Source organism: Neophocaena asiaeorientalis, unplaced genomic scaffold (genome assembly GCF_003031525.2).
Source record: "Neophocaena asiaeorientalis asiaeorientalis breed wild unplaced genomic scaffold, Neophocaena_asiaeorientalis_V1.1 scaffold173, whole genome shotgun sequence".
NCBI classification, from domain to species: Eukaryota; Metazoa; Chordata; class Mammalia; order Artiodactyla; family Phocoenidae; genus Neophocaena; species Neophocaena asiaeorientalis.
In genome coordinates, this window is record NW_020174289.1 from 410026 (window position 1) to 482114 (window position 72089).

At 39.6% G+C, this 72089-nt stretch overlaps 1 protein-coding gene across 2 annotated transcripts; it reads left to right on the forward strand.

Annotated features, from left to right (window-relative positions):
- Positions 1 to 220: 220 nt before the first annotated feature.
- On the forward strand, positions 221 to 57017 carry GPAT3 (glycerol-3-phosphate acyltransferase 3). Of its 2 annotated transcripts, XM_024755899.1 has the most exons (13): positions 221 to 313; positions 528 to 814; positions 8391 to 8457; positions 37465 to 37735; positions 40843 to 40917; positions 41448 to 41537; positions 44088 to 44181; positions 48577 to 48692; positions 49528 to 49583; positions 50129 to 50214; positions 51080 to 51208; positions 51709 to 51788; positions 55809 to 57017. In XM_024755899.1, exons 2-13 carry the CDS (start codon positions 674 to 676, stop codon positions 55918 to 55920), a joined length of 1317 nt encoding a protein of 438 aa, XP_024611667.1. In that variant the 5' UTR covers positions 221 to 313; positions 528 to 673; the 3' UTR covers positions 55921 to 57017. The 2 variants fall into 2 exon arrangements, with proteins under 2 accessions (XP_024611667.1, XP_024611666.1); XM_024755898.1 differs by having other exon boundaries at positions 221 to 814.
- The last annotated feature ends 15072 nt before the right edge of the window (positions 57018 to 72089 follow it).

The following is a 72089-nucleotide window of genomic DNA, read 5'->3' on the forward strand; positions in this document are numbered from 1 at the left end:
GAGTGCTGGCGACGCGGGGCGCGGGGAAGACTGGAGGCCGCCCGGGAGGCTGCGGCGCTTTCCGTGCAGATCCCTACTAGAAGCTCCCTGTTGGGTGGCGGAGGAGGTGGGGCGAAGGCAGGGTGCAGAAATTGGGCGCTGGGCGTCCGAGCCAGCCCACCAGCCGCGCAGTCCTGGACCAGGCGTCAGTTCCGCCAGCGGCTGGTGTGAGGTGGTGCGGTGCACGGCGCCGCAGGGATCCTCGTTCCGGGAGGGCCTCCGTGACTCAACGCTGAGTTGACCCAGTCACCACCCAACTGAAATCAGGCACAGGGTGGGACACGTTCCCCGCTGCGCTCGCGTGTCTCCACGCTCACCCCCAGCCCTGGTCGCCTGGCGGGCGCTACCAGGTCTGCGCAAGCGGCAGCAGGGGGCCTGGGCCTCCAGCCCAGAAAGAGTCAGCCGGCCGCGGCGAGGTGGAGCCCTAAGAGGAAGGAAATTGCTGTCCTCCTGAAAGTTTTTCCCGTCCTCTCTTGTTTTCCCTGCAGAGGTGAGTGGCAGGCGGCGGCGGCGCTGACTCCGGGGAGCCGGGCCCCGCACCTCTGCTCCCGGAGCTGCCAACTGACTAGCTGGGGACAGGGAAAGCTGTCGCGCTCGGACCTCCTCCGTGGACCCCTTCTGGGTGCGCCGAGCCATGGATAGCGGGGAGCTGGCCGGGAAGATCGTTTACACCTGGCTGACTCTGGTGCTCGGCTTCATACTCCTGCCTTCGGCCTTTGGGTTGTCTTTGGGCATCTCCGAGCTCTACATGAAGATCCTGGTGAAAACTTTAGAGGTGAGTGCATGGGGGCATGCCGCGACCCCTCCTCCGAGGGCTTTAGGGAGATCCTGGGGCGATGCGAAACGAAGGTAGAGCTGAAAGACGAGTAGACGCGAGGGGAAAGTCAGTGGTCTGGAGGGGGTGTGCGTTTTAGTTTATCGCGGCTGCATCCCTCCTCTCCCGCAGAGCTGGAGGGATTCGGACTAAAACCACTGGACCACCCTGTTGTTGCTGTGGTTGGAGGCAGAATTACCTCCACCCCCTGCTGTTGTTATTATGATTTTTACTGATCAGAATATCAATGCAACCACCTTTTCTATCACCGAATTTCTTTATATCCTTTCTGCCGGGCAGCTGTCACCTCAGTGTCCTTAGTTTTTACAGCCCCAGGTTTCAGAGGTCCTTTCGTGGACTAAGGCATCCTGTCCAGAAAGGCATCATGTTCTAGTGTATGCTCAATATAAGAAACCAATTGCTGGATGGTAGAAAGAAGTCTAATTATATTTTAACAGAGTCATGGAAATTTAATCTAACCAATGGCACTTGAAATGTCATTGAAAATCTGTATTCCTTGACCTCAACTCTAAGTGGGCCTGATGGGGAACAACTACAGCTTACCCTTAATACAGGGCTTTATTAAATCACAGAGGGTTCCCTGTTGATCCTCTCATCAGATGCTCCCCAAAGCCTTGGAAGGTAGGGAGAGCAAGTGTTATTCCCCTTTACAGGTAAGGAAACTGAGACTCTGAGAAGTTCAGTGGTTTGCTTGAATTAAGTGGTGGAGACAGGAGTCTTAACTGAGGAGAGGGCCTGCAGCTATTGGTTAATAGTGCAGACTTTGGATGCAGATTTGCTTTGATTTGGTACCAAAATCCCAGCTCTGCTTCTCAGTATATGACCATAGGGAAGTCACCTACTTCTTGTGCTTCATTTGCCTCATCTATAAAATAGGAGTAACAATAACAACTATTTCCATAGGGTTGTTTAAGTGAGTTAAAATATGTCAAGCATCCTAGAATGGTATCTGTATGTGTTTGCTACTATTAAAAGAATAATATTATTCTTATTATTAAAGTAATAATAAAGTAATAATATTATTACTTAGATTCTAGCATCCTTGTTTCTGTAGCTACTAAAGTACCTTCTAATACGGTTCACAGTTTTCTGCCCTTATTCTATGTCTGCCCCCAGGCGTGGCTTTATTTGCTCTTCTCCCTCAGGCAGGAGGGTGGCTCCCAGATATACATCTCTAATCTTTTATCTCTTACCTGGAGATTACCAGCAGATCTCCCACCAGCTAATCTCCTGCAAATCTATTCTAGCTGCTTATCTCCTGTTTTACCCCACATTTTTGTTGTACTTCTCTTTGTGGCTATTTTTCTGTCTAGTCTTTGAAGTTATATTTGATTCTTCATCCTCAGCCCTCATGTTTTAAAAGTTCTGTTGTTTCTACTTGGGAGATATTTCACAGTCTTGAACTTATCTTGTTGATGTGACACTCTGAACTTGGTCACACTCTACTGTGAATTTCTTAGCTACCTCTTACTGTTAGATCTTCAGAATACTCTCCCCGTAGCAGTTGATCCTCTTCAGCTGGTGTTCACTCTTTCTCAGAACTGAAATGATTGAACTGTTCTCCCATGTAGCAATGTCTTTTGGAATGGATACCCCAAGTGAGGATAGACTAAAGTAAGTTGCACACCCTGTCTTCCAGGTGCTGATTCCTATATGCTTGCTTGAGTAAGTCAGGATACAGCTAAAGAGATGTCAAGGAGAGAGGCCTGCTAGTTGCTGTTAGCCTGGCAAATAACTATTATACTTTGAAGGGATGTCTCCAGTCCAGGGTCTGGCTTCAGTGTGGCAGGGCCTCAAGTTTTAATTTTTGTCCATCTAGACTTGAAGAGACTTAGAGGTGCACTCCTTGTTAATCAAACTCTCAAGAATGCTAGTTTTCTAATTATAGTGGGAGATACACCACCTAGCTTGGAAACCAGGTAGATGGCAGCATAAGGAACCATCCTCTTAGCTCAGACCAAAGTTTTTAGGTCAGAGAGATGCTTGGCATATATGGAATTAGAATGGGGATTCATTTTGTGAGCCAACTCTGACTTGGTGGTAGCTGCCTGGAGTGCCTGTGTTTGGAAGCAGCTGGGCCCCTCAGGAAAGAGCTATCATTCCACAGCGATATCTGCTTTAGGCACAGAAGAGGGAGATGGCAACCCAGGGTTTTCCATCCTCTAACCAGAACAGCGTTAGATGTTTCAGAGACATTTCTGTTAGGCAGAGGTTGGTACAGTGGACTGCTTTTTTTTGCCAACTATGGGGATAATTCTCTTAAAAAGTGTGCTGGTTGTTTAATATTAGAACATCTTTAGATCTGGAAACATACCCTGCCTTTTTGTAGAGTCCATTCAAGGCTCTGCCCTTCTGCTACTCATTATTCTTTAGTATGTTCTCAACTGATTTGCTTCTTTCTTTCTTTTGCATTCCAGTCCCAAGAATATTCTTTGGGCTCTTTGATTGGAATTAGCTATTTCACAGGTTTCCTTGGTCACAATTTACACACCATTTTAAAAGGTCATTTAGTTTGGTACATGATGTGTTTACTTTGATAAGTTTTCTTGACAATGGTTAGATTTTTTGTGATCATAAACTCAAATTCTGGAAGTTGCAATGTGTGTGGGGTACCTTCAGAATAGCTGACTGTGGTAACTGCTAATTGTCAAGTAACTCAGCCAGCTATATGCTCTTCTTGGGCCCTTTCTTAGCTCATCAGTTCAGGTAATAATTATTTATTGAGTACCTACTGAATGCTGCCTTCTGCATTGCTGAATATCTCTAGATGTGTTCATAGGTCCCTGATATGGCAAGCTGCTTGAGGGTAAGGCTTGAATTCTTAGCCTAGAGTAAGTGTAGTGATTCTCTAAACCAGTGATTTTCAAGGGGTATATAACAATTTCTTAGGAGTATATATGCCAATGTGGTAGCAGTATATTAGGGAAAATTGTTTTAGGAATACAAACCATGAAAAGTAAAACTTTTGGCTGAGAGGATTTGTAGAGGATAGTCCATCTGCATGGTGGGATGTATATATCTGAATCTCTGGGAGAGTGTGTGTGAATTTTTTATGTTTGTCAAACAGGAGTATGGATTAAAGGTTGAAATATGCTGTTCTCAACCCTGCAAGGTTAATGATGCTTCCTATTGATTGACCTAAGGATTGCTATTCATTGGCTTAAGGTTCATAGAGGGGAATAAAGATTGGGAAGAGAATATAGGATTGATGGAGAAGAAGAAGGCAGGGGAATGATATGTAAATTATCTAATCTAACCAGATAATACAAATAGTAGACAGAGAAGATAAATGTTAATGGACTGATTTTTCCCTCAACTTTTGAGGAATAAGATGGATGCATGAACAACTTACTCCAAATTTCTGGCATTGTAACCTTGGGCAAATCACTCAACATCTCCACCTTAGTTTCTACATGTGTATACAGGAATATGCCTCACAGAGTTATTGTGCAGATTAAATGAAGAGAGGTGAATAAAAGCACTTGATACATAGTAGGTGCTCAAATCTTAGTGGAGTTTGAATTGGAACACTCTTTGGTTGTGTTTTTTTGGGGTTTTTTTTGCTCCTGTGTGGCTAAGATTTAACCTACCTTCAGATCTTTGATGGGTCAGCACACTTACATACTCAGAACAACCTACTCCTGCCTTTTATTTTAGTTATTATTCTTTCCCTTACCATTTCCTCCATCCACCAATTAGTTTTCTGTCATTTTAAAAAGGCAGGTCAATAATTTTCAGATGATAAACACCTCTTATTATAACACTCAGGTATTATCCCTGGTGTTGGAAATATAATAAATCTGCTAGAAGGCCATGACTCTTTATGACAGAAAGTAATAATAAAGAAAAGCTACCAAAGCAATATGCTTTTCAGATAACTTAATTCTACAGCACCTCTCTGGGTTAGGGTCTGTTATTATTCCCATTGATAGACTGGAGAATGGAGGTTCAGAGAGGTGATTTGTCTGGACAGTGGCATACAGCTGTCAGTAGTAGAATCAGGATTTTAATGTGAATCTAGAGCCTGAGTTCTACTCTGCTAAAATGACAGACTCTGCTGAGAGACTTGTTTTGCTACAGATGATGGCCACCTATTATTTGAGTAAGCCTAATATTTTGAATTTTTATATAATTTTATACATTTTTCCTTTTTTTCTTTCCATTTAGTCAATTCTTAAATGTCTTTTTAGTGTGAAAACTGAAAGTGGAATTGTCTAGGTGACAGTGTCTCGTTTTTGCAAGCTTTTGGCCTAAGCTTTAAAAATTATACTTAACCCTTTATTTTGGTGAATTGTGGACAGCTACTTATTTTCTTCCAAGAGGATTTTGAAATTAAGTGGGGGTGAAAACTGGATTGAAAGTTGTCACCCTTCTTGGTAGGGGTAGTGAGATGGGGAGTGGTAGCCAGGATTGTTCGAAGCTGCTATCTTCAGGGCCCTTTGCAGACAGAGCTGCGTCTTTCCTGGTGCCTTGAGGTAGATGTGTCCTGAGATACCTCAAGAGATTTAGAACCTCTAAAGAGATATTCTTCCTCTGTATTTGGGCTTACCTGATCAGCTAGAGAAGCTGGCGTGGTGAAAGAGAAATAGCTATTTATTGGGAGATGCACTGATGGTCTGGAAAACAAACTGATCATTTTGGCACCTATATAGATGTAGGGAGGGAGGAGAAAGCCAATGTTTTTCTACCTTGTGGCTGATTGTGTGATGGTCATTGGATAGATTATCTCCTTTAATCTTTACAACAACCCTTGGTATTGTTCAGAGATGATGAAACTTAGACCCCAGGAGGTTAAAGTCTTGTCTGAGATGATTACAGCAAGGAAGTGGCAGAACTGCAGTTCACGTGTACTTCTGTCTGTCCAGCTGCAGAGCATAGGCACTTGGTCATTTTCACTGGAGAGTTAGCCCAAAGAAGAAAACCGTTTTCCAGCACAAATTCCTTTTGGCATTAAGTGACTTCTCCTCCAACCTTAAAACTTGCTAATCTTGAACATTGTGACTACATTTTGGAGGATAGACCTCAGAGTTAGCATTTCAGGAGAGGGTCTGTCTTCTGAAACTTCTGATGATGGCACAGGGAGCTCTTTGGAGCACATGATGTTATTGGAGGAATGCCCCCATATTAGTTTGCTGCCATGACAAAGTCCCATAGACTGGGTGGCTTAAACCATGGAAATTTATTTTCTCACAGTGTTGGAGGATAGAAGTCCAAAATTAAGGTGTCAGCAGCTTTGGTTTCTTCTGAGGGCTCTCTCCTTAGATTTAGATGGTGCTGTCTTGCTGTGACCTCACATGGTCTGCCTTCTCTGTATATGACCCTGGTTCTTTTCCTCTTGTTATAAGGACACCAGTCATACCGGATTAGGGCCTCACCCTAAGGGCCTCATTTTAACTGAGTCACCTCTTTAAAGGCCCAGTTTCCAAATATAGTCACATTTTGAGGCACTGGGCATTAGGGCTTCAACACATGAATTTTTGGGGCGCTTTGTGTGGGACACAATTCAGCCCATAATAGCCAAAGAATACTAATGTTTTCCATCTTATAAGCGTGGACTAATTGTTCTAGTCTAAGGTAATTACCATTTATATAAAATATAAAATCACATGCCCACAATGAAAAAAGTGAGCTCCAGGATAAGGATGATTGATTGTTGACAAAGTTTTATTTTAATCATGTCTTAGGTCTCCTTACAACTGATAATAGGTAACAAGGCTTTAACGTGAAAAACTGTGGAAATAAACCTTTACCTCTATTGAGAAGAGATGGGAGGTAAAGTCCGGAGTTTGAGAATTCCTGCCTAGATCAGCAAGGAAGAGAAAAGGACGCAACCAGATTAAGACTCTGAGCCTATTATCATTTGTGACTTGCCACTTGAAGCTGGGAAGATTAAGCCTCTATTCATAGGCTGTTTTCTAAGCACCCATGGCATGTTCCTACTTTGCTCTTTGGGATGTTGTGCAGGGGTCCTGACGTAGTCAGATCATGCTTTGCTCCTTGACCTTCGTGTACATGTTTTAGGTTATTTATTCCCTACTACTTATTTTCTTATTTATTTGAGAAAAAATATTTACCTCTCTGCTTGAGCCCTTCAAGCCCAGCAACAACTGAGGTTTTTGCCTTGACATATTTAATAAATTCTGTCTTTTTGCCCCTTCAAGAGTGCCTAAGTCGTAATTATAATTATAGTGCCTTTTACCTCTTGTTTTGCTCTTCTCCCACCTCCCCAAATAAGGTCAATTTAGACATTGTTAGCTTCTAGAATTGTAGTCATCTAGATAATATATATATAGATGTTAAAAATTAAGTTATTTATTTATTTATTTTTGGCTGCGTTGGGTCTTTATTGCTGTGTGCGGGTTTTTCTAGTTGAGGCGAGTGGGGGTTACTCTTCGTTGTGGTGTGCAGGCTTCTCATTGCGGTGGCTTCTCTTGTTGCGGAATACAGCCTCTAGGCGTGTGGGCTTCAGTAGTTGCAGGACGTGGGCTCAGTAGTTGTGGCTCGTGGACTCTAGAGCACAGGCTCAGTAGTTGTGGCGCTCGGGCTTAGTTGCTCCACGGCATGTGGGATCTTCCTGGACCAGGGCTTGAACCCGTGTCCCCTGCATTGGCAGGCGGATTCTCAACTGTGCCACCAGGGAAGCCCCCACATCTCTTTTTAACCTTTTGTTTGTTTTTAAAACTTTTATTGGAGTATCGTTGATTTACAATATTGTGTTAGTTTCTGCTGTACAGCCAAGTGAATCAGTAATATATATATATCCACTCTTGTTTAGATTCTTTTCCCACATAGGCCATTACAGAGTGTTGAGTAGAGTTCCCTGTCCTATACGTAGTTCCTTATTAGTTATCTATTTTATATATAGTAGTGTGTATATGTCAATCCCAGTCTCCTGGCAGAAGTCTTTTTAGTTAGTGATTTCATGGATTCCTTTCCAGCTTTCCAAGTCTCACACTGCTCCTTTTGAAAGCTTTGTCTGATACAGGCAATTAGGCATCTTTGAGTGTGTCTCATCCTTGAATGCCTAATTTCTTATGAAAATAATATTCTTTGTGCCCTGTGTTTATGTCTTTACATGTGTTAATCTCATTTAATCTTCATAGCAACCCTATGGAATAGGAACTATTATCCTCATTTTACAGATGAGGAAACTGAGGCTGAGAGGGATTAAGTAATTTTAAACCCAGATAGACTTGATGCCATAGTCTATGCTCTTGCCCTTCATGCTTTCTGACCTTTCCAAGGAGTAATTTATTGGGGTACCACGTGTGTGTGAGGGTTTTTTAATAGGGTAAACATGATCTTTTCCTCCTTTTATTTGGGCATTACCAGTAACTAATATAAGAGTATACCTGGGATTTGGAATACTATTATATCAGAGATTCAGTGGGGTATCTCTTCAATTCACATAACACCAGGGCTTAATGATTAATTTCATGTCTACATAAGCATGGTTTAAATATCTTGCATTGTGTCTGTGGCACAGTTTACATTAATACTTGTTGTTTTTGAACAGTGGGCCACGTTACGAATTGAAAAAGGAGTCTCAAAAGAATCAGTTCTTAAAAGCTCAGCTTCTGTTGGTAAGTCTTCCTTTTCATTTTAATGGTTAAAGTATCCAAATTGGGTAGATGTATCTACCCAATTTGAACTTCAAATATGCATAGAGTAGTACATTTTATGGGCCTTGGATTGTTCATAATTCTGACCTTTATGCAAAATAGCCGCCTTCTGACTTTTGGATGAGTTTTTACTGTAAAGATGTAATATGTGCTGGTTCATCTATGTGTTCTTATAGGGTATTTCTAAAGGTATGTATTTAAAGGTGGTTGCCCATGGTAGTTAATGGTCTTAAGAAAAAAAAGGCTAATCGGACTATCTGGTGTTAAGTTAAACCTATGTTTGAGGTTTCATTAGCACCTTATAACTTGTGGTTCTCAAATTATGTTCCTCAAAATATTCTTTCCTGCTAAAAACTAATTAGTAATGCATGAAATAAAAAAATAACTCCTGTGTGAAATAAGCTTGGGAATCACCACATGCTACACATTCCTTTTGGAGGCTAATAATGTATAGTAACAAAGGCTCAGAAAAGTCCTGTAGTAAAGAAACTCACTTAATTTTTGTTAGAAGTGAGTTAACAAGTCAACCGAGCTAAGCAGTCCCTGCTTCTATATGTGTGCTTTGCCTTTGTCCCAATAAACGCTTTCACTTGGGTTAAGAATTTTAAGAATTTTTAAGACACTGGGTTCAAAGGGGAGTAGAATTCTGTGGAAGTGCTGGCTGTGAAATTAAGGAGAAATAAACCCTTGATTTAATTAAAAGATTAAGGCTTTATGTGTTTTTCAAAAATAATATAGAAACCATTTTGTGCCCATCTGATATAGGGTTAAAGATGGTCAAAATGTCAAACACTTCACTAGAAGGAATTTATCTTCTGAAGGCTTGTCTAAGAGGAATTGTAGAAATTATATGCTATAGTGCATTTAGGAAATAAAGAATCTGAGTGAAAACATCTGTGCATTTTTGTGTAATTAGATTGTTATGTTCAAATGATTAAAGCAGCTAGTAGAGCTTCATGGTGTCCACTTAAACACCAAAGGGTTAGCACCAATAACATGTTAACCAAGATTGGATATTTCTGGCTCTACTTGGTCCTCTTCTTATTGACCTGAGAGATACCTTCTCTCAGGTGTAGCAGATCTACTAAAATTTTTTTCTGGATTCTTTTTAAATGTGTGCCCTTGTGATTTAAGGAGAGAACAAACTTTATTGCTGATTTTTTGTTGTACTTGGTGAGATTTTGGGCTGTCATTGTTCTTGGGTGAAATTCTATGGGACCCTACAGGTTGGGGTGGTGGTGGCGCATGTCTTGGGCCATGAATTTAAAAGGGCACAAAGTGTTTCAATTTGGTAGGTTAAGAGGATTAAAAAACCACTAGCTGAGGGTGTTTGTAGCGTTGTTTTAGGTTTTTCAGCCTAATGAGAGTGAATATTTCCACTTGTTGGATTTTTTTTTTTTAATCATGCATCTGTCTTTTCTATTTTTGGTCTTTGCCTTTTTCTTGGTACCTCCAGGAAAGAGTGGAAGTGAGTAGGAGGAGAAAATATATATAATAATGGTTTAGAGTGTGGCTAATGCCTACAGAATTTATCATATTTCATTCAGAGTGGCTGCTCTCCCTTTTAGCCTGTGCAGTTGGGAATTGACTATTGTAGTTACTGAGCATTTGCTACCTGTGAGGTTGACAGGGGATCCCAAGATGATTAAGACATGGCTCCTGTGGGGAGACAGGCATCTGATAGGCCACTGTGATAAATGTTAAAATAGTGGCATAAGCAAAGGATGAGGTGAGATCTCATTTAGGCTCTGCTATGTGCTGCTTTCATCTGTATTAATACCTCAACTGTACATGGTATGCACCTCTACTCCCATCCTGACTTACATCCTGCTTGAGTTGCCCTGTGGCAGGGTGTGTGCCCTGTTGAGAGTCAGTCTCAGCTGACTCTAAACACCTGTACATTCTGGTGTTTAGAGTCAGCCGAGAGGTAGTATCACAGTCCTAGACAGAGGCAGAGGGTGATGAAACACTGAGCACCTATGTGCCTGGCTGGTGCAGTCGCCTGCCCTCAGAGCATCGTGTCTCTGTACCTCAGCCAACTGAGCACAAGTCAATGTTGAGCCGGCCAAAGCACAAGTCAATGTTGAGCCTTAGGCAAGGGTCACTGGCAGGCCACGGGTCCCAGGGGTGTGGGTGCAATTTTGAGATGTCTGAATGATACAGTGCTGATGATAGGTTTAGGGAATTGAGAGGGAGAGATGAGGTAAAGAGGGACAAGAGTTACGTTTATTTTCTGCACCAGAAAATTCCTTTTGCTGCTCTTTTACTTGGTGAAGCACATTTCTGGAAACAGTTTTCAAATCTCCCTCTCTAGTTAAACCCTTCTTGTGTTGTACTTCTTCTGTGCTTTTATTGAATAAGCCAACTGAAAGCCGAACCTCGGGAATTATTATCTTTGTGCTTAAATACTTCTTTGCTGTCCTTGGCTGTACTCTACCATGTCTTCTGTCCAGCTCATTGAGCTTCAGATATGATCATGAATAAAAGCTCTTTAAGAAGCTCTATCATTGTACCTTCCTCTTCTGGGTTTAATGACTTTTTCTCATTGTTAATACAGTGGTGAATATAAATTTTCTCCTCCCTTCAAGTAACTGTGTTATAGGTAAGCATTCAACTTCAGTGGAGAATACAGAGTTACCCTCTACCCTAGTTTTTGTTCCCTGAGAACTGTGTGTTAAAACAAGAAGAGAGAAGGGTATTGGGTCTTTTGCTTTGCATCAGCTGTACTTTTACCACTCTAGCCATAGAACAAATGCATCTTCTCAGACCCTGGCTTGTGGTCTGATGGAGATTTTAGCAGCTTTCATTTTACTCTGCTGTAACTAGTTCAAGGGACCGTTTGACTCTAAGAAGCCACCAGTCTCGCTCTTTGGGTACCTGATTTCCAAAACTTATGCTGTCAGACTTGAATGAGTCAGTAATTTTAATTGTGATTGAAATGAATGTAATTAATTATGTCATTTTCATGACTCAGGATTAATGCCACTGTAATTGCATTACGATGCTAGGACATCACAGTGATTAGCGACTATATGTCGACAGGCAGGAGTTAAGGCCTTGAAGGTGCCCTTGCCTGGGGAGTGAGTCCTAAACAATACAGATAAGTAGAGGCCGTGGCTCAGTCCTTCCGGCATTTTTCCCTGGGGTGTGTTGCTGGCCCGACTCGGCATTGTTGCTTCCTCAGGTCCTCCATGTTGCCCTGTCCCAGCAAGGATTTGGGGTCACCTGCCCCACCGTTAATTAAGCCCCTGGGCTAAGTTTCTCTTCTGCCCAGTATCTCTTGCCCTCAGCCCCCTCCACCTCTTCCTCCCCTCAAACACACACAAAGGACAAAATGCTACGGTGAAGCCTTTGATGTTGTACCTGTCCAGAGAGAATTCAGGCTGCCTAACGTTTCTCTCTACTTTTACATTTGGGATTCTTTTTTTTTTTTTTTGCGGTACGTGGGCCTCTGACTGTTGTGGCCTCTCCAGTTGTGGAGCACAGGCTCCGGACGCGCAGGCTCAGTGGCCATGGCTCACGGGCCCAGCCGCTCTGCAGCATGTGGGATCCTCCTGGACCGGGGCATGAACCCGTGTCCCCTGCATCGGCAGGCGGACTCTCAACCACTGCGCCACCAGGGAAGCCCTACATTTGGGGTTCTTTTGTGAGAATTGACTAGCCATGTTGATGCCAATACAATATTAGTTGCATCAATATTAAGCAGATCTGTGAACTTCACAGAAAATGTGGGATAATAACGTTGTAACAGAAATTTGAGGAGTGTCATGTTCTATACTCATTTTGTCTTGGGCGGGCCGTTTTTGATAGTCTGTTTAAATCAGCTAAGTTGATTTCGTACTATTGTCTTGGTGTAAGTTCTCTGAATATAAATCAGTGTCTGCTGTCCTCAAGGATATGGACTATAATGCATTTAATAGGGTTATCTTGCTCATAAAATCTTAGAACGTGTCTGACTACTTGCAGAGAGAAAAATAATCCAGTTATGGCATATGGAAGGGTTATAGGTTGAGATTTTCTTTATCACAGCCAAATGTCTACCTGCTTTTATTAGTCTATCTGCCTGATGGTGACGATGATGATGATGACAATTTTCAAACGTAAGCAAAAGTAGAAAAATAGTGTAATGAGACCCATATAGCCAATTTGTTTTTGTTTTTTGTTTGTTTAATTGAAGTACAGTTGATTTACAGTATTGTGTTAATTTCAGGTGTATAGCAAAGTGATTTGGTTATACATGTATATATGTATATATCTCTATCTGTTTTTGCTTTGATTCTTTTCCACTGTAGGTTATTACAGAATACTGAATATAGTTCCCTGTGTTATACAATAGGTCCTTGTTGTTTATCTATTTTGTATATAGTAGTGTGTATCTGTTAATCCCATACTCCTAATTTATCCTCCCACCACTCGCTGGCTTCCCCTTTGGTAAACCATAAGTTTGTTTTCTATGTCTGTGAGTCTGTTTCTGTTTTGTAAATAAGTTCATTTGTGCTATTTTTTTAGATTCCACATATAAGTGATGTCATATAATTGTCTTTTTCTGACTTATTTCACTTAGTGTGATAACCCATATAGCCAACTTTTGTCAAGATTTTGCCACACTTGATTCATCTATCACTCCTCAGTTTTTGCTAAAGTATTCAGTGCAGATATAAGATTTCATCTTTTTATACATTTTTTAAAAAAGGACTTTAAAAAAGAACCACAATGCTTTTATCCCTTTTACAAGCTTAATATTTTCTTAATATCATCTAATACATAGTCCATATATAAATTTCTCTAACAGTTTCAAAATGGTTTGATAACTGATTGTTTGATTTGACATTCAGTCATGGTCCACAAATGCGTTTGCTTATTTATTTATTGACACTGCCTTTATTGGACATATGGAGTACAGTTTCTCTTCTTGGAACAAAAATTACTTGATAGAAGGTGTTTCTGAAAAAATTCACTAGCATGCCATGTATTTTAATCCTCATATGTTAATATAGTTCTGCAGAAGGCAAAGGTTTGATTCTTTTTTGTTTGCTTGTTTTAAAACTGTAAGATCAGTCATCTGCATTTCTAAGTGCAATATAATGAAAACTTAGTTCAGGGACACTTTGGAGAGCAATTTGGCGATTCGTAGCACTGTAACCCCACAAGTCCACTTCTCCTAAGATACCAGACCTACCCAAACTCTCAGCATGTGTGTGTTAGGAGACATGTTACAGGTGCATACAAATAGTGGCAATGTGGAGACGACCCAGTCACTCCTTAGGAGGAAAATTATGTAAGCTGCTTTATTTGTACTGTACAGTGATCAAAATGAACTAACTGGATTTACATGAAGAAAACAAAATGGACAAACATTGAGAGAGAAGAAATGTATAGTATAATAACATTCATTTAAAATTTAGTACCTTAAACAGATAACTATATATTTATGTAGATGTATGTAGATAAGTATAAAATACATGTGGAAATGATATATCTGCTAGGAGGGAGGAGAATAGATGGGGAGGTGGGCTTTAACTGTACCTATAATTTTTTTCTTCAAAAATATCTGAAGCAGATATGACAATGGAAGTTTTTCTTTGTTGAACTCATATTTTTTGGTTAAACTTGTATTTTAAACATAAACATTAAGAAAACCAACCAAATAAAATATCATTAAGCCTTCAGCTAGAGTCTGTAGTCTGATAAATGGAACTAGTTTCATATGAATAGAAAATAGGTACCTGTCTCAGGGGTGTGATTGATGCTTACATGCTACAAAATACATCTCTAGTCAGCATGCCTAGTGCCTGGAATAGAAACTTAAACCTGTGGAACAAAGGCGTTGTTAACTGAAATATATTACCTCTTAGAGCTGGGTTTCACAACCTCAGTACTACTGACATTTTGGGCAGAATAATTCTTTGTCACAGGGAGAGGTCCTATGTGTTGTAAGATGCTTAGCAGTGTCCTGGGTCTCTACTCACTAGATGACAGTAGCACACCCCTAATGTGACAACGAACAGTGTCTCCAGATATTGCCAACTGTCCCCTGTGGGCAAAACCCTCCTCTTTCCCACCCCCCCCTCCCTCCTTTGGGACCATTCCTTTGGGAACCACCTCTCTTAGTGAATAATGCATTAATCTGTTATGCCACTCTCACTGGCCTAATTATGCATAATTTATTCTAGCTTTCTAACTAATAGCCCCTTGAAGGAGCAGAACTTGATTTCTACAGTTTTTGGTGGCTGGTTTGGGGGAAGATAGAATGCAAGGTAAGGCATGGGAATCACAGTGTTAACAGGGTCTCTGGATGGTGGCAGAGGAGGCATGTTCCTTAAGGAAAGGTAGAGGTGAGACAGACTTCAAACTTCACCTCGTAATCCGAGGAAAATAGACTGCTTCTTTAGGAGAAACTTTACTTTAGAGTGGGTTAGAGACTTGCATATGAGTATGTGCTCTCACCTCTGAAAGTAGATGACTTAGCATGTAATTTTGGCCAACAATGAGTAAGCGATGGAGTGGTTCTGGCAGGAAAGAGGAAGGCAGAATGTCAGAGCAGACTAATACTTTTAACTGCATTGTGAGGGATGGGTGGAGAAAGAGCAATTTAAGTGGTAAGTCGCAGAAAGAAAGGCTCCCATGCTAATAAACCAGGTTTTCCGGTATATTTTAGCCCATAAAACATACTCTCTACTGTTTTTCAGATAATTTTTCTTTTCATACAGCTGTAACAAAGTGGATGACTTGCCCTGTGCCCTGTCCCTATTTTCTGTGAAATTAGTTTTTTAAAAAATGTACCTAATATAAACAGGTTTTAAATCTTTCTATCCTCAGCAGTAACTAGTTGGGGATCTTGTTGGTGATTTAGCTCTCTTAATCCCAAATACCTCAGTAGTTTAGAAGAAGGTACCTTCATCTCAGAACTGTGGAGGTTTGAAAAAGCTGGGTGAAGACTAAGACACAAGGATTCTTTGAGAGTGAAAAGATAATAGGATCAGATGATAGGACAGTCAACTTGAGAACACATCCCGTTTATTTAGAGTTGTCTTTACTGTTGGGAGGAGCAGACATCTCCTCAGGTGCCCATCAAATTCAAAATCCAGTTTGTCATTTTAGAAGTGTTCCCAGGGACTTCCCTGGTGGCGCAGTGGTTAAGAATCTGCCCGCCAACGCAGGGCACATGGGTCCGGGAAGATCCCACATGTCGTGGAGCAACTAAGCCCGTGCGCCACAGCTAGTGAGCCTGCGCTCTAGAGCGCATGAGCCACAGCTACTGAGCCCGCATGCCACAACTACTGAAGCCCGTGCTCCTAGAGCCCGTGCTCCGCAACAAGAGAAGCCACTGCAGTGAGAGGCCCGCGCACCACAATGAAGAGTAGCCCCTGCTCGCCGCAACTAGAGAAAGCCTGTGCGCAGCAAGACCCAACGCAGCCAAAAATAAATAAATAGATAGATAGATAGTTAAATAAATAAATAAAAAAGTGTTCCCAAAACTAACCTCCCATTCACCATACCGCTTCTGGCCACCCTACCCCACAGAGAAAACCCTGATCAAAACTCCAGAGCTTCTCCATTTTGTTTCTGCCTTATAGATAAGAACCTATCAATAATAATAATAATCACCACTATTTCTTATACACCAACTCCACTGTGCAAAATTAATTTACATTATTTACATGAGGATAACATCTTGTTAATCCTCATTTTACTGATGAGAAAACTACAGGTGAGGAAGGTCAAATAACTTGCTTCAGATCACATCGCTAGTCAAAGGTAGCCTGAAAAGGAATCCCAATTTGTCTTTCCTACTCAGAATCCCTCGCCACCACTTCCTACCCTAAACCATGCCTTCCTTACCAGCCTCTCTGGCCAGTGTCTTCTAATTCTCCCTTTGAAGGTTGAGGTGACTTTTCCACAAATGGAATCTCCTCTGCTGAGTGTTGGCTTTGTCACATCCTAGGAAACTCATAACATTTCAATCCTAAATCATCAACAGAAATTTTAAAGAAAACAAATCCATTAAGACTATCCAGCATTATGATCAAAGATACTGTACATAAATGCCAAACCATAAGGTTGACATTTTAATTGAATTGGTGGTTCATTTGATGATGAAGTTTATGGACTCTTCTGTGTTGTGGGATTTCTTGTTTAATCAGACTACTTATGTCCAAATAAACGAAGTTAATGTGGATGTCAGTCAAGATATGGGTCAACAGTGTATTGAATGAGATGTTAAAATGTTAATTGTTAAAATGAAACTCTGCCTGTTATTCTAAATGCCTGTTGGTTTCTCTGCAGTGTTGATTGGCAACTGATTGCAATGTCCATACTTCCACCCCACTTATGCTTTAAAATGGATAGACACACATATTTAATTCTGTGATTAGTATTTATATCTGGGGCTAAAATCCTCCCATTTTATAATCAGCATTGATTATTTTATAAGTTTCTGGAGAACTAACTGGGGTAAATAATGATGAAAAAGAAGGTAGATTTTCTCATCCACCTTTCTCAAGAGACTAAAAGTACATCTCCAGTACTTCTAGCTTAGTACTTTTAGTCTTGATAACTGAGAGACACTAATAGAAAATTACTCACAATACAAAAAAGGCAAATTATTCTATTATAGATATATAAACCATGTAGAAATCAGGAAAATAGAAACTTTATTTCAGTAAAGCTTTTGCTTTTATCTTAATCCCAAATAACACAGTCAACAAATCCATTCTACCTGTTACCCTTCCCATGGCCCTGACAGACATCACTAATTGATGATGTCTTTGTCACTGAACCAAGATGTGGCCTCAAAAGTCCTCTTTAGCACAAACCTGCAGACAGCTTCTCACTATCAACTGACCTGGGGTTGGCCTTCCTGATGAAACCTTGTCACACTCCTGATCTGGAGATTAGATGGGGCTTCTCACACTGCTCATCAGAGGACACTAACTGAAAGGAAGGGAACCTGTTGAGTAATTGGGTTTGGCTTAGATTTGGTTGTATGGTTTGAGGTTACGTTGATGACTTTGACATCACTGAAGTGCAGTAGGGTGGACTGAATGCTCTTAAATTAGTCAGGTTTTAAACAGCCTAGGAAACAGGAATAGAGTTTAAGGTAACCTTGATGGTTTTGATGAATGAGCCACCAGAGAGAAGGAAAACATTCAAGATCCTTTACCCAAGGCGGATGCTCCAAAATGGGATAAGAAACCAGGCTTGGTTACATACATGATAGGAACTGGCCCCTTCAGAAAGCCACAGGCAGAGTTTTAGATAAGCAGGCAGTGGAAAGCAGGGCACAGAACCTAGACTGATGCTGCAGTGCATAAAAGAGCCAGCATGTTTAACTACACAGTGATGCGCTGCTTTGAATCACTAGCCCTGGCCTTGGCCATGAACAGTGATTCCTGCGTGTCTTCCGTGTGCCTACGTTATATTCGGAACTATGCCCACAAGCGACCCTTAGCCTAGTTAAGGAGATATCACCAAGATCCGGATATCTATGTGGCAGTTGAGAATCAGGCAGCACTGGTGTTATTGAAGTCCACAAACATATAAATATAATTAATTTGAGGAAGAAACTTAATGAGCGTAGCATGAAAGGAGATCATTTTGGATGGGGGACATCAGAGAGGGTTTTTTGTGGATGTTTGGTGTTGAACTGGCCATGTGGAGGTGGATTGAGGTTAACTAAGGTGATGGCTTTCTAAACTGGGAAAATGAGGGAATCATTTAAATAGCAGTGGGAGTGAGCTTAGTTTATAGAAGAGACAAAAGATAGAAATAAGATTGGGTTATGAAGGGCCTCAAATGCAAAGCAGTTTAGATGTGATACAAAGGCACAGGTAAGTCGAGGTTTACTGTTTGTATTAAGGGTGGTAAAGAGGAAATTCTGAAGCCTGTATAAAGGGTTTAATGAGATCTGTGAGGGTTGATTATTGAATTTAGAAAAAGAAAAAACTGAGGGATTATACATTTTTCAGTTGGTTAATTATTAGAAGGAGGAAGCCATCCCACTTTTCCTCCATATCCATAAAAGATGGAATAAAAAGATTGGCTTAAATTGAAGTAAAAAATTTGATAGATGTAAGAAAGAACTTCTCATTAGCAAAAAAGGATATGAAAACTGGACCAGACTAGTAGGTAGATTACATAGAGATTTTTTGCAAATTGGATAGATAATTGAGAATTTTGGGAGAGGTATAAATTATATAACAAAACTCTTTTCATTTTTTAGCAGTGCCTTTTTGTCTTGGTTGTAACAAATTCCCTATAAATATTTTAAGTATTTCAGTTTTCAGTCTGTCTTTATGTGGTGTTTATCTCTGTAACATCGGTGTCTGCTTGTGGGCCACTGGCTCTATGGGTAGAGAAAGCCCTTCATCAGTTCTTTTATTCTGCCAGAAAGTAGCAACAGCTCCTGAAGCCCTCTTCACCTTTTCTCCTTTCTTCAAGAGATTTTGTAATAGCATTTCCCAATTTTCTGTTTTTTTTGCTGAAGCACTTGGGGCAGCATAAGTTTTCGAACCAACAAGAAAGTGAGAGGCGAGGGCACCAAAACATGCCTCGTACACGCAAGGTGGGGGAGATAGGGAGCAGATAGTGTGGGTTCTACATTTGTTGAGAATAGGCTCTTGGGCTAGAGGAAGGAGAGATCCCATTGGACTTGTGATTAGACAGTTTTTTTCATGGGTTGGGGTAGGAAGAAGCCAGTGATGTCTGGATGCCCTGGGGGTGAGCAAAACTCTTAGGCAGGGCCCTCCTCCTTGGTGTGCCAACCTCAGAACAGTGTGATGAAAAGCTCTACTCTGGACCCCTTCCCTCGCTTTTCTAGGTCAGGTGCCTGGTATCTCTGCTTCTCTTCCTCAAAAGCTCTGTTTCCCCCAAAGCTTGGGCTGGCTAGAGAAGAGCTTCTATACCCTGGAGCCCTAGCCCATCTTCTGAAGGTTTCTCAGGGAGCAGAACCAGTAGACCCCTTATGTCTCCTGTAACTTCTGGGATACCTGGTGAACGAGAGTAAAGAACGGGACGCTTTTCTGTTAGGGCTTTAGAGCCTTCTTCCTTTCCAGGTGTTTCTGGAAACAGGATTTGCCTCTGTGCTTCTCTGGTGTTGAGCACTGGGCAGCCTGCATCTGCTAATTTCACCTGGGAAATAGAAGTGGACCCTGATGCCTGAGGGTGCAGGGGATGCCATGGACAAATTTTGTCGGTGGATCATTTGGCCTTATTATCTTTGGATACCTGGAAAAATGCGTTGTATGCAGAGGACAGCAACTTGGAGGAACATGGCTTCAGGCCTTTACAAAATTTAAGGTATTCTGGAGACAGTGCATATACATAGCACATGACAACCTTCTTCAAGTTGCAAGAGAAAACAGCATTAAGGGCAGTGATTTCAGGTATCCCTTTGAAACCAGTGGCATTCTCTTGATTTAAGCAGGGGGGAGGGACTTCCTTGGTGGTCCAGTGGTTAAGACTCCATGCTCCCAATGCAGGGGGCCTGGGTTCGATCCCTGGGGAACTAGATCCCACACACCACAACTAAGAGCACGCACATCGCAACTAAAAGATCCCGCATGCCGCAACTAAAGATCCCGCACACAGCAATGAAGATCCTGCGTGCCACAACTAAGATCCGGTGCAGCCAAATAAACAAACAAACAAACAAACATACATACATACATACATACATAAATAACTAGCTAACTAGCAGAGGGGAAGTTGATAATGAATTCCAGAGACCATCCCTTAAAAAAAAGAAGAGAGAGAGAAAATGAGATTAAGATTGGATAGAGAGTACAGACGTTGGCTATGTGTGATTAATTCAAGCATTCACCTGCTTGGTAGACTATGTAAAGTACTCCAAGCCTTTGCAAAGGGTAGGTGTATGTTCTTTTTTTCAAAGTGTGGTAAGCTTTTTGTTTATTAAATTAAGTTGGTATCTGTTAGTGTATCATGCAGATGAATCCTTTCCTCTTCCTGCTTCTGCAACAGCATTAGCACAAATTTACTTGACTAAATGAATGTCCTCATTTTCAGTGACTCATGTTCTAAACAGTGAATTTCCTTGCCAGTCAGTGGTCAACCCACATGATCCTTGACAACAGACATTGTGTGTGATGCCAGCAGGCATTGCGAAATCCCAGCGTGTGACGGTGCTCAGCCTCTGATGCTTATCTCAATGAGCCTGTGCCCAAGATTGCTAATCAATAGAGAGGCATGTGTATCAGGGTATGTGTACAAGAGAAAAACAGGCATTTTGTAATCAACAAAAAAGAACTAACATCTTTTTTTTTTTTTTAAGGGAGGGCATTGCCTTGCCATTTCACCCTCACCCTCATAGGACAAGTCATCCATTCTGTCTTTTAGTGTAAGCCTGATTTAATTTTAGAAACTTATAAGTGATATTTTGTAAGTTTGATGTAACATGGACTTTTTTCCCTGTCTTGCTGATAATCAGTTAAAACAACTCCTGCATCATATAGTGAATGGGGTTGGTGGTTCATGGGCTCAAGGAAAATGAAAAAGGGGAAAATGGAGGTCTGCTGATGTGAAGAATCTTGAGTAATTTTAGAAAAAGGGGTATCAGGTGGAAGAAATTGTAAGCAAAGGCAGGAGAGTAGGAGAGCCTAAGAGATATTAGGGCCCCAAGAACTGATTTAGTCTGGTTGGAGCTAGGATGAGTGAAGATGAGTTGGAGGTGCAAAGTGTCGAGATTGGATATTTCAATCCTAAAAAGCCTTGAATTCGAAGCCAAGAAATTACTTAATTAAATTCAGGACAAATCTGGTAGCTTTTTGGAAGCAGGGTTAGGAAGAGGGTGGGGAAAGTGGAGAAAGGAGGGTGGTAGATGGAAAGCCATTCTGGAAGGTATTGGGGCCTTGAACCAGAGCCATGAGGCTGGTGCAGAGGTGGAGGGTCTGTGCAGCCATATAAAAATGTGAGCCTTGGGGCTTCCCTGGTGGCGCAGTGGTTGAGAGTCCGCCTGCCGATGCAGGGGACGTGGGTTCGTGCCCCGGTCTGGGAAGATCCCACATGCCGTGGAGTGGCTGGGCCCGTGAGTCATGGCCGCTGAGCCTGCGCGTCCGGAGCCTGTGCTCCGCAACGGGAGAGGCCACAACAGTGAGAGGCCCGCGTACCGCAAAAAAAAAAAAAAAACCAAAACAACAAAAAAAGCCATGTGAGCCTTGGGGAAGAAGTCAGGACTATAGATGTACATTTGGGAATTGTTTGCAGAGGGTAGAAGTTGAAATGGTAGATTGAATGAACTCACTGAGTGAAAGACATTTATAGAGGCTAGAGAAAAAAGGCAGGCAGGAAGAGATAAATGAACCAGATGAAGATCAACCAGGGAAAAGAGAGAGAGTGGAAACTCAGAGGAGAGAGAGTTCTAACTCTATATTTTCTCTCTCCTCATTCCTCTGTCCACTGATACTCTTTTGTGCTATATTTTTCAATAGATGTTTTCTATCAACTCTTTTTCAGAAATAAAAACAGTGAATACCTTATCTGTAAACTGCTTTTCTGCGAGTGTCTACACATGTGAGGTGGTGGTGGGGTTATTAGGGACTTCTAAAGCTAACGTAGAAATTACGTATTTTAGGGTAAGATTTGAAATGCAGGGATGACACTGGTTTATGTGGAAAGTGATCGTAGTACGGTTTCACTTTGTTGCATCTTTGCAGTTCTGCATAGGCTGAGCCATCAGACTGATGGGATTCTGGGAGAGCCAGCAGATGACACACAAAGGATATGTGTGTTCAAGTTCTTGTGTAAACATTTTAAATTTGGGTTTACACATCTTTTAAAAACTTTCTGGCATAGGTAGTACTTACATTCACATGGTACAAAAATCATAGCGATTTAAAAACATGTGCTTTGATACGTGTAGCTTCCAGCCGTTACTTTCTACCTCTATGCCATGTTAGTGTCTTATGGATGTTCCAGTGGTTCTTTATGTGACCTCAAATGTGCTATTGTAATGGAAATGTTTGTTATTTTCTTGAGTTGCTAATACCAAAGATGATGTACAGTAAACACTACTCTGAGCCAGTTTTTCACTTATAGCCTATAGTCCTTTCCATATTATTACTTAGAAAGTTTCTTTTTTTTTAACAGCTACAAGAAATGTCATTACATCAATGCAAATGGTTTCTTACCTGTAGTTCTCCACCTCTTGCTATCAAAAAATATGTGGCGATTCACACTATTTGTAACATGAAATACGTGTAACATAAATCTGTGACATGAATGGGATTGCTCTGTCAGAGAGCATATGTAATTTTGATTGATGGCCAAATCACCCTTCATTAATGGTTGTACTATTTGTACTTCCACTAGGGGTGTATGGAAGTGCCTCTTTCCCCACAGCTTCACCAATTCTGTAAATGTATGTCAAACTCTTGGGTTTGTACCAGTCTGATGGGTGAGAAGTGGAAACTCATGTTACTCTTAATTTGCATCTCTTTTATAGAGAGTGTGATTTGGTACACATTTTATATTTAAGGGCCATTTGTATTTCTTTTTCTGGAAACTGTCTTTTGGCAATTTTTCTTTTCTTTTGCCCATTTTTCTCTCTCTCTTGATTTCTGTTTCACTTTGATTTTTGGGACCTTCTCATATATTAAAGTGATTAATTAGCTTTTGTCTGTGCTGAGATAAAAATACTGCTTTCAGTTTGCAATTGTATTTTCCCCTTTGCTTATCATGCTTCTTACTATGCAGATATTTTCTTCTTTTAATAAATTTATTTATTTTTAGCTGCGTTGGGTCTTTGTTGCTGCGCACAGGCTTTCTCTAGTTGCGGCGAGCGTGGGCTACTCTTCATTGCGGTGCGCAGGCTTCTCATTGCAGCGGTTTCTCTTGTTGTGGAGCACGGGCTCTGGGCATGCGAGCTTCAGTAGTTGTGGCACGTGGACTCAGTAGTTGTGGCTCGCAGGCTCTAGAGCACAGGCTCAGTAGTTGTGGCGCACAGGGTTATTTGCTCCACAGCATGTGGGATCTCCTGGGACCAGGGCTCAAACCCGTGTCCCCTGTATTGGCAGGCGGATTCTTAACCACTGAGCCTCCAGGGAAGTCTGATATTTTTCATCTTTATGTAGTCAAATTTATCAATATTTTCTTTTTATAGCTTCTGGATTTTTAGTTTTTTTAGTAGAAAAATCTTCCCTCTGCCAAGTCTTAAGGGAATTCTCCAGTGTTTTCTTTGACTACTTTTATGGCTTTAAAAAAAACAATTTAAGTATTTGATTCTTTTATTCTGGTGTATTTATCCAGATGGCTATCCAGATGTTGCAACACTGTCTATTAAAAAGCCCATCTCTACCCAGATGATTTGTGATGCAACCTTAATAATTTCCTGAATTCTAGTATAGTTTTGGATCTATTCTTGAACTTTCTATTCTGCAATGTTTACTTGTCTTCTCATGTACTGGTACGTTGTTTTAATTATTGACATTTTAATATCTGGCAGGGATCGTTGTTCTCATTGCTTTTCCTTACAGAACTGTCTTGTGAATTCTTGCTTGTGATCCGTATGGTCTTGACATTCAGCTTGTCTATGTTCCAGAGGAAATACAACTATCTATTTTTATTGGCATTGTGGTAAATTTATAAGTTTACTGAGGGTGGTTTGACCGTATCTGTGTTGAGTCTTCTTCTCCAAGAACATTATATCTTTCCATTTGTTTAGGTGTTTCTTTGTACCCTCCAGAGGTGTTTGAAAGTTTTCCTTAGACAGTGTCCATTTCCTCTTAAGTTTATAATTCCAGTAGATATTATTAATGAAGTCTCTTCTTCCATCATATCTTCTAACTGATTGTTGTTTGTATATTGGAAAGCTTTGATTTTAGTAAGGCAGAAGGATATAAAAAAGTAAGAGTTCTACTTATGTAGGTTTCAGATTTCCTTTTTTTTTTCTCAGGCATGCAGCTATTTTATCTTAGTAGTGATAGTTTTACCACTTCTTATTCAACTTTAGTTTGCATTTTATTTCTTTACCAGTTTATACTTCATTTCTTTCCCTTGTCTAATTGTGCTGTCTGCTACCCCAATACAGCATTGACTAGCAGTGGTGTTAGTTGCTGTTCCTGCTGGGGACAGGCTGTAGTGCCTGCAGCGTCTTCCCTGTAAGCGCCAGGTTGGCTTTGATCTAGTTTTCCATCTTATGGGAAATACTTCTTGATGCTTGTTTTGTAAATCAAGAATGAATGTTGAATTTGTCATGCTTTTCAGCATATTTGGTGATGAGTATTCCCCCCACCCCTTTAGGCATATTATGGTAAATTACATTAATAGCTTAATATTAGAGTCATCTTTGTGGACTAAACATTGCTTAGTCATAATATGGTGCTGGAAACTGTGCCAAAATTGGAGTTAGGATTTTTGCAATTGATCTTTATATTTGAGATTAGTGTATTACCTACCTACTTACTTCCCTCCTTCCCCCTTTATGCCCTTTCTTCTCAGATTTGAAGGTTTGCTAAAATTCCTTGTAAAACGGTTCGGGTCTGGGACAGGTAAAGTTTCCTTACTCCTCACAACATTACTGCATTTGTGAAAATGGTTCTCTTTAGAGCAGGGGTCCCCAATCCCCGGGTATGAGGCCCGATAGGAATTGGGCCGCACAGCAAGAAATGAGCGGTGGTTGCGCAAAGCTTCATCTGCTGCTCCCCAGCACTCACATTACCGCCTGAACCGTCCCCCCCATCGTTTAGAGCATTCATCTCTTGGTGTCAGTATTAGTAATGTTTTCTTAGTTAGAAAGCTATCCATTTTGACTAGCTTTTTATTATATTCATTTGCATAGGACTTTGTACAACGTTGTTTCTTATGATTTTTATACTTTTCTGTTTATGTTATTTCTTCTTTGTAAATTCTTATTTTGTATTATATGTGGACTCTCACCCCTGTCCTTATTTTGTTTTTCTTACTTGGATTAACTAGTGGGATGTGTAGGTGTTTAAAGTAAACTTTACCCTTTTCATGTGAAAAAAAAAAAAGTTGAATGTGACTCTTAAATGTGCCAACTGGGGAAGCATTACTCGGGGGGGGAGCACGAGTAGTTTCGTAACTCTAAAGCTTTTTTAAAAACTAGGCAATCATGATTGAGTAGCTCTTAGGGAACCAAAGGAGATGCTAAGTCAGCATTTATTTTGAGCACATTTCATGTATATCATGGGTCATGATAGTTCTTCTGATTTTGCCCCCTTTTCTTTTTATGGACCCCTTTTTTTTTTATGGTACATACAAGTCTCTTTCTAAAGCAGGGACACTTGTGAAACTTTTATGTAGTGAGGGTTTTTTTCCTTCAGTTTGCATTGTATTCATATTTTTGTTTTTCATCCTGACCGATCTCTCTACTTCCAAGAAGTACTACTTCTACTTCTACTACTACATTCTACCGATCTACTTCTACTTCCAAACCTTAAAACAGCAACCAAAAAATGACCTAGCCAACAGCAACCCCTCTTACAAGTATATTGGTAATTTGACAATCAAATAGATAAAATATTATCAATAATAGGTGAAACTAAGCAGAAAGATGTTAATGTGTGTCTGTGAACTCTCAGTGTTCTAATACTTGCTGGTAATAACATGTTTCTCTCATCCTAAGTATTTCTTCTTCTAAATCATTTTAGGTTGTAGGGTGAGGGGTTAACATAGATCTGTCGCTTGTAGCAACAAAATGATATTTTGATTCAGAGGTGGGGACCAATCCAGGTTGTGGGGGCCTGAAGCCTATACAATTTGGAGACTCTCTTTAAGAAAAAGAATACACAAAATTAGGTGTGGGAGCTTGGAAGGGGCCGTGCAGGTGAGGAGACTGAAGCTTAACCTTCTTAGTTTTACAGTCAATCTGTCTTTGGCTCAGAGACCTTGAACTCAATGTAGAGTCATGGCTGAGGATATAGCAGGTTGTATAGAGGCTGTTTTCTACAAACCTTGGCTGGGTGACAGTCCAGGTTAATGAGGATATAACAGAGGTAAATGACTTTAGAATAAACCCTAACAGTGACAACAATAAAACATCAAGGGTGATTATCCTTTCTAAACCTTGACTAGCCTGCACGATGCCTGGGGCAGCTGCTTCTGCCTCAGAGAGGACTTGAAGAGGAAGGATACCGGCAGGACATCTGTGTGCTGAATCACAGATTGGACAGAACAGCCTCCTTGGGCAACTCGGACCTGGCTGAACTACAAACTGAGGGAGTATTAAATGGACCACTGCCCAGGGGCTGTTTTCTATTGGGCTTATTGTAGGAAGACCTAATGGGGTGTGCTCCAGGCTGTAAAAGATTCCTGCCTCAGATGAAAAAAAAAAACCAGTGACTTGAGTTCCTGCTTCCTGGGAGGGATGATTAAGCCTAAGTCAGTCAAGTGCGTGTCCAGATTAATGACAGATGGAGGCCACTTATAGGTTTTCCCATATCAAAGTTCCATTTCTTCCTTCAAAGGTAGGACGGATACTCAGTAGAAGTGCTACTCAGGGCTTCTCTTTAGCAAGGAAGAACTGGGGCTGATGTGGAGTTGATGGGAAAGATCTTACATCTTTGAGGTTTGTCAAAGAGCAACTGTTGGACAGAGTGACATGGAATTTGAAGGTTTAGAATATGAGAGAACATTTGGTTTTGGAGTCACAGACTTGGTTTCAAATGCTGGTTCTATTCCTTTCTCTCCCCATGGCTCCAGGTAAGTTACCCAATCATCCTGAGCCTTAGTTTCCTAGTCTGTAAAATGGGGATAATAGACAATACCTCATAGGATTATGGGGATTACATGAGTGTACATGTCAAGGGTTTAGCACACAGTCTGGCATCAGGAAGCATTCAATAAATGTCAGTTGTCTTTTTAGTTTAGGAAGGAAGACAAAAATTATTCGTGGGAAGGGTAGGTATGATTGGCTAGAGCCTCTAATTGGGATTATAGCTAAAAGTTGTGAAGACTCTTAAATGTAACAGTTTTCTTTAAAAAAAAATTTGTTTATTTAGGCTGCACTGGGTCTTCGTTGCGGCTCACGGGATCTTTGTTGCGTCAGGCAGACTCTTAGTTGCAGCATGTGGGATCTAGTTCCCTGACCAGGGATTGAACCTGGGTCCCCTGCATTGGGAGCGTGGAGTCTTACCCACCGGACCACCAGCGAAGTCCCTGTAACAGTTTTCTGATTCCCCCCAAAAATTGAGGCATAATTAACATACATTAAACTGCACAAATATCAACTGTTCAACAAGATGAATTTTTACATACTTGTAAACCAATGTGACTACCACCCAGATTCAGCTGAACATATTCATGATCTCACAGTTCTCTCAGGTCCTGCCTAGTAGGCGTGACTCATCCCTCAGTCCTCATTGTAACCTCTCTTTTGATTTCTGTCACTATCAATTAGTTTTTCCTATTTTTTTGAAATTCACATAAATGAAATCATATAGAATGGGCTCTTTTGTGTGTTTTTCAAGCAGCATAATGTTTATGAGATTTCTCCATGTTACATGAATCAGTGGATTTTTTTAAAATTGTTGTGGAGTATTTCTTTATACAAATACATAAAAATTTGTTTACTCATTATTGTGTTGATTGACATTTGGGTTATTTTACAGTTTTTAGCTGTTAGGAATAAAGCTGCTATGACCATTGTTGTGAACTTGTTTACTTGTTTTTCTTGGGTACATACCTTGAAGTGGAATTGCCAGGTCATAGGGTAAACAAGTGTGTTTAACTGTTGGAAACTGCTAAATGGTATTCCAAAATGGTTGTACACTCTCAGAGCTGTGTCTGCATTCTATAGCCCCTTCAGTGCTTGGTAGTTTTGGCCCTTTTTTTTTTTTTTGCGGTACGCGGGCCTCTCACTGTTGTGGCCTCTCCCATTGCGGAGCACAGGCTCCAGACACACAGGCTCAGTGGCCATGGCTCACAGGCCCAACCGCTCCGCAGCATGTGGGATCTTCCCAGACCGGGGCACGAACCTGTGTCCCCTGCATCGGCAGGCGGACTCTCAACCACTGCGCCACCAGGGAAGCCCAGCCCTTTTAATTATAGCCATGTGGTGGGTAAGTAGTAGTACATATCTCATTTTGGGGTTTTTTGTTTTTTGTTTTTTTTTGCGGTACGCGGGCCTCTCACTGTTGTGGCCTCTCCTGTTGCGGAGCACAGGCTCCGGACGCGCAGGCTCAGCGGCCATGGCTCACGGGCCCAGCCACTCCGCGGCATGTGGGATCTTCCCGGACCGGGGCACGAACCCGTGTCCCCTGAATCAGCAGGCGGACTCTCAACCACTGTGCCACCAGGGAAGCCCTCGTTTTGTTTTTTAAAAATAGCATTTTTAGTACTTTTCTCTCACTATGTAAAATAATACATATACTTTACTGAAAAATTAGACGTTGCAGATGTATAAGAAAATGAAAAGTTACCCATATGAAATCCTATTACCCAGAAAAGACCTAATATTTTGATATCTTTCCTTATAGTTTTTCTCCCATTCCTATATATTTTAAAAAGTGTAGTTATTTTAATTTAGTTGATTTGGGGTTGGACCCTGATGTCTTTACTTTTATAGATTCCAAAGATATTCTAATGTGCAGCCATGCTTGAGAATTACTGAGTTAGTTCAATTCCTTTTTTTCCCTCTCCCATCTGTGTATTGAATATTTTAGTGCCTGGCCTGGAACTCTCTCTGTAATGACTGAATGAACGAATGAATGAGATTTAGATGAGGAAATTGATTCCCAGCTAAACTGACATTTCAAATGAGTTTCTTAAACAGATTAAAAAGAAAATACAGTATTCAGTTTTAAAAAGTAAAGAGAATAGTACAGTTAATTCCCTTATAGCCATCACCCTAATTCAACAAGAATTTGCTTTATCTATCCTTTTTTTCAGTTTTTTCTTTGTGGAAGTATTTTATTTAATTAAAAGTTTAATTACAGAGGTAGTATGTGAGCAATGTCGAAAATCAGAGAATACAGATAAGCAATCAGAAACATTGTATTCTCACTTTTTTGTGTGTGTGTGCTGTCATGTATTTTAATGTATAATTGTAGTGACTCATTTTAAAAATTTTTATTGGAGTATAGTTGCTTTACAATGTTGTGTTAGTTTCTACTGTACAGCAAAGTGAATCAGCTATACATATACATGTATCCCCTCTTTTTTGGATTTCCTTCCCATTTAGGTACCCAGAGAGCACTGAGTAGAGCTCCTTGTGCTGTACAGTAGGTTCTCATTAGTTATCTATTTTATACATAGTATCAATAGTGTTATATGTCAACCCCAATCTCCCAATTCATCCCATACCCCCATCCCCCGTACTCTCACCTTGATGAATGTCCTTTTGTGGGAGTATTTTAAAACTAGATGTTATGTCATTTTGCCTCTACTTACCTTAGTATGCATCTCAAAAATCTGACTTTTTAAAAACATAATCTGGTTACCATTATTACACTTAACTAAGTTAATAACAGTAAACTGGATTTTTAAAAAGTACTTAGGAAGGAGAACAGTGGTAGTCAGGAACACGAAGGATTCACTGTGAAATAAGCATAGTCAAATCGCCTAATTTATGTGCTGGAAATTGTAACTTGACTAACGGCCCAGGGAATTTTTTGCATATGGTATATCTCAAGCTTAGCCTTGCGATGGTAAATTATTTTGAAAAAAGGTGGCAAAAAGTGGACTGGAAACCTGTGTAGTTGGCGGACTGCGTAGTTGATGCGCTCATTAGTGTGTTAATATCTATGATGATTAATGAACTGGAGAAGAATGAGGACAGAGCTCAGTGGTCTGTTCAGGGATCTGTCCTTCGCTCTGGCTTGTTAGAATTGTATAAGGACCTTGAACTATGCCTAAGGGATTGAACATGGGTCTTATCTCTCCAGAGGCTGGCACTGAATATTTCCGCTCTTTAATCCCAGCTGCTCTGATCCACCCCACTCCCCAGCCCCAACCGCATACAGTTAATCTTTTTTTAAAAAATAAATTTATTTACTTATTTTTGGCTGCGTTGAGTCTTCGTTGCTGCGCGCTGGCTTTCTCTAGTTGCGGCGAGCGGGGGCTACTCTTCGTTGTGGTGCGCGGACTTCTCATTGCGGTGGCTTCTCTTGTTGCAGAGCATGGGCTCTAGGTGCACGGGCTTCAGTAGTTGTGGCGCATGGGCTCAGTAGTTGTGGCTTGCGGGCTCTAGAGCACAGGGTCAGTAGTTGTGGTGCACGGGCTTAGTTACTCCACAGCATGTGGGATCTTCTTGCACCAGGGCTGGAACCCATGTCCCCTGCATTGGCAGGAGGACCGTCAACCACTGCACCACCAGGGAAGCCCACACACAATTAATCTTTACAGCTACTTTACCCTGGTCTCTTTAATCAGGCCAATCACATTTATGGATCAGGAAGGATATTGGGGCATAGGAGGGAAGAATGTAGCCTGGCTTTCTTGCCAAGAACCGGAGACCCTCAGAGGAGATTCTTATAGCAGAAAAAGGACCTTGCCACCACTAGTTGGAGCTGGGACAGGTAAACTCCTTCCTGCCCAATTGCTTAATAATTGGGTAGGGGGATATAGAGTAAACTTTTTTTTTTTAAGGGACGTATTTATTTAATACTATTTAGTATTTATTTAATCCTATAATAGGTAAATCATGGAAATAGGGGATTAACAGATATTGTCTCCTTTAATTCTTTTTTTTCTAAAATTGTAGTAAAAACACTTCACATAAGATCTACCCTCTCAATAAAATTTTAAGTGTACAACACAGTATTGTTAACTATAGGCCATACTGTACAGCAGATCTCAAGTACAATTTTTACAAAATTGAAGCATAATATACATAGACAAGAGTATAAAATTATAAATGTACAACTTGATGGATTTCCCAAAGTAAATGTACTCATGGACCTCTCATCTAGATCAAGAAGTAGAACATTAACAGTGTCCCAGAAAGTGCCCCTAACGCCCCCTCTAAGTCACTACAAGACAAGGAAGTTTTTTGTTTTATTTTTGTTGATTCCAAGCCAGATTTAATTTTTAAATTTCCTGTGGAAATAGTGCTAAAGGAGATTTCTATTTCATGGTACTGCTACTATATGATCACGTATATTTTGGGTTAATTAGGCTTATGATTGGATAGGACTCTAGCTCAAACAGACTAATTCAAAGTTTCCATGAGAGAGTGTGTTTTAAACTCTGAGCTTCTGACTTTTGGAATATAGCCTATTGGTAGGTTAAGGATCAACTTCTATACATAAGCCTGCTGTATCCAGCTTTGGTCTGTGGTGGACCCTGATTTTCCGTAATTGCTGACCTAGAAAGCATACTTTACAGCTGGAAGATGGAAAAACTAGTGTGATTTATAAATGGGCAGTTATTCCAAGAGTTCACTCAGCTAATTTAGAGTTAATTATATTTGAGATGGTTTTAACTTCAGCCTCCATTTCTTTTAACAGGCCTTTCATAGCTGGTATTATTTATGTACCAGTGACTTGCTCAAGGCAGGTGGCACAGGCAGCTTGTGCAATTCATCTCTTGCATTAGATATAATTGTTCTAATTTTATTTTCATCCAAGCATGAACCTTGTCGAGTTGGCCAAAGCACTGGTTAAGGACAAAGTTCAAATGTTTATGGCTTTCCCTTTTTGAGGTTAACTTGCAAAACAAAAGGAAATATTTTCTAGAATCAGGGTTTTACCAATTTAAGATCTATGGGTTGCTCTGAAGGATCAGGATTAATTTATCAATAATAACGAGGTTTCCTTAATGACAGTAAAACCAGTATAGAAACTGTCTGTGCTAGTTAAATCTGATATGTACTTATATCTATATTTTGAAGACTTTTGGTCTACTTATGATCATTTTTTGGTGTCAAAAGAAATATTTCCTCTTTTTCTAAGGTGTATTTTGATGCCTGATACATAGTGAGTATCCCCTATACGTGGAGTGAATTGAATATTTTTTCCTGTTAGAAGTTCATACTTAGGGTGAATTCAGTCAGTATTTCTGACCCTCCGGTAGTCAATATTTAGGAAGGAAGTAACATTATAAATTCAGTAGTGCTTCTTTTGACATCTAATTTTATAATACCTAATTTCAGATTTTGTGTGCCTTATTAAAGAGCTCTTAAGCTAGCACCTGCTCTCTTACAATATAGAGCTTCATCTTGGGAACAATTGTCAGTTCCATGTAACTTTTTTTTTTCTTTTTCTTGGTTATAGCACATGTGTAGCCACCACCTATTTTAATAAATAAAGCTTTACAAAACAAATTCTCCTGTTTATCCCTCCCTGATTCCATTGCCCTGCCAAACCTGAAACTACTACTCTGATTTTGATGTTTATTATTTTTATGCATATTTTCATACTGTATGTATTCTTAAACAATATATAATATTTATTGTTTTGCATTATTCAAACTCTATAAAAATATCACCTTTCACATATTACTCTGAAATGTTTGTTCCTTCTGATATTTGCAAATTATCTAATTTGGTAAATTTTAGTTAATTTCTTTTAACTGCTGTGTAGTATACACTTCATACATCCATTTTAAAAAATATGAGCTTCCATTTATTTACGTATAATTGACATATAACATTATATCAGTTTCAGGTGTACAACATAATGATTCGATATTTGTATATATATTTTTTAAATTAAATTAAATTAAATTTTTCTTGGCCACGCCATGTGGGTGGCATGTGGGATCTTAGTTCCCCAACCAGGGATCAAACCCGTGCCACCTGCAGTGGAAGCGCAGAGTCTTAACCACTGGACCTCCAGGGAAGTCCCGATATTTGTATACATTGCTGTATATCCACCTATTGAATGAACCTTCGTATTGATTCCACTATTTTGCTATTATAAACAATGTGGCAAGATGTTCTTATATATGCCTGTTTGTGCACAATTTTATAAGAAACTCTATAGAATATAAGGAAAAAGCTCTTCCTTAAAGTGGAATACCAAATAATAAATGTGGAAGGAATGAAGGAGAGAGAAAATACTATTTTAAAAGACACATAGGGCTTCCCTGGTGGCGCAGTGGTTGAGAGTCCGCCTGCCGATGCATGGGACGTGGGTTCGTGCCCCAGTCCGGGAAGATCCCAATGGGGTGAAAGTGTGAGGAGCAGGATATTTCCGTAGTTTCAAAGCATCTCCCTTTTATAGATACTTATAGGTAATAATTATCCACTTATTAATCAAAAAGAGAAAAATAGTAACTTCACAGTGGGGGAACCCTGTAAGCACTGACTACCTTAAGCCAAGTGGTCAAAATTAAACGTCACAAATCATGGGACAAACTGACATCAGTGCCTCCCCATGGGATGCACTGAGAAGGATACAGCATCACTTACATTGTATTCCTGCCCAAAGTGTACAACCTGCATCTAAGCATGAAGAGACATCACGTTAACCCAGATTGAGACATTCTACAAAATAAATGGCTTGTGCTCTTAAGAAATGTCAGTATCTTGAAAAACAAAGAAAGGCTGAGGAAACTTTTCATATAATAGGAAACTACAGAGACGACATGTAAAGGTATTGTACAATCCTGGGTTGAATCCTGGACGAGGAAAAAAATGCTGTGAAAGATATTGGTACCATTGTTAGAATTTGAATAAGGTCTGTAGATACTAGTGTTGCAGTAATGTCAGCTTTCCTCATTTTGATAATTGTACAGTGGTTATGGGAGTTCCCTGGTGGTCCAGCAGTTAGGACTTGGTGCTTTCACTGCCATGGCCCTGGTTCAATCTCTGGTTGGGGAATCAAGATCCCGCAAGCGCCGGGGCAAGGCCAAAAAAAAAAAAAAAAGTACTGTGGTTAAATAAGTGAAGCTCCATGTCCTAAGTAAATCTATGCTGAAATATTTGGGGGTAAGGGGCATGATGTCTGCAATTTATTCTCAAGTGGTTCAGAAAATAGTATCGTTTTATACATACAGAGATATGACAGTAAAGCAAATGTGACAAAACGTTGGCAGTTCGTGGATCTGGGTAAAGTGAACCATCACTGCAGTTTTTCTGTATATTTGCAATTATTAAACGCAGATCTTCTGTGGTGTACCTGGAAGTAGAGTTGCTGGGTCTTGGGCTGTGAATATCTTTAAGTTTACTAGACAGTGCCAAATTGTTTTCTAGTGTGGTTGTGCTAATTACATTCCATTGTCCCAGGTCTTTACCAACACTTGATATTATTCAATTAAAAATTTCTATCCATCTTCATGGGTATGAAATAGTATCTCATTGTGGTTTTTGCATTTCTCTGATTATAGGGAAGCTGAACATCCTTTTAAATGTTTATTTAAAAGTAAGTAAGTCATTAAGGCTTACTCTTTTTATGAATTCCTTGCCATATACTTAAGCATTTTTTAACTGAATTCTTTGACTTTTTCTTACTAATTTTTTGTATGTTAATATATTCTGGAAATGAATCCTTTGTCAGTTACCCACATTGCAGTTACCCACATACTTTTCAAAAGAGGCTTAAGGAAAATATAAAATTGAGTTATATTTTATTTGAGTTACGCAGAATAAAGTAGGTCAGAGGGCAGAGAAAACATTGCACATCAAATATGTAGTGGCTAAGGGGTTGGCTTCTGTTTACAGATCTCTTCTCTCCTGGCTCAGTTAAATAATATGAGGCAACTTGAACTTGTATTTGAACTTGTATGGTCCTTCTGAAAAAGGTTATTTTTTTAGAAGGGCAGGCTCCTGTCTCCAGTGTATTTCATTCAGCGATTTCCCAAGTAACTGTTCATCTCTTCCCTTCTAGACTTAATAAAAAAAAGTCTATACATTGCTAAATAATGAAACTCTTGCACTGCTAAATATTGGCCAGTGCTCGGATTGAGTAACCTGCTCTCAGTGGTACTGCAGTACCTACAGAGCAAGAGGGTAATTCAGTAGCAAAACTATTTGGTTCATTTTCTAATACTGATTAAACCCTTTGCAGAGATGAGGAGAGATTAAACCACTTGGAGTACGCTACTGAAAAAGATAATCTAATGATCATTCAAGAACTTACTTTAGTGCTGTCATTCTTAAGGTGGTTAGGTATTAGCTTTGCATGTGGGCAAAACTAAACAAAACCCACCAAAAAACTCAAAAGTAAAATCAGAAAACTTCAGCCTTTGTAAGGACTTTCCCAGCCCCCTGCCCCCCATTTTATAAAGGAGGACACCAAGTGAGGTGACTTATTGGTTACCCCTGGTCATAGAGCAAGCTGGTGGTTGTCCTAACAGAACTTGACTTTGGATTCCAGATCCTCTTCACTTTCTACTCCAGTGCATTATGCTGCCATTCCTTCAAAAAATGGGTATATTACAGCTCCTCCTACAGATGCACATCCAAGTTCTCCAGAGGGTAGATAACATAGCTGTCTCCACTTTCCTCATTGATTTCCTAGTAAACTGAAAAATGAGAAAATCAAAGGGAACTTAACGTCTTAAGTCTTGACTTTTCTAATTAATGTAAGAAGTAAATTCATTTGTGATATGCCCCATAGGGACAAATGGATAGCCATGTCACTGTGTATATAGCTTTTTATTTTGAAGATCTTCTCATCTATTATTTTTATTCAGTGGGTAGAACTGGGTGGCAGTAGTCATTTTTCAATCTACTAAACTTATGCTACTTTAAAAAATCTTTGAATTATTTTCTTTATGGAAAATACAATAACAGTATAAAGAGGAAAACCTAGTCCTATTGCCTAGAGATAACCACTTAATGTTTCCTTCTGGACATTTTTACCGTATATATATTTCATAGAGTTAAGAGCAAACCATAGTTTTAGATCCTGGCTTTTTTCACTTAACATTATAGTTTTTATTAATGGATATACTATATCTCATTGTCTGGGTCTATTTTTTAAAATTAATTAATTAACTTTTGGCTGCATTGGGTCTTCATTGCTGTGAGCAGGCTTTCTCTAGTTGCGGTGAGCAAGGGCTTCTCATTGCGTTGGTTCCTCTCGTTGTGGAGCACGGGCTCTAGGCATGCGGGCTTCAGTAGCTGTGGCTTGTGGGCTCTAGAGCACAGTAGTTTTGGTGCTTGGGCTTAGTTGCTCCACGGCATGGGGGATCTTCCCGGACCAGGGCTCGAACCCATGTTCCCTGCATTGGCAGGCGGATTCTTAACCACTGTGCCACCAGGGAAGTCCCTGTCTGGATCTATTATAATGAAAATGCTACAGTGAACACTCTTGCCTGCGTTTCTGATTATTTTCTTATGACAGGTTCCTAGAATTGGAATTATTGACTCATCAGCAAAACTACTTTTAGTTTCTTCATGCCAAACAGATTTTGACAAAATTGCTCCCAGTTCCACACTCGTACAAATTGAGTATGAGAGTACCTGTGTCATTTCTGTCTTTCAACTTTATCATTAAAGAAACATGCTGCTGATTTGATCATGCAAATAGGCCACTCTTTGTCTGATTCATGTTTCTTTGATTACTAGTAAAAAGGCTTTGAAATATTTATTAACTATTTATCTTTTTTCTATGAATTCAGTTCATGAACTTTGCTTACTTTTTTGCAGGAGCCTATGTTTTTCTTATTAAATAATTTTTACATATTAAAAACATCAAACTTTTGCTATTTGTGGTAATACCTTCTGCCATTTTGCTTGCTTTATGGCTTTATAGTTTTTATCTGGGGAAAACATAAATTTTGTTTCTACACAATCTAGATTTATACTTGGGGAGAGTTTGTTTCTGTGAGTTCTTTTGCTAATGATTCGTAGGGAGAAGATGCAAGCAAAAGGGTAATTGAGGACCAAATTCCTCTGTAATGAATTGAAATCATTGGGTAGAAGCCATTTCATGCAGACTCAGGGATTTTTACCTCTTTTCCCACTTCAGTTGCTTGTCTTTTATTTCTGAAATCTGCTTCATGTTACCCATTAGATTTATTTGTCTTCTGCACAGTTAAAGTAGCCTCTTTGATCAGTTGTTCTTCTGTCCTATGGCATTTTCTCATGTCCTGATGCTTTCTTTTAAGGTATTATCCAAAGAGATGAGTCACCCATGGAAAAAGGGCTGTCTGGTCTGCGAGGAAGGGACTTTGAGCTGTCTGACGTGTTTTATTTCTCCAAGAAGGGATTGGAAGCCATTGTGGAAGACGAAGTGACCCAGAGGTTCTCCTCAGAGGAGCTAGTGTCATGGAATCTCCTCACAAGGACCAATGTAAATTTCCAGTACATCAGTCCGAAGCTCACCATGGTGTGGGTGCTGGGCGTCATAGTGCGCTACTGTGTCCTACTACCTCTGAGGTACGTCTCCTGCCCAGTAACTTGATGGTACAATTGGTTCAGCTTTCTTTTTAAATCATGTATGTAATGGCCACATGAGAGTATTAATGATACTAACCCACCCCTTCCCATTTAGAAAACACCACTAAACGTGACCTCCACAAAAACATATTTATTCTCTCGCATTTTTCCCAAATGGAAGTGTGTATTCAGAATCCAGTATATATTAACTGCATCCATGTTGCTCTTTCAGTCATGGAAAATTTGAGGATGGATAGAAAAAGGAAGTTAGAAAAAAGAAGAGAGAGTATTTACAGTTTCACATTCACCAGAGTGTCATCCAAACTGTGACTGCAGTCTCTTGGCTGGTCTGTAGCCATTCATAGCTGCACAGGAGAAAAAAAATTCCTCAGAGTGGTTACCACACAGGAGAGGTATATTTGGAAAGGTGAATTTGTTCCGCCTAGTTCAATTTTGATCACTCACTTTTCTTATTAAAAGTTCACCAGTTGGGCCCCGTTTTGGTTCTGAGTTTGCGTACTCCCTCATGAGGAAGTAGCCTCAAAGCCCAGTTTACTGGAGCCACAGTGTGGATTGTGAGTTAAAGAGGTGACACTGGGCAGTGGGATGAAGTGGTTATGGTCTGTTTAGCGTGGTGATGGCAGGTAGTAGCACGGGTGCCAGGCATGATATTGCTGTTGATTGTCTTGCTTCATTTCCCTGGACATGGCCTTGGTGTGCTCTCAATACAGCTATCCAGGCAGTTGTTTCCAGCCAGTTAAAATTGGCACATGAGTTGAAACCTCTTTACCATCCCTAGGGTGGCCTATCCTTGCCTCATTCCGATTTATTATGCGGGAAGAGATTGCTTAAGTGTAGGCAAAGGCACATTTCTAAGAAGCTCTTTCTCTTTTCTTGTGCTCATGTTGCCACTGTGTACATGTTGGGGTATGTCTTTGGAGAATCATTTCAGCTGTGATAACAAAGTGAAATTAGGACACACTTGCTTGAACATTAAGCCAGTGTTCCCAAAGTGGGGTTCATGCACTCTGGGGATGCACAAGATTATCCATTGTTGTGTTTGGGAAATGTTTCAGCTTTTATTTATTAGAAGTTTCTAGTCTATTTATAATTAGTGCTTCCATTGATTTTATTTTTATTCTTATAAAGAAATGAAATTTCAGTAAAGTTGAATATATAGATGAGCTCTTACATCTTCACTTGGTCCATGGGTCAGGCACCGTATCCAAGGCAACCTGAAGAAAGAGTGAGGATTTTACAGCCCAGAGTACTTGAGATGCCCTCATATGTTGGTTAGCTTTCACTTGCTGGGGGTACCCACCAAATAGTGATATGATTCTATTATCTAGTTTAAATTAATGCTCATGAAATAGATACGTGACATAAAAGATTCTTGCAAAGAAACCACAGATTTAGGATAATCCAGTAATATAAGCAGCCAAGAACAAGAAGAAAATGGCAGAATTGAGGCTCCTACTCTTAGTACATACTCTTCATGGGAAAGAATTGCTTTGTAAATGCTTTTTAAAAGAAGCAGTTGCTACAAAGTGAGCATTTAAAAAATAGATTGTGCTAAAATTGTGTTGATGGTTGAATAACTCTGTGAATGTGGCAAAAACTATTGAATTGCCACTTTAAGTGGTGAATTGTATGACATGTGAATTGTATCTCAGTAAAGCTCTTAAGCAACACAGATTGTGGCAGAAAACTTGTGTCATCTGTGAGAACTCTCATGTTGGCTCACTGAGACTGGAAAACAGAATTTTCTGTTAATTTAGCAAATAAAAATGTTCAATAGTTTTGAACCCAGTTGTTAAACATATTAAAATATATAACCTCTTCTGATTTAATGTGTAGGAACAAGTGATTCTCATTAGGACAAGATGGTACAACATTATTTTAAAACTTTTGTGTAATCGATGGATGAGATTAAGCAGTCATTTAGTTATTGCATTAGTGACTGACATGAAAATATGGCATCCAAAGAAAAACTGAATCAGACCTTCAAATCGCTGTGTTAAAAGGTGTTAAACCAAGACTTTAACAAGGTTTAACAACTTAACAAGGCCTTTATAAGGAAGCCCCATTTATTTTGAAAGGTATAAAATCTCAGCTTTTTCTTTTTGAGTAATTCTATTTACATTTCTAAGAATGACTCTTACCTTTTGGAAGTAAAAGCATTTTTCAAAAATGAGAAAGTGTCTGTGGAAATGAGAGATATTGTCTGTCACCTTGTTTACTAACTTCTGAGCTATCTAGAACCACACAAAGGAACCACACTTAGATTTGCATGGAAGGATTCCTACATGGTGATATAACTTGGTGCTCTTATTATGAAAGAGCCTTTAAGTAAAACTTTCTCGTCATTTGCTATAAATTTCTTTGAGGAAAATTTGAATTGTGCCCTTTTCCCCCCATCATTAAAAAGCATAGAAAAACAAGTTATTTTCAGACCTTTGCAAGGTATTTTCCTTTTACAACCTCACCATGCCACACCAAAGTATCTCAAACAAAGTAAGTTAACTACTTTCAACCTGAAATGACTCCTTTATACAGCATAAAACTCTTTTATTATATAAGAAGTTAAGGGCTCCCCTGGTGGCGCAGTGGTTGAGAGTCCACCTGCCGATGTAGGGGACACGGGTTCGTGCCCCGGTCCGGGAAGATCCCACATGCCGCGGAGTGATAAAAAAATTTTTAAAAATACTTCAGAAAAGCAGAAGGGCAAGACTTTTATTCTCTTCACTAGCCCACTTAACCCTTTGATGATTGCATAGATTGAACATGGCAGTTTTGTGAACAAATTTCCAGGCCTGCTATATGCATCTATAGACTGGTTGTGTGCTTGGTGTTATTTTGAAAATGGTATCATACTCTACACATTATTTTGAAGTTTGCTCTTTTTTTTTTCTCAAAATGTACAAAGAACCATTCTTCCATGTCAGAATCTATAGATTTGCCCGATTCTTTGAATAGCTGCATCATATTGCATAGCGTAGATGCTCCTCAAGTTATTTACAGTTTAATTTTTTATGAACTTTATATTCCTTCCCTTTTCCCCCTACTGTTCAACTAGGTTTTGCATTACTGTTTCTTTTCCTTTTCAGGGTTACCTTGGCTTTCATTGGGATCAGTTTTTTGGTTATAGGAACTACCCTGGTTGGACAGCTGCCAGAAAGCAGGTGAACTGTTTCCTTCCTCCCAGCCATTAATAGGATTGTCCGTTTTCTTAGCTGTGTCCACAAAGAGAATATTTGTGTGATTCCTATGTACTGCGTCAAATTTATGGCCTCAGCACGCGTATTAAAATGCCACTCACTTCATCTTCATAGTACTTATTTGATTTCCCATGATGCTTACATTTAAATTGACAGAAGTTGCTTTTCAAAAGGGGAAATGAAGAGAAGGAAGCAAATGGACTGAGGGACTCAAGGAAAGCAAGAGAGTCTTGTAGTATTGTCAAGCTAATGAGGCTGAGACCAAAGAAGCTTCAGCTTTCTTGGGCAGGAATTTTATCATGCTAGTCCTTGGTCAGGATTTATCGTTGGTCAGGGTGGAAGCTATTTTCCATTAGAGTTTTGTCCTAAATACCTCAGCGAGACAGTGAGAATTGAACTGTATGCTGCTGTCAAGGAGCACATTGAAGCTTTTATTGTATTGTTTCTTGGGAGTGCCCAGAGCTGCACAATAAAATGTTTTCTCTTTCCTTCAGTCTCAGAAACCGGCTGAGTGAACTGGTCCACCTGACTTGCTGCAGGATCTGTGTTCGTGCACTCTCTGGTACCATTCATTATCATAACAAGTGAGTATTTGCTGGCTTCTTGCCAGCCTTTCTCTAGGTAAATCAGCATGTGATTGACAGTAGTGGGTGGGAGGAAGCAGGTGAAATAAGAGTATTTTCAGTGTGTTCATCCCTACTGCTTAGAGCGTCACAGACATAACAGTGCACAAAAACACTTTTCAAGGTTGTGAAGAACCTAGGGCCAGGACAGGAATAAAGACGCAGATGTAGAGAATGGACTTGAGGACATTCTGGGACGAAGTGAGAGAGTGGCATGGACATATATACACTACCAAATGTAAAATAGATAGCTATTGGGAAGCAGTTGCATCGCACAGGGAGATCAGCTCGGTGCTTTGTGACCACCTAGAGGGGTGGGATAGGGAGTGTGGGAGGGAGACGCAAGAGGGAGGGGATATGGGGATATATGTATACGTATAGCTGATTCGCTTTGTTTTACAGCAGAAACTATCACATCATTGTAAAGCAATTATACTCCAATAAAGATGTTTAAAAAACAAACAAAAAAACCCCCTACTTTTCAAAAGCAATCCATTTGCAGAGGGAATATAATAATAAACATGTAATGACCTTAATAAATTGGCATTTATGGTGTGCAGGCCAGGCCCGTACTTCTCATAGGTCATCCCTTTGAGAAGGTGCTGTGTTATCCTGTTTTACAGGGTGAAGAAATGGAAGCTCTGGGTTTGCTTGTCTAGGTTCACGTGGCTAGTAAATGGGAGAGTCAGGTTTTAAACTGGATCCATGTAAAAATTTTTAAATGGTGAAGGTGACAGGCCTGCAGAATGGTGGAAAGAGGACTAGACTTGGGAATCCTGAGTCTGGTTTCTAGTCTCAGCTCTGCCACTTCTGAAATCCCACAACTGAGCCTTAAAACAGAACCCAGCATTCTGCTTACCTCACCCCTCATCAGAGAGGAGAAAGGTAGTAAGTGAAGTTATTAGCTACATGGAGGTCATTTTGATTGTTTTTGAATTACATTTCTGGAAACTAAATTTTATTTTTTTATATTTAATATCATTATTTAAAAAGTTCTAGGACAAGCATCTCTTTTTTTACTGACTGGATCTTTTAAAAAGAATTTTTAAATTTTTATACAACTTTTAAAGGTTACTTGCCACTTACAGTCATTATAAAATATGGGCCATATTCCCCGTGTTGTACAGCACATCCTTGAGCCTGTCTTTTGCCCAGTAGTTTGCACCTCCCACTCTCCACCCCTGTGATAACCCTGCCACACACACTTTTTTTTTTTTTTTTTTTTTTTTTTTGCGGTACGCGGGCCTCTCACTGTTGTGGCCTCTCCCGTTGCGGAGCACAGGCTCCGGACGCGCAGGCTCAGAGGCCATGACTCATGGGCCCAGCCGCTCTGCGGCATGTGGGATCTTCCCAGACCAGGGCACGAACCGACGTCCCCTGCATTGGCAGGCGGACTCTCAACCACTGTGCCACCAGGGAAGCCCAACACACACTTTTAACCACTCGTTTGCTCCCTATATCTGTGTGACTGGATGTTTGTGTCTTTTTTCTAGAAGGGAAACATTTCATCATTTGGCTTTACCATGTGTTACCAACATAAAAGGCCCCTTAAATTTCTAAAATTACAGGATTTGTGATTGGGCTGTGAGTTTTGGGGTGAGGATTAGAAGAAAATGTTTTGTTAAAAGTATGATTAGAGGAAACATCTTCTACAGAAAAGGAGCTTTAATTACACGGAGAGGAGTTCACAACCTATTGTAGAATTGCTTCTAATTTTAAGGAAAACCTACTAACGTTGTTATGCATTTGGTTCCCTTTCTTCTCTGTATGGGTCCAAAGAAAACCACTTTGCTCCATTAGTATGAAATACCACTTGAACTTTAGGACAGAGGTTGGCACACTAAACTATGGGCTTGTAGGCGAAATGTGGCCTGCCATCTGATTTTTGTAAATAAAGTTTTATTGGAACACAGCCATGCTCATTCATTTATGTATTATCTGTTACTGCCTTTGTGCCAAAACCGCAGAGTCCAGGAGTTTTGACAGGGATTGGCTGGCTTGCAAAGCCTAAAGTATTTACTCTCTGGCCTGATAAGAAGAGTTTGCCAACCTCTGTTTTAGGGGGATAGGAAGGAGGAAACTACAGTGAATTTACTCTGGATCATCCTGAAGCCACTGAAAGTGATACTTATGAAGATTGAAATAATGTGAAAATACTTATGGTAAAATAAGTAAAACTTACATATCACAAAGTTTATTAAAGTTATGGAATCTTTGTAATTCAGTCTAATGTTTTAAAATTATTTTTTCATCATAAAAGGACAATATGATCATTACAGAAAAGTGATATAAATGTATGTAAAGGGAAAACATGGGCCCCTCCTCCTATACTCTTAGCCGCCTCCCATCATACTGCCTGGAGACAACCTTTTTAAGATGAACCCGTATAATTTGAAACTTTATTTTTTTAGTGTACTTTTAAAAACAAAATAGCGTGAATTTCTACATGCTGTTCTGCAAAATAGTGCCCATTTTTCAAGATTTAGTATTAACCGTTGTTTGTAATTGCAGGCAGTACAGACCCCAGAAGGGAGGCATTTGTGTTGCCAACCATACTTCACCGATAGATGTTTTGATCTTGACAACGGATGGGTGCTATGCTATGGTAAGAACAACGCGTTGATATTTCAAGTAATTGCATGTGTTGTGGATTGTTCAAACTTTTGTTTTATTTTGGCACAAATCAGAAAGTTAGTTTTATATTAGAAAGTGACAGTGTTATACTATGTAAGTATATAAGTTATCAATATTAATATATTTACATGAGGAATATATAGTGCAAGAAAAAGAAGGAAAACAGCCATTATATTTAAGGTAGTAAGAAATTAACTTAATGAAATGTAGACATACTTGAGCATGATTGGACTTTATAAAGTTGATACCATCTTGCCTGTAAAATCCCTGCAATGTTTAACAAGCAATAAAAAAAGTTTAAAAAAAAATCCCTGCAATGTTTAATGACACTTTGAGATGTTAAAGTCTTCCTCCTTAGAGCTGTACAAATCCCTCACCAGCCAATTAGTTCTGTCTCCCTTCAGGGAGTCATATGCAATTAAAGAAAAAAACCCTGTCCCTTTAATGAAGGTCAAGCAAGGAAGGCAGATATATATACCACATTGCCTTTCTCAGTTCTTGCCTACAGCCGCAAAAGAAAAGAAAAGGAAAAAACCCATCAACAAACCACAAAGTCCACAGTAAAAATCAGACACCTCAAAAGACCTTTTTGTGGCATTTCTGGCATGTTTTCAATTCAAAGGGTGTTTTCTGTCACCCTGAAGAACTTGTCAAGATTTTCTTCCTCTCTTTTATGTATATGTCAAGTAAAATTTGGAGGATCACTAAAGATGTTCTTTCCTGCTGGTGGTAAATATGCCCTAAGCAGGTGTGTGAATAGAATAATGAGAGAGGAATCCTGGGGAATCTTCTTTTCATATCTCATTGTGGTGGCTTGGGCTTCAGAGAGAACAGATGGATTTTATTTCACGTGTCAGCTCTAGTGACTATTAGTCATGGTCTGGTGTGCTTTCCTGGGAAGGCATTTGAAGGGAGCCATTATTTAATTAATTAATTTATTTATTTTGAGGTATAGTTGATGTACAGTATTATATAAGTTTCGGGTGTACAGCATAGTGATTCACAGTTTTTAAACGTTATACTCCATTTATAGTTATTATAAAATATTGGCTATATTCCCTGTGCTGTACAACGTATCTCTGTAGCTTATTTATTTTCTACATAGTAGTTTGTACCTCTGAGTCCCCTCCTCCTATGACTGATACTCATGGTCTGGTGTGCATTCCTGGAAAGGTAGGCATATGAAGGGAGCCACTGTTGATTTAAGTGTCTGCTGCAGACAGGCAAGTAGGGAGTGCTGGCATGTGTGTTGGTAGCTGACAATCTGTGGCTTATACAGTCATTGAGGGGGGTTTAAAGACCTTTGTAAAAGCTCCTAGCTCACTGCCAGATATTTAATCTAAGACACAAGTTCAGATATATAACTCTTGGGCAAACACATTTTAACACGTTATTAAATTTCTCTAAGTTGTGGAGTTCTTTCTGAATTTGAGGAAGCTTTAACCACCACTCTGAAAAGACTTAATGGGAATTGGTAGTTCCTAACCTTTTTTAGGTTAGCAATCAGTTAATATTTATATATCCTTTTTTTAGAAAAACAACAACATACATTTGCATCATACAAACAAAATTTTGTGTATAATTTCAAGATGTTTATGAATCCCAGAAAGCCCATCCAGAGACGCCAGAAAGCCCGTCCAGAAACCCTCATGTTAACAATCCTGGGTAGACCCCACCCATTTCTGGGTGTATATAATAATTCCTTGCATCTATGTGGACAAGCACGTTCACATCCATTGTGTTTGACCTTCCCTGTTAATCCAAAGGGGTTAGGGCTGAGATGTTGTAGTTGAGAAAGCAGAGGTTCAAGCGTCTTAACCAACTTGCCTAATCATGATTTTGTGTTTCTGATACAATATTCATTCCCTGTCCTGGTCAACAAGAGTTGAGTATAACTCATTTGTGACTGAAGGCCTCAGAATTTTGTTAGCATTTTCCATGCTTCTTGATCATATATAACTGCAATTACAGGTGCAGTATACAATTGTATAATTTACAGTATTAGCCAAGGCTTAGAAAAGCATAGAACCTGTGAACTTTCTGATGGGTTGAGTGATAGAAACCAAAAGCCAGTTGGATTTCTTTATTTATTTTTTTAGTTTTAATTTTTTAATTGTACTTGAGTACAATGTCATGTTAGTTTCAGGGGTACAACATAGTGATTCAACACATATACATTATGAATTAATCACCACTATAAGTTTAGTAACCATCTGCCACCATATAAAGTTATTACAACATTATTGACTATATTCTCTATGCTGTACATTACATACCATTACTTATTTATTTTATAATTGAAAGTTTGTACCTCTTAATCCTCTTCAACTATTTTGTCCCACAACCCCCTCCCCCCGTCTCCATCCTTTCTAAGCCAACCAGATTTAAATCAGAGGCAGCAGAAGGCAGAAGTGGGAGGAACTGTACAGCTAACCTTCAGAGGTTGTATTTGCCCTCTTTTGGCTAAATATAAACTATACATCAAGATCTCTTCTTAGTGCCTTTTCAGAGTTTTTTTTTTTCTTCCTAAACAAAGCTCTCTACTTTTTTTTAAAATCTAGAAATATTTTCTAACTTAGAGAGAAATTGTAATAATAAGAATGTTGCATGGAACATCCATATGCCCTTTATCCACATATACCTGTTGGTAACATTTTGTGCCATGCTTTATTATTTACATTCTCATGTGCTGCTTTCTCTCTCTCTATGTAAAAATGTGTGTAAAATATTTCTACTTTTATTATGTTTATATGTCATATTTATGTGTAATACTAATATAATATTAGAAATCTGAGTCTGTAACAATTCATTCAATTCATCAAGTTCTTTCTTAGTTTTCCACAACCTATATTTATATCTCCCTTTTCTTCACAGTGAATACCCTTTTTCCCAACAATATCAACATGTTTACTCATTTTCTCAATCCTATAATACATCTAAAATTGCTTCAGAATTGCTTCACCTGTTTTACTACAAAAAGAAAAATATGTTGTAAAAAGGATTCAGGGTATTTTGCATTTCTTGGTACCCCACCCAAGATGGAGCAGATGTGGTCAAATACTATCTTTGTAAATTTCTTAGATTTTTTTTCCTCCCCCTTCCTTCAGTGTTCTTTTATTCATTTGAAATACAGTTGGGTTCATTTGTTTAAATTTGCTTTCACTTTGCTAGTTGCATCCTTGTTGATTTATTTTTTAAATTTGTGAGACATTAATATGCTTTGAAATGTCAAAACTAGACAAAAAACTACACTCATAGAAGTCACTCCACCCATGTCCATTCTACCCCATTCCCTCCTATCCTTGTAGGTTTCCAACTACATTGGTTTTGCATATGTTTTCTTTTTGTAGAGGTAAACAAATACATGTATATATTTCCATCTAACACAAAAAGTGGCATACTTTATTTGCTCTTTTTCAATTGCTTTTTTCACTTAATATCTCCTAGAAATCACTCCTTATCAGTCATAGAGATCAACCTTATTCTTTTCCTAGCTGTATAGTACTCCATTGTGTGCATGTACCATAGTTTATTCATCTAAGTTCTTATGTTTGGACATTTAGGTATTTTCCAATATGTCGCAATTACAAATAATGCAGTTATAACTTTGTGCATATATATTTCCATTTTGTTGGAGCTATATCTTCAGGGTAAATTCCTAGAACTGGAATTATTGAGTTGAAGGATAAATGTATATGTAGTTTTGATAAATTTGCCAAATTTCCTGCTATGAGTGTTATAATCTCCTCATCCCAAGCAATGTGTGAGAGTCCCTGTTTCCCACAGCCTTGGCTCAGAGCACATTGTCAAGCTTTTGAATCTTTGTTGATTTGAATGGTCAGAAATCGTATTTTAGTGTAGTTTTTTTTTTTTTAATATTTATTTATTTATTTGGTAGTGCCGGGTCTTAGTTGCAGCACTTGGGCTCCTTAGTTGTCGTATGCGAACTCTTGGTTGAGGCATGCATGTGGGAGGCATCCCTGACCAGGGATCCCTGACCAGGGATCGAACCTGGGCCCCCTGCCTTGGGAATGTGAAGTCTTAACCACTGTGCCACCAGGGAAGTCCCTCAGTGTAGTTTTAATTTGTATTTCCCTTATCTTGACTGAGTTGAAAGACCTCTACTTTTTAAAGCTAGAGTAAAGCTAGTATAGCAACATAGCTTAAAATTCAAAGGCGCTACTAAAGAATACTTTGTGCTTATATTTGGCCAGTCATGTCCTTTGAACAGACTAAGAACTTCAATCAGTAGAAGAAGGCCAATCTTTTCTCTGAGTGGGGAATAGGAACTTACTGGTACTAAAAAGAAAAAAAGGCTTTCTTTGGACAGCTATGCCTTTGCATTTTTTTCTCATGGTCCTTCTAGGTTGGCCAGGTTCATGGTGGATTGATGGGAATTATTCAGAGAGCTATGGTCAAGGCTTGTCCACATGTCTGGTTTGAACGCTCAGAAATGAAGGACCGACACCTGGTTACTAAGAGGTAAGCAGCATCATTACACAGTATCCATTGGGGTAGCATAAAATCTTTCAAGCCTTGGTCTTCCTGCCAAAGAAGGCAGAGCAGTACTAAAGGTTAAAACTAAAACATATGGAGCTCTATTTGTGGTTGGCCTTTTCTGGTGAATCACCTGTCTTAACTAAATTAAAAAAATTTTGAATTCTGTAGTCATAGTGGGATACATGATGAGATTAGAAGGCCCATACATTTACATTGCCATGACTTAGATATAGTCCAGTCACTGAATTTTTAAAGTTGAAAATTACTACCTTGAAGGTAATAATTGGTAACCATTGGCTGGTGGATTAAGTGTTTGCTGAATGACCGTTATCACTTAAATCCATGTAGAGACAGACAGAGCTAATGCTATTTATGGAACAGGAGAAGGAACTCCTGGGGCTTGGGGTACAGTTGTTTACCAGAAACCTTTGTTTGGAAACAGCTTTTACCTGAGGCCTTTAACTGAAGGCACTCTGATCATTGCTGTAAAGATGAAGGTGGACCATGCTTTTAAAAGTAAAATGGAAAGTACCTGTTGAAATCTCTTTAAGGTTAGAAAACTGTTCCCCATCTTGAGATTACTGAGCAGCAGTATATACTCTGGCAGCTGTAATCTCTCTATCTCAGCTTTACCAACCTTTACACATTTTTTAGAAAGGGACCAACTTGAGTTTATTTTCTTTACTTGTATCTTATTTCTTTCCTCCTTATTGCTGTACAAGTATATCTTTGTTAGTAGAGAGTAAAGAATACCAAAAAGGATTCCCACCTCTCTCTTTTTTATGGTATAATTTTGATCCTTTTTGTTTCTTCACAGACTAAGAGAACATATTGCTGATAAGAAAAAATTACCCATATTAATCTTTCCTGAAGGTAAGAAGGGACAGTGCTTATTACCAAGCTATAATTGCTAACAAGTACCGAAAGTATATGAGGAATTGGATTGTTCTAGAATTGGCATTCTTAGTTCAGATCTATGCTGTCCTGTAGGGATGGGACGGCCTCTGAGCTAGTAATTCCCTGCTTTCTTTTGAGATCTGATGGAAGTCCTGGTACCTTTTTGACCTTAGAAGTTGTTTCTGGGTAATGAACTTAGAAAGGTATTGTCCATAACTTTTTAAAGTCCTTATTTTAAGATGTGCTGAAATTGTCACCTGTCATGAGGAAATTGTATCTTTAGAGTAGCCAATAATAAGCTAAAAATTCATTATTAAACCTGCTTAGAACTGTCAAATTACTACTACTTAAGCAGGAATTGATTTGTAAAATAATAATAAAATATCTGTAATTTTTTTCTTTTTAAAAAAAATCTGTAGTTTGATATGACTTGAATATTTTAAATTACTTTATATCAAAATGATTCATTTTAAAAATGACTGCTTTAAAAAATATTCACCCTCTACTCCCTTTCCTTATAGGAACTTGCATCAACAATACTTCAGTCATGATGTTTAAAAAGGGAAGCTTTGAAATTGGAGGAACCATATATCCAGTTGCCATTAAGGTAAAACGCCCTCACCCCCCCAAAAGAGGGCAGTGACTTGGTAGTGTCATTTTGATATAATTTCAAACTTAAAATTTGCAAGAATAAGGAATACTTGTGGACTCTTTACTCAGATTGACCAATTGCCCCATTTGCTTGATCACTTTTTCTCTCTACTGAGTTATGTATATAGATATGTGGGGTGGTACTGTGTGCCAGGCCAGTGTCTGAGTACTGAGGACGCCATGATAAGCAAAACAGATACTGTTCCTTCTTTCACCCACCTTCCAGTTAAGTGGGAAGACAGATATTTAAGAGTCATGTCAATAACCCTCCTGTATCAGTGCTCTCTGGCTCTAGTCAGGTGAGTTATATGGCCTGGTTTGCTCTTTGGGTTTTTTGTTTGTTTGTTTGTTTTTTAAATTTTTAATGGAGTGTAGTTTTTTTAATTGTTCTTTTAATTTTTATTGGAGTATAGTTGATTTACAATGTTGTGTTAGTTTCAGGTGTATAGCAAATTGAATCAGTTATACAAATACACATATCCACTCTTTTTTAGATTCCTTTCCCATACAGGTCATTACAGAGTATTGAGTAGAGTTCCCGGTGCTATACAGTAGGTCCTTATTAGTTAACTCTTTTATATACAGTAGTGCATATGTGTCAACCCCAATCTTCCAATTTCTCTCTCCCCCTCTTATCCCCTGGTAACCATAAATTTGTTTTCTACATCTAGTTTGTTCTTTGGATCCTTTCTGTCAAGTGAAGTAGCTTCTCTTTTTTGGGGGGTCTGATAGAGATGTTTGGCTTATCATCCATTGACATGGATAAGAGAAACTGCCACTAAATTCCTAACTGGAATGCATTTTCTTTTCTCTTTTCTCAGTATAATCCTCAGTTTGGTGATGCATTTTGGAACAGTAGTAAATACAACATGGTGAGCTACCTGCTTCGAATGATGACCAGCTGGGCAATTGTCTGTGATGTGTGGTACATGCCCCCCATGACCAGAGAGGTATGCCATAGACAGCTGGTCTTTGGTGCTTTATCTAGTCAGATAAAGGCAAGAAAACCTTTATCTGAAAACCTGGGTGTCTCCCTTCCTCACATTAGCTACAGTTGGACTTTTTGCTTTCTCAGCATTAGTCATTAAAAAGTATATATACCTAGCTCTCTTCAAAATCAAGCTGGTTTTATATTCAGATACTCTTTTCCATAATAGTTTTTACAATTGCCATTGGTTTCTTGAACCTGCAGGTATTGTAGAATTTTGTATCTTGAATAAGGCTAATATAGAGCATAATAAACATATATATACGTGATAAAAATATTAAACAGTACAGCACTGCATTTTCTTAATAGAACAAATGATATTTGCTATGATTTAGAATAGAGCATATTTTAGCTAAAATATGAATCTTATACTTTAAAACAAATCTAAATGATTGTGAGACATTTGAAAGCATTATTTGAAAACTCTGTCTTAAGAAAGTACTTGTGATTGTTTTTTTCCAGGAAGGAGAAGATGCAGTCCAGTTTGCTAACCGGGTTAAGTCTGCTATTGCCATACAAGGAGGGTTGACTGAGCTTCCCTGGTAAGAAATTTTTCATAAGTACTATCACTTTTTTTTAAATTAAAAAAACTCAATTTTAATAGTGTCATTTATTATGCTTGTTAGCTGGAGGTTTAGCTGACACTGACAGTGGCTTATACAGCATAACAATGGCTTAACTAAGATAGAATTTCATCTCCCATACATAAACATAGGCAGTCTAGACTGCTATAACAGCTCATTCTGTATTGGTCTACCATCCTTGGTGTGCTTCTACTTTATGGTCCAAGATGGCTGCTCCACCTCTACCCAGTGAGTACAGCAAAATGGCTAGCAGGGAAGAACTAAAACAAGAAGGACACATTCATGTCTTTAAGACCACAGGCTGGAAGTTGGACAAGCCACTTCCACTTGTATCTGTTTGAACTGACACCTTGCTGCAAAGGAATCTGGGAAATGTAGTCTTTGTTCTGCATGGCCACATGTCAAGCTAAAATTTAGGGTTCTTTCACTGAAGAAGAAAGTGAGAATGGGTTTGGAGGAATGGGCCCTGGGAGGCAAGGGGCAACTTACAGACTTGTTCATATTTAACTCCAGCTATAACTGTGTTAAAGAAAACTTAAAAACTTGACAGGAAATAAGCGAAATATTTTAGGTATGGATATCTATGGCTTCAGTTTTTTGTTTCTTTGAGCAAGATTGACTGTAGGTGGGAGTATTAGTCTGCTCAGGCTGCCATAACAAGCTACTATAGACTGGGTGGCTTAAACAACAGAAATTTATTTTGTCACAGTTCTGAAGGCTGGAAGTTCTCTGTTTTGTCTTTTTAAAAAAATTAATTAGTTAATTTATTTATTTTTGGCTGCGTTGGGTCTTCGTTGCTGCACACGGGCTTTTCTCTTTAGTTGCAGCGAGCGGGGGCTGCTCTTCGTTGTGGTGGCTTCTCTTGTTGCGGAGCACGGGCTCTAGGCGTGTGGGCTTCAGTAGTTGTGGCACATGGGCTCAGTAGCTTTGGCTCACGGGCTCTAGAGTGCAGGCTCAGTAGTTGTGGCATGCGGGCTTAGTTGCTCCGCGGAATGTGGGATCCTCCCGGACCAGGGCTCGAACCCTTGTCCCCTGCACTGGCAGGCAGATTCTTAACCACTGTGCCACCAGGGAAGCCCTGGTGTGTCTTCTTATAAGGATACTATTCCCATCTTGAGGGCCCAACCCCGATGACCTCATCGAAACCTAATTAGCTCTCAAAAGCTCCATCTCCAAATGCCATATTATTGGGAGTTAGGGCTTCAGTACATGAATATTGGGGGGCACACAAACATTTAGTCTGTATCAGTGAGGGTTATAATAGGAGATTGATTCTTACACACACACAGACATAGGATTTGCAAACTGGCACAAAATAGTCCATACTTCAAGTCCTGTAAGTGTAATAAAGTCCTGCTGTCTTTTCGGTGTTTGAGAAGTTCATTGGAGGCAATTTTGGCAATGTTGTAGGAGCAGGATATGGCTCACCAAGTCAGGCTGTCAGCCAGGCAACCAAAGCCTTCTGAACCGGCAGAGGAACGTAGGACTATTTAGGGATTAAGCCTCTGGAAGAAGGGCTGGCTAGATTCTTATATACCCTTTAATGCAAGGGTGGGGAATGTCTCTAAAATATTTTATCCATTCACATACCTTGAATACAACTAATTTCACCTAGGAAAGCCTGTCTCTGGCATCTGTCATGCTAATGAACAAACTACTAATTTCTACAGTGAAAACCCATTTCTAAAATTCATTATGCTAATTAACAAAGCTTGGGAGGTTGATGGGAGATCAAGATAGTTGAAACCTTATAGTGGCACCTCTGGAGGGTAGCCTTCTGATTAAATGCCTAGTTGACCACTCTGGGAGTATGAGTTCTTGATTTAGGACAACTCACTTTAGGGCCCTAAAGTCAAGACTAGGGTTAAGACAGGTTAAGACTAATATTTGTATTACACTCTCTAAACTGGAATATGTGAAACTAAATTGCAGACATCCTACCATCATGAAATGACAGGCTTACCAATGTCCTAGTTTACGGATGTCCTAGTGACCCATGTTCATATGTGTAATAGGCTTCCTCTTCCTTGTTCATTGTTTGCTACTCTTTATCCCCCTTCCTCTGAACCTTACATCCCAGCCCCGCTCCTGCCCTTGAAGCCATTATGAAAAGCTTAGAGCTTTGGATCTATAGTCTCAGATACCAAGGAAAGGAAGAAACCTTTGCGAAACAAAAATAACCTAAGGGAGTTAGCTCCAGGACAGACTCCCAGTCAGATTGGCTTGAACGAAATGGCACACATGATCCTCAGAGTTTTAAAATTTCCTTTTATCAGGCCATCTGCAGTTTAATAATAAAAAGTTACCTTTAATTACCTGGACTCTTCTTTAAAAAGAAAATAGGCTCACTGCCTTTCCAGATGTGTTTGTCATTTGGATATGAATTAACATGTCTAGATTTTTATCCCCCCTAGATTAAATGAGAATTTGATTGTGTCATCTTAAAGTGGCTTTTATATATGGCTACTGCCCTCCTTAAGAGCTAAGATCTGCTGTCATTGCAAAGGGGAATTAGGTAAAACTTTAAAGTCTCTAGGGGTGGCAAGTCACAGCTGGGGTGCTCAGAGCAGCGTGAGGTTTACTGGAATGCTTGGGAGGGAGAATTGTGTAAAAATAATGTCAGGATGCTCAAGGACAAATGTTGCTGACTGTGAATTTTTATCTGTTTTGGCCTGGACCTCAGGAAAGGAGGAATGGCCTTTCTTCTGTCTCTCCCGCCCTTCCCTAGTTCTTACTATTCAGAATTCACAGAGATGCTCTGAATAGTTAGAGGCAGCTCATGTGGATAAAAGAGGCTCTTGTGGACAATTCTGGAGACCTAACGACAACTTATAACCTTATTTCATGGAAATTTCCTACAACTGACCCCCTGGAAGATTTGTGGACCGGAGTCTATTTTTAAGTTGAGGACCTCCTGGTGGGCCATGTCTTAGTTTTGACTTTAGAGGCCAGGACATGGCAGTTGTCTCAGGCGGCCATCTGTTTGTAGGTCACTGTCTTCATGGCATTGAGTTCACTGGCTAACCTATGATCCATTCATCATCATTAGAGAGCACTTGGTAAACATTCATGCTTAGCTGGGTTAAAATTAAACAGGCAGAGTATAAAGTAAGCAAGTTCTTGGTCCATGCTCTCCTAGGAGTTAAAATCTAAAATCTAAAACATGAGATTAGGAGAGAGAGAGTGGTTCTGACAGTCCAGTCCCCTTCCAGCTCTTCCAGCTTGTTGTTTCTTTGTGTTGTCTAAAGAAGGAAGTGCACACAGAATACTTATAACCCAGGCAGGTCTGTTTTCTTCACCCTGGAGAGAGTTCAAAGATACACTGGCTCTGAATTAAGGAATGCTGCTTACGTAGGCACTATTATTGGTTGAATGCAGTTTATGTTTTTGTTGCTTGTTTTATTTTGAGTCTGTTTTGGAATATGGAAGATTATAAGTACTTGAAATATAGTGGTTTGAATAAAAACATGACTTGTTAGACATAGGATTAGATTTGAATAATGATGAACCCATTTCTCTTTAAGGAATTTACCCACACATACTCAGTATCCTCGCCATTTCTTGTGTGTTTATTTAAAATTTTCCATATGGCTTTCTAGTAAGATATAGGTCGATTTAGATTAAAAATACCTAGTACTTTACTTTCCTTGGGGGAAAAGATAGGTAAACAATCCTAGTTTTAATACAGTATCCAAATATTGAATATAGCAGCCCTAACTTATAAAAAGAAACTGAGCAGAGAGATTGTTTTATGTTAATCAAACATCAGAGAGATTGTTCCTGCCTTAAAGTAACACAGGTCTGATTGAGTGGCAGAGCAGATTGAAATCTGGTTCCTTCTGCTTCCAAATCCAGTGTTTTTTGCCTAATCGCTGACCAGCTGCTAAATGTCATGGCCCCATGCAGCATGTATTAATAGGTAACACTTTTAAGTCGCTGCTGGGAGTATCTTTTATTTATTTGTCTTTCTGTTCTCAGGGATGGAGGGCTGAAGAGAGCCAAGGTGAAGGACACCTTTAAGGAAGAGCAGCAGAAGAATTACAGCAAGATGATTGTGGGCAATGGATCTCTCAACTCGGAATTAGACTGAATGCCACCCAGGCTTTCCAGAACTAGTCCTTAGAAATGGAATGTGGTGGAGTATTTTTTTGAGGGGAGGGCGTGTTGTTTTGTTTTACCGTTTTTGTTTTTTATTGTTAATCTTTTCTACCCAGTGATTGTCTCTACCTCTTGATGCCAGAGGCAGAACCCACAGTGCCCTTTTTGGCTTTTGTTGTTGTTATAGCATTAGCCTCATGAACTGTAAGGTAGTTTACTGAATTTGAACAGATTCTCTTTTGTAAAATGATTATGTCATTGTAGATTGAATGAAATATTTGTACAGGAAAACGTGCTTCTAAAACACTTTGGGAACTCGTTGATATGGTAATTCTCAAGAAAATACCCCAAACTTTGTTCACGATTAGCTTTCTCACGCTCTTTCCTCCCACTCTCTTTAATCACTGAAACAGGGATTACACACCAGTTTGAGTTACTATCATGGTTTTGTTCTACTACAAGGTTGAAAAGAAAAATGGAAGACAGTATTTAGGAGAAAGGACAGCTTTGTGGCCACTTGATCTGAAAGTTGAAAGGAAATTAAATACTTTTTACTAGTGTGTTAGAAGAGACATCTTGTTTGGTGAGCTTTACCAAAGGAAAGTGAGTCCACATGACTATGTGTACACACTTATCTGCAGGCAACTTGCAAATAAACATACGTTAGCCAGCAACTAGTGATAAAGTTTTTAGTTTTCCCGTTTGTTTACTAAAGGTACATACCTAAGGCCTCTCCCACCTACTGATTTGTTTGATCTTGTAACTAAACACATTTCAGATAGGAGGAGCCTTTGACAAAACCACAGATCACAGAGTGTCTTCAGCAGGGGTGGGAGTGAGTGAAGTGTGTGGCACTGTCCTTCCTCCTCCACCCCTTTGTCCTTTATTTCAGAACTTTCCCAGTTCCTTAAACAGGAAAATAAGTGGTAAAATTACCTTTTGGAAACTGAGCCTTAAGTTTTTTAAAGGAGAAAATATGTGTTTCCCGACTCCGCAGAATAAGCAATGTTGATAGCAATCTAGTGCAATCAGAGTGTTATTCCTCTTCTGGTAGCCATGTACAAAATGTGACACTGTCTTACGGTGAATATAAATAAATTCTATATTTCTAAATGTCTGTTGCATTATTTTCCCTGCACCTCTACCCTCTTACCCTCTTCTGATTTTGAGTAAGTTAAATTCTTTTCCATTACAAACAAGGATTGTTTGTTTTTCATTTCAATGACAGAGTTAGATTTTCTGGGGCTGGAACATCTGGGAAATGAGAAACATGAACCGCTGGTTTTGGTGTGTTTTTTCTTTTTTTTTTTTAGCCTAGTTGTCTGGACTCTGACCCTTGGATTCCATTCTTTTGCAGGTGAACTCAGGCAACTCTCTCTTAACTGACTCTAGGTAGGCCTGTGCCAACGCTATCAGTGTGTATTCTTCTTATCAAGCTATAGGAGTTTGATCCCAAGGGAAGATTTGTGGAACAGTTGACCATCTTGGTCAGCTACCCTTCTCTTCTCACTTCCTCCCATCTTTTCCCTTTGTTCTTGCTTTAACCTTTGCCCCCACCCAAAACAAACAAAAACTCTCCTGAGGGTGAGCTTGACCAAAAATCAGCAAACCCAAATATGTATGTTGGGGTGACTCTTTGTCTTATTTGTTTTTTCTCAGAAGATTTCCTTTTCCGTTTTCCTTTTCATATTCAATATAGCTTGAATTAATAAATCCATTTTATTAATTGGGTCAGTTCTCAGAAAAGCTGATAGAACAACTAACAGCTGTTTTGTTTGGACACTGATAATATGTATCTTTCCAAGGGCACTGTGAAAGTAATAATGCTGTCATGTATTCACTAGAAAATCTAATGCTATTTTAATCAGAACCTTCTTGTGGGTAGTTTTCAGGTTGTTTTAGGAATTACAGTGTTACTGAAAACATGTTTTTAGAAAGCAAATACTGCTCAGATTTAGTTTATACTCCTTCTTTGGACTTGCCTTCCCTAATATTATTTTATACCCACTTTAGAAATATTGTGCCCGAAATATTGTGTGTATTCCTGAGTCTTCTGTAACTGTATTGGGATATCAAGGGTAGGCAGGATTTGGTAGAAAAATCCCATTAGATAAGAACTTTCATCTAACCCTTGTACAGATTCATTCACTGAGCCTTGAGGTTACCTTTTTTTAGTCCTACCCTTTGTCTTGGTGACATTTATAGACATTGAGTTTCAAGAATGCCAAGGGTTTCTGAAATGTCCTGGCACATTCCGGGACTGGAAGAGCAGCCATGTCTGAATCAGCAAATACACTCAGAGTGTAGGGGGAATAGTCCCAGATCACAGCCTGGGACAAAGAACAGTGGCAAGGAAAGTTTTCTTGTATAAGCAGACTTTCCAAGGCCAACTCAACTTTGTCTTAGTGATTTGCCATTATCCCCTCGGTGCACATGCTGCGTTTGGGTTGTTCTGTTGATACCTGCAAATATATGATAAGGGCTATTGGTTTCTCATGACTACAGAAAAGTTACTGTGGTCATGAGGGCTGCCTCTTGACCAGAGTTGCTCTCAGTCGTTGTTTCTGAAATATGGTACTTTCTTAAACGTGGTACTGCAGATCTAACCTGCTTCTTGCTGGGTCTGAGTAGCTTGTGCTGGGAGGCTGGCGGGGAGGATGGGATCTGGGATTGGTACCGAAAACTAGGGGCCCTATTAGGAACTTGACAAAAGCTATATGATTGCTTTTGTCTTTTTTTAACACGGGTTTCTAGCCAATTGATGCTACTGGTGTTTGATGTTTTTTTGGAGTAATGGTTAAGAAGAGATAAAGAGTCATAAAGACATTTTCTAATTGTGGCTCTAGCACTCATCAGCTTTTTCAGCCTTTGACAACTTACTTCTCTGATTCTCGCTTGTCTTCTTTCTATTTATTGTGAAATTCTAGAACACACACAAATGTATATGAAGGTGTGCAGGTACACTTTAAGGGCAGTGATAAAAATAGATACCTGCATGCTTGTTACCAGGCCAATAAGTAGAAAATGACTGGATCCTGGAAGGTATGAAAAAATCACAAACTGTTATTCCATTTACAGTCAATGGACAGTAGGGTTCCTTTTAGCTTATTGTAAATATGCTTGCATACCTCTTTTTAGGTATGCTCAAGAGTTTCCCTAGTTGTTTGTATAGTAGGAATTAAGGCTGCTCCAGGATAGGGTATGAGCATTTCACCTTTAGCATAGAAGCAGCCAAACATTTCCAAAAAGGTTGTGCCATTTTACACAACCTAGCAGCAGTGTATGAGAGCAACACTTACATTTAGTGTAATAACATATTTGGATTTATTTTTAATCTTGTTTTGTGCTTTCTCTTTCTTCCATTTTTAAAAATCTCTCTCTTCTTCTTGCCCTCTACTGGATTTATTACTTTATCCATTTTCTCTACTTAAATTGGAGTCTAATGGTCTTAATTTGTTTTTATTCTGTGGTTACTTTATAAATTTCAACTTGCATACTTATCAAAGTCTAAAATTGATCACTATCCTTATACTCCTGAATAATACAAGGACCTTGAATTCCAGTCATTCATTCCTCCTGCCAATTTATATGATATTATGCATTTTAATTACTTATATAATCCCACAAAATATCGTAGTCATTGTTGTCATCATCACTTTGGTTATTTTATATAGTCAGCGTTTACCCACACGTTGACCACTTTCTTTCTTATTCCTTACCTCTTTTATCTCAATCCTTCCATCTGGGATCACGTTCCTTATTGAGAGTCTGCTGGTGGCAAATTCAGTTTTTGTTTTCTGAAAGTTTATTTATTTTGTACACCTTCTTGAAAGTTGTTGCTGGATATAGAAGTTTATGTTTATATCAACAGTTATTTTTCTCTAAACACATTAAGGGTCATTCCATAGTTTCTATTGAGAAGTCAGCTACCAGGCATAAATATTACTTCTTTGAAGGTAATATTTCTTTGAGTGTATTTAAGATTATTTGTTTTTGTTATTTTACCACTTCACTATGATGTATCTAGGTGTGGATTTCTTGTTATTTATCTTGCTTGTGACTTGTTGGTTTCTCATCTGTGGTTTAGTATTTTTCATCAATTTTCAGTTATCCCTTTCAATAATGTCTTTTTCCCATTTGCCCTCTCCTGTCTTTGTAGAAGTCTGCTTAAACAAATATTAGACTTTCTCACTGTATCCTACCTCTTAATCTCCTTTTTATATTTTCTATTTCTTTGCCTCTAGCTAGACTTGTTTCTGGACAATCTTATGATTGTACCATTTCACTAATTCTTCAGTTCTAATCTACTGTTCTGTCCCATCATTGAGTCTTTAATTTCAGTTTTTATATATCTCATTTCTATGAGGTATATTTGATTTTTTTTTTCCTAAATTGAAGTACAGTTGATTTACAATGTGTTAGTTTCAGGTGTATAGCAAAGTGATTCAGTTATTCATGTATTGGGTTGGCTATAACATCTTACAGAAAAACCCAAATGAACTTTTTGGCCAACCCAGTATAGCTATATACATATAGATAGCTATCTATTTCAGATTCTTTTCCATTATAGGTTATTATAAGATATTGAATATAGTTCCCTGAGTATTTGATTCTTTTTCAAAAGTGCTTACTCTTCAATAAGTTTTGAAGCATCTTACGTGTATTGATTTTATATGTTTTTCCTACAATTCCAAAGTCTTCGATCTTTTGCGAGTCTGAGTCTTTTTATCCCCCTGTGGCTTCTCATTAATGGAGTCATTTCTTTGTGTGGTTAGAGAATTTTTATGATGGTGTCATCTTTGGAATTTTATCTGCCTTCAGGCCTTTAGATCAGGGATCAGCAGCCTACAGCCCATAGGCTAAATCCTGTGCTCTGCCTGTTTCTGTAAGATTTTATTGAAGACAGCCACACTTATTTGTTCACTCACTGTCTGTGTTTGCTTCTGCGCTACAGCAGCAGAGTTAAGTATTAAGTAGTTGCAACAGTGACTGGATGGCCCACAAAGCCTAAACTATTCACCCTCTGGCCCTTCACCTGGAATAGTTTGCCTACCCCTGCTCTAGGGCACAGTCAATCCAGGACCACTTTAATTTATTGGCTTGAGATTTATTGAACCATGTAAATAGTGAGAATTTAGCCTGTAAACCCAAATGAGGCCATCTGGTGGTTTTGAATTCTCTGCATAATGTTTTTGAGATTCTTCCATGTTGTTATGTTTATAAGTAGTTTTTGCCTTTTAATTGCCAAGTGGTTTTAAATCCTTAGGGGGAATTATTTTTCCCTTTCACTTAGCACTAAGGTTTGACACAGACAATTTATCAGGCTGGCATCTGGGAGTGAGGGATGGATGATTTCTACTTTCTTCTTACTTAAAGGGTGTAGCCCTTTGAGATCCCACCCTTCAGAGAAGGGTTTCTAGTTAGACTTCCCACCATGGGCTGGCCTTCAACTTTGTCTCTTGTCCCTTAGGTCCTTGAGGCTCTGGAAGCCACTGCTGAAGTTTGCTTGGCTCAGCCAACACCCTCAAGGTGAAAGCCAACAGCTGGCCTCTCTGCTCTGCTTATCTACTGGGATAACCTATCTTCCTTCAGTCTTTGGCTTGAGTGGTCATAACCTTCTTGCTAGTTTATGGAAGCCATCAAAATAATTGTCTTTTATCATATAGAAAGAGGGTGTGTACATGTTGGTAGAAATAAAAGTTCTAGAAAGCAACAACTTTCAAAAGAAATATAGTTTCTCTGAGTCATTATTTTAATATAAAGAACAAAAATACTTCTTTAGAATTATAACTTAATTTGAAAATTAAATACTCTGCTGAAGGCTTTTTATAAGTTGAAGCGATATACAGGAAGATATGGACCAACACAGGGAAAGTTATGAGGTTTTTAGCATCCATACTGCTAAAACCTAACAGCATGAAGGCAGCTGAAAGCAGGTGCAGTGGTATTTTCTGCATATTTGGGTGACTGGCAAGTTCTCTGACTGCCCATGTTACAGCCTGGGCTGGGGTCCCATCAAAGCCTTTGATGGCCCTTCATGGGAGTCAAAAATCCCCATTATGGGTGCCTCCTACTGTTGTAGGAAGCATATAGCAGTTCTGGCTACTTGTTGGCCTCTTGGCTCTATGTCTGGAAAAGATGCCCAAGATAGCTTTGAAAATAGAGTATTTATACTCTGTCTTGGTGAACTAAAATATTTTGAATCCCTTTGAGCTCTAAGCTATGATTAGGGTGTGAGATGCCTGGAAGACTGAGACCAAAGAGTCAGTCTCTTCACAAGGTGAAATATGATACTCATTACTATTAAAAATAAGTGAATTTAATTTTTTTTGAGTAGAGTTGAAAATTGTGTCCCTTGACTTAAGTTCTTGACAATTGTAAAAATCAACTGGGAACGAAAGCCTTCTTGGGAAAGCATTCACATTACTGTTTCTCAAGCTTTATGAAGTAAAACACCTGTATTTGGTGACTGCTATGTGTGGCTGTTCTGGGTCTGGGGACACAGCAATGACAAAGGAAGACAAAGTTGATGGGCTTACGGAAATCCACTAAAGCAGGTGGAAAACAAAAAAAATCAAGAAACATGTTTGGACAAAACCATCACAAGGAATTCAGAGTGATCTTTAATTTTTTTATATAAGCCTGGGATAGTAAATGCCTAAGCGTTCTTTAGAAGGAGCTTACAGGAAAGTATACTTCTCTTACAGCTAGAGTATAGCATCAGTGCAATCGAGCTCTGTGACTGGGAGAAGGGGGGGGGGCCCTAATCTCTATGGAATGCACACCTGACAGTGCTCATTGCTGAGCAGACGTAAGGTTTGACCTTGGTTAAAGCTTGCTTATTATAGCAACCATCTGCTGATACAGGCAGCCCTGACATCTGGTTGTTACTAAATCAGGCACAAGTGAAAGAGTTCCAAACTTCCTAACTGGAAGGAATTTTCAGCGCTGATTGTTTAAAGCAGGTTCTGAAATTGTTCCCGAAGAGCCAGAATTTTGTTCAGGATGGGGCAGAGGAAGGACTTATTCAGCTGGTTCTACAGTAATTTGGTTAACCAGTAGAGTGACGAATGAGATGCTGTAGCTTCGCCCAATAAATCCGTTGGTTTAATACCTCTCTTTTTTTTTTTTTTTTTTTTTTTTCCGGCCACCCCACACGCCCCGTGGGACCTCAGAGTGTTCACAATAAACGTAAACTAGTATGATTACTTCAGTGACTCAATGGTTTTACTTCTGTTGTTTTTTCCTAAACTTTTGACAGTTCCCTCTACCATACCTAGACCAAGTCTCTTTCTGACTGTGATTTGGCTGCCCAGTTTCTGGACTAGTACTGTTCTACTTTTCAAGACTTGCCACCCGCCCGTGTTACTTTTCCTTCCAGCTATGGTATCTGCAAAATTCTCCTTTAATGGCTCTGCAGTAATTGGTCCCCTTACAAAAAACAGATTGAGACAATAGTTTTCTTTTAGAAATAGCTCATCAGCAAATAGATAACCTGTTCTCTCTCTGTAGATAACTAATTTCTAGCATATTGTTCAGATTCTCAAATTAGTTACACTCCCCTTAATATCTTGAATTGTACCTTGCCTGGTGTGAATTAAGGGCAGATTCGTGAACTGAGCAAGTTGATCCATTAGAATTTTTAGTGTGTCTGAATAGTGTTGGATTGGGGAAAAGTTTCTTTGATTCTGAGGACGATTAGTTTTCTGGAAGGAAACAACTCGACAGAAAAGAATAGCAATTTGCCAAAGTAGCCTTGCTTGGTAGAAATATCCTCACTTCTATTGTTCTAAATCTATATTTACCAAGTCACATTTTGGCTTATAATATGGTTTTCTGAATGGAGTTACCCACAAGAAAGGATTTTCCTAAGCAAACAATTAATATTACTTTAAACCTATTGTGAATACATTTCTATTCTGGTTTAGAAATGTCTTATGAATTTGTTGGTGTGAGTTGGCCTTCAGAGTTTGAGCGCCTTCTGGAGAATGATGAAGGAAACCTGCAAAGCTGAGAGCTTAGACCTTGGACCTGGGTAGACTCACCGGGTCTGATCGCCCTACCTTATCCAGTTCTGCTCTTTGCCTTCTCACATGCACTGCAGTTAGGGCCATGTCTTATGCATTTTTGTACCCCTCATATCACCTGGACTTGTGCATTGTATACACGTGAAAAATAGAAGGTGACGTCTTGACGTCTCCAGTAATGCCACACCCTAACCAATTAACTGCTAGCACTTAAACATGCTTCTTCCCAGGCTTTCCCCACCATATGTATAAGTGTGAAATTTTTTTTCTTTTTTGCAGTACGCGGACCTCTCACTGTTGTGGCCTCTCCCGTTGCGGAGCACAGGCTCTGGACGCGCAGTTTCAGCGGCCATGGCTCACGGGCCCAGCCGCTCTGCGGCACGTGGGATCTTCCCGGACCGGGGCACGAACCCGCGTCCCCTGCATCGGCAGGCGGACGCCCAACCACTGCGCCACCAGGGAAGCCCAATACCTCTCTTTTGAAAATGCTCCTGTTAAACAGTGATTTTGTTTAGATATTTAACACATACTTTATGAAATGCATATAATGATTCACTCTGCTGGTACTGAGGCTCTGTGCTGCCCAAGACAGGAATCCACACTGCAGGAACTTAGAATCTGGACCTGAAGACGAACACCACTAACCACAAGAGGAAGTGGCAAGGCAAGGCCTTTTTTTTTTTTTTTTTCTGGCCCAGGAGCAAAATGCTGTGGAGTCTGAAGAAGTGGTTAATGCAGGGGATGAAAGTGGGTGTGGAAGGGAGGACATTTGAGCAGCGAGCTACAGAGGGTGAGTAAGTGCTCTCTGATGAAATTAGGGAAAATGCAGGTGACTGGATTCCTTGTTCTGCATGTGCACCTACATGCACCACGCCCTCCCTTCCCCCTGCCCAAACAAAACAAAAAATTCAATAGGAGAGGGTTGTTTATAAGCACAGAATTGTTTGCCTCTGAAACGTTTCCTGTTCTTATTTTTGGAGCCATTTATTCTTTCTCACCATTCCGTTACTACCTGAGCCCAAGCAGTCATCGTCTTTCACCTGGGCTACAGTAAGAATCTTCCAACTGATTAATCTGCCTCTGCTCATCTCTCCAAAATAGTCTATTTGATGAACTGCAGCTGGTCTAATCCTTTAGCATCATAATCGAATCATGTCACTTCCCCCTGAAATGAGTCTGTGGGTCCTTCCTCCATGGACGTTCTCTGGCCCCTGCACAGGCTCTGACACCTGCTCTGGTCCACCGCAGGCTTCCCGCCACCAGCATGGGGCCCACCTTACTCTGCACCACCTGTGGCTTTAGGACTGAAGGGTTCAGGAAAGGGAGAAGCAGAGAAAGGGGAAGTAGAAGAGCCATTCCCATCTTTTTGAATTTTGGGACGGTGGGGGGTTGCTTAGTGGTTGCATATTGTATCGTTTTTCAACCTTTACTTTCAATCTTACATGTTTCTTTAAATTACACATACATAAGTATACATATTTCATGTCTCTTTACATAACTGGGTGACTTTCCTGGATAAATTCTAATTTGGCTTTAATGAACAAAGAATATTAAAGATGTTTTAGGACTATGCTTTCTTTTGAAAACTGAGGTCTGATACTACCGCGATGCAGAGGGTAAATGTTATTACTTTTACCTGTATTCTTTCCTGTTGTTGCCATGTTACAGTATAGGGCAATCGATTTCCTCTGCCACAGAGGTTGGTACATCCCCCCAAGGATGGCCAGTTAGAGGACTTCCTTTGTTCCCAGGGTGTACACATGACCTACGAGTGTCAAGGAGAGTCTTTTGAAAGAGCAAAAGGGATATAGAGAGATAGCTTCTTATTTTTTCTGAGATTGGAGAAGGAGAACCATGCCGATCTAGAGATCTTGGGGATCTTCTTTGCTGCCACATGGAAAGTACCTTGTGAGAATAAAGCGAACATAGAGGAAAGTGGAGAGAAAAAGCGAGACCCATCCTGATGGTATAGTTTGATACCCTTCATTCACTCATGCCTGAAGCCAGAAAACCCTATGAATTTCCAGATACAATAGTCAATAAAATCTTTTCCTCCTACTTAAGCTAGATGGGTTCACATTTAGAGTGAGTTCAAGTTTACAGCTATAGTATGTTGAAAATGAAACAGTCTTAAAACAAATGGTTTTATAAAAATGTATGTATAGTATTTTATACGTATACATGTACATACACAAGCACTTTTCTTTTTTTAGCTAGGGAATTCTTTTTTTTCCCCCCAACTGAAATTGCCCTTAGAACTTCAAAAGATAATACTTTCATTGGATCAGGGATAGGATTCCAGATACCCAGAGCTCCATTCACCCGGTCTCCTTTTGCCTCCATTGATATTCTGGGGCAACCCTGTGAAACCCTAGGGCTCTGCAAGACAAAAGGGAAAGCTCAGGCTTGGAGCAATGAATACGCATTTTTTAAAAAAAATTATTTTTGGCTGCATTGGGTCTTCGTTGCTGCGTGCAGGCTTCCTCTAGTTGCGGCGAGCAGGGGTTACTCTTCGTTGCGGTGCGCGGGCTTCTCATTGCGGTGGCTTCTCTTGCAGAGCACGGGCTCTAGGCGCGTGGGCTTCAGTAGTTGTCGCTCGTGGGCTCAGTAGTTGTGGCTCACAGGCTGTAGAGCACAGGCTCAGTAGTTGTGGCGCAAGGGCTTAGTTGCTCCGCGGCATGTGGGATCTTCCTGGACCAGGGCTTGAACCCGTGTCGCCTGCATTGGCAGGCGGATTCTTAACCACTGTGCCACCAGGGAAGCCCCTGAATATGCATTCTTAAGGAATTTCCCTTTCAATTAAGTAGGGCCTAATTTTTATTTATTTTTATTTTTTATTGGGGTATAGTTGCAAGTAGGGCCTAATTTTAATCGTTTAAATATAAAGCAAGTTTGGGATTGACATATATAACTAATATGTATAAAATAGATAACTAATAAGAACCTGCTGTATTAAAAATAAATAAATAAAATAAAGCTAGTACAATAAACCTTGCTGACAATGTTTATAGAATTTAAATGTCTCCCTCAGAGTACTTTTTTGGACAGCATCAACTATTGAGCTAATTAAATATTAGCGTAATTAAACCTGAGTCTAGCTAAGATAGATAATTGTGTCCAGGAGCTTCTGGCAGCTTCCTGCTTGATGCAGAACTCCTGTCTGAGGTAGAGAAGCCAGTGTGGGGCGTTACCCCAGACAATGGAAGCCACAGAGGCATGGATTCTTACAGCAGCTGCAGAGTACAAAATCTCTGGTCAGGGCCAGGGCAGACAGCCAGTCAGTCTGAGGCAGGGCAGAATTATCACAAACTCACAGGAAGTAGAGGAAGACGTTCCAGAAGTCTCCCTCTCCCCTTTTAGAGTGACCTGGAGAAAAAGAACATTTGAGGCCTCAAATATCTCTCATTGTTAATCTACACCTGATTCCACCCCTATCGCCTGAGGCAAGTCCCCATGTTCAACAGTAAACACACACATTTTGTAATGCTGCAGAGTGGTAGATTTTGGCATAGAACACAACACTGACCTGAACATAAAAGGTGTGATTGAATAGACTCTCAAAGGGGTTTAATAATACTGGGAGTTAGAGGTTCCACAATGCTATAGTTACACTTTGAGGGGGACCAGTGAGAAGGCAGGTATCAGTGCTTTTCTTCTGTAAACAAACCCCTATTTTTAGGAGAGAATGCTGATCTGCAGGAATACAACTCTCAGAAAATCTCAGAATGTGTAAACCATGACAGCTTTCCATAAAGCAATGTAACAAGTAACCCTTTTCCTCACTGTACCCTGGGAATCTCAGTCTGTATTAAAGAAAACCATTTTGGTTTTCTTTTTGACCTTGTTTTCTCTCCATCTTTTCTTTCTTCTATTTATACTGTGACCCCAACACTCAGTCTGGCTTTGGTTGCCTGTGCTCAGTTCATTTTGCTTCGCTATTTTTAGCACATCGTTGAGGTAGTTTTGGATGGAAATCATGTGTCTTGGCAGCACAAGTCATTCAGCTAACAAAAGGCATAGTCATCACTGAAATGACACCAAGTCAGATTTTTTTTTTTTTTTTAAGTGTAGCATTTTCCAAGTGGTTATGTGAATTCTAGTGAGATTTGCTTTGGAGCAAGAAGCATTTACTTCCTAGTACTGATCTCATTTCTTTCTAAAGTGGTCTCATCAAATAATTGCTTACATCATTAGAAGAAAATCCAGTTTCATAGACACAAGCCAAAGTCTGAGGCCAAAAGTTCAACTTCGTCTTCTACTAAGAAAGTAAGTAATGTCATATAAGCAACTTCCTTTTTTTTTTTTTAAATAATGGGAAATTGCTACATGGCCAAAAGGTCTTAAATTTCTTCCTTCTCTCAACTCCTAATAAATTCCAATTCAGGAGATTTTGTTCTGCTGTTGTCATATTATATTTACAGACGAAATTGAGAGAGTGGATCATCTTGTGACAGTTCAAAATACTTTGTGGATTAATCACCTGTCCTGTATCTATAGTTCAACTTTCTGAACAAAAGCTTGGAGACATTGATTCATTCATTCACTCAGTGGTCACTGAAGTAGAACTTTTCCTGACAACCCTCTGATTGGACAGAAACAAATGTTAATTTTCCACGTTGGGTGTCTCACCTGCTGGTCTGTGGGTGTGGCCTTGGGGCAGGTGTTAAGGTTGCCTGCAGATCTTTTTCTGGTCTTGGGGTAGATGTCCCCAGCCTCTCATTGTGGTGGTTGGAGTGTGGCCTGTGAGCTGGCTAGTAGTGCTCTCATGGAGGGACTGGATGCGGCCCCAGCCATGCTGGCAGTTGCGGACACACACTGACATGTTTGTCAGTGGCCAGTGGAAGTGGTTGGCATTTGAAGACTCCTGAGTTCAAACAGGGGTAAGGGAGACTGTGTTTCTCTTTGCTTGTCCCCCAGTGTTGGGTTTCCCACTAAAGCCACTAGATTCATGTAATTTCCTGGAAGAGAAAGGAACTTGACCTGCTTCAACAGGTGTCTGTTTGAGCCACACAGCCAGGCATGTGGTCACCTGCCAGATGTGCCTCTCTTAATCTTTTGAATTGAAAAAGTAGGTGTCATTGCTACTGTGAATTCTGTATACCAGGAACTCTAACCCTGCAATGTAAGAATTATTATCCTCATTTTCAGGTGAAGAAAAGTGAGGTCCACAGAGGGTAGGGGGCCTATCTAAGGCCCCACAGCTTGAGAGATGGTATATATTTAAGATATTTCTCTCATACATATTTAACTGCTTTATTTTTCAAACTTACTACCCTCCTCATCATTTATTTTCCTTAATTCTGGTGGTTTGCCTTGGAGTTCTAATTGCTTTTCTAATTTATTGATACTGTATGTCCTTTGGTTCTTCTGTCTCACCTTTGTCTCCCCATCAACTTGGCTGGCAACATCTGAACCTTCTTTACACTCTCCAGCCCTCTACACACAACTGGATTCTTCCTTTAAGATCACTCCCTTATTTTCTTCTTCTCTGTCATCACCATTCAGGGAGTGTTCAAACCTTTTCACTCTGTTGCTAGATTACAGTAGTCTTAGAAATAAAATTCTCCAAATATGAAGTCACCATTAGATTCAGCTTCCTAAAATACCCTTTTCATAGTGTCCTTGTTCCTTATTAGGTGCCAAATGAAGGCCAGTTCCTTAGCCTGAAATTCTAGGCTCCCCACAATATGGTTCCAAACTACCAAAATTCTTATTTATCGTCTTTCCTCTGGGTAGATGTGTATACTTGATGTTTCCAAAACATCCCACAGCAAAAACTATTTATTGTCCCCACATTTATTTTCTTCCTCCTTCTTATTGACAGAACCCCACTTTTATTCAAGATATCAGCATACTCAACTGAAAACTGTAACTCTCAGTCTCTATTGTAACCAGGTATAGCTATGGGACTGAGTTCTTGTTAAGAGAACATCAGTCCAAGTATTGGGTGGGACTTCTGGGGAAGCATCTATAAAATAAATGTTTTCTTCCTAGCTGCCTAGTTTGGGGTTGTGCTGGCTGGAGCTCTAGTAACCATCGTGGACCTTGAGGACAAGAGCCACACTCTAGACCAAGCAGACCAGAGATCTGGAAGGAATCTGGATCTCCAGTGACTGTGGATCTATATTATGAGCTCAGCTTTCAATGTTATTTGAGCCATCATTTTGTTCTTTTGTTATGTGAAACTGAACCCAGTACCAACTGATACACATGCTTTGTGGAAGACACAGGGTAACATTTAGATGGTCCTTGAAGGAAGAGTAGGATTTAAACAGACAAGAAGAGTAAAGAAACATCACAGTCAAGGGGATAAAATAGTAATAAATACCCATTAAATTTACAGAGTACTTTATAGCTTATAGAGTGTATTCACATCCACTATTTCATTTGTTCCTCATAACAACTGGGTATGTTATATGCAAATATTATCCACATTATCATAGATAATAACTTTGGAATCCAAAGCTGGACACATAATTAAATAGAAGGAACACTAGATTTGTAGTCAGGAAATCTGGGCTTGAGTTTCTTTTTGTGACGGACAAATTTTAAGGTAGCCCCCATGTTCCCTTTCCTGATATTCATGTTTTTGCGTAGTCTCTTCCCCTTGAGTGTAGGTGGACCTGTGACTTGCTTCTAACCAATAGGATATAGCAAAGGTAATGAGATTTTACTCCCATGATTACATTACATTGTATATCACTCTGTCTTGCTAGCTGACTTACTCTAGAGTCTTTCTTCATTGCTGGCTTTGAAGAAGGAAGCTGCCATGAATCCTGCAGCTGGAAGCAACCAAATGCTGCTAAGAACCATGTGAGTGGGAAAGTGGATCCTTCCCTAGTTGAGCCTCCAGATGAGCCCACAGCCCAGACTGACATCTTGACTGTAGCCTAGTGAGACTCTGAAGCAGAGACCAGTTAACCCATGATTAGATTCCTTACCCAGAGTAACTGTAAGAAAACTAATGGGTGTTGCTTTAAGCTACTGAGTTTGTTGTAGTGTGTTGTGCAGAAATAGATAGCTAATGCACTTACCTACTAGTTATGCAGGTTTGAGGTAAATACATAACCTCTCTCTCATGGCAGAGATGATTATTCACCATAAGTTATGCTCTCTCTTCCACCGAATGGCATCATAACAGAAGTGGCTGCCAACCAGGAGCTACATTGCTCAGTGACCCCTTGCTTCTAGGTGGAGCCATTAACTGGTTCTCACCTAGGAGATATGAGTGGAACTCATTTGAGTCACTGCCAGGAAGAGGTTGCTTAGAAGAGGGTGGGTTTCTCCACTCTCTCCTTGTCTGTCTGCTAGCTGGAGGCAGGAGACTCCAAGGTCCTAGGGCCTTATAGAGCCACAAGACAGAAGGAGCCTGGGCTCTTCAATCATCTCATGCTGGAAAGCTAATCAGTGTCCAGGAATACCTGCCTTACACTGTTACATGAATGTGAAACAAACCTTATTGTGTTAAGCCACTGACGTTTTACAGCTTATTTATTATAGCCCTGCTTTTCCCCTAATACACCATCAATTTTCTTATCTATAAAATGGGCATAAATTTGTTGTGAATGAAATAATAATATGTTTGAAACACTTACTAAATTGTAAAATATTATGCTAACGTGAGGTGTTAAAAGTATCTTCACAAAAAACTCTAAGATGTAAATAGGGAAGGAATTATTTCTTTTTTCTTTTTTTTTCTTAACCCTGATTACATTTCTTTGTTTTTAACACCTTTATTGGAGTATAATTGTTTTACCATGGTGTGTTAGTTTCTGCTGTATAACAAAGTGAATCAGCTATACATACACATATATCCCCATATCTCCTCCCTCTTGTGTCTCCCTCCCACCCTCCCTATCCCACCCCTCTAGGTGAACACAAAGAAACGAGCTGATCTCCCTGTGCTATGTGGCTGCTTCCCACTAGCTATCTATTTTACATTTGGTAGTGTATATACGTCCATGCTATCTCTCACTTCGTCCCAGCTTACCCTTACCCCTCCCTGTGTCCTCAAGTCCATTCTCTATGTCTGTGTCTTTATTCCTGTCCTGCCCCTAGGTTCTTCAGAACTTTTTTTTTTTTTTAGATTCCATATGTATGTGTTAGCATATGGTATTTGTTGTTTTTCTCTTTC

Excerpts from the sequence above, each read along its gene's own strand:
- GPAT3 (XM_024755898.1), top strand. The coding sequence starts at position 674 with ATGGATAGCGGGGAGCTGGCCGGGAAGATCGTTTACACCTGGCTGACT. Across the intron at positions 815-8,390 it reads TCCTGGTGAAAACTTTAGAG|TGGGCCACGTTACGAATTGA; the intron begins GTGAGTGCATGG and ends GTTTTTGAACAG. Across the intron at positions 40,918-41,447 it reads GGACAGCTGCCAGAAAGCAG|TCTCAGAAACCGGCTGAGTG; the intron begins GTGAACTGTTTC and ends TCTTTCCTTCAG.